This window comes from Muntiacus reevesi, unplaced genomic scaffold (assembly GCF_963930625.1).
Source record: "Muntiacus reevesi unplaced genomic scaffold, mMunRee1.1 SCAFFOLD_213, whole genome shotgun sequence".
In the NCBI taxonomy this organism is placed as follows: Eukaryota; Metazoa; Chordata; class Mammalia; order Artiodactyla; family Cervidae; genus Muntiacus; species Muntiacus reevesi.
Window position 1 is genome coordinate 26,675 of NW_027077887.1, and position 71,537 is coordinate 98,211.

At 47.2% G+C, this 71,537-nt stretch overlaps 1 protein-coding gene across 1 annotated transcript; it reads left to right on the plus strand.

Moving 5' to 3' along the window:
* The first annotated feature begins 22,887 nt into the window (after positions 1 to 22,887).
* Positions 22,888 to 50,588, plus strand: LOC136155213 (exocyst complex component 1-like). The gene is given in 11 exon segments (XM_065917070.1): positions 22,888 to 22,948; positions 27,043 to 27,230; positions 29,032 to 29,259; positions 29,473 to 29,605; positions 30,188 to 30,300; positions 31,091 to 31,144; positions 35,018 to 35,167; positions 41,662 to 41,767; positions 47,860 to 48,023; positions 48,593 to 48,700; positions 49,435 to 50,588. Coding segments are annotated over 11 exon segments (1,491 nt in total). The 3' UTR covers positions 49,621 to 50,588.
* The last annotated feature ends 20,949 nt before the right edge of the window (positions 50,589 to 71,537 follow it).

The following is a 71,537-nucleotide window of genomic DNA, read 5'->3' on the forward strand; positions in this document are numbered from 1 at the left end:
GTGAGCTGTGATTTCCACTTGATATGTGGGTGTTGAGCGCTTCCTTGGTGGCCCAGCAGTGAAGAACCCACTGATAATGCAGGAGACACGGCAGGAGCTGAAGGTTCAGTCCCTGGGTCGGGAAGATCTCCTGGAGAAGGAAATGACAGCACAATCCAGTGTACTTGCCTGAAAAATCCCATGGGCAGAGGAACCTGGTGGTATCTCTAAACAGTTCAACATGACTTAGCGACTAAATAGCAACAACAGCAGCAGAGGCCAACTCGTTCATAAGATTTCTGACACCAGATGTCTGGGATTTTTCCCACGCTGAATCTCCAACACCAGCTTGATATCCTTTATTCAGTTCTGACACTAACCAGCGGTAGCATAGAGGCTGCTGGTTAAGGGTTGTGAGACTGCCCCTCCCCCAACCCCTAACTTCAGATACTAATCACTAGTAGTAGATCCTCGGGTTGCCTAAAATTTCTGACCAACTTGGCTGCAAATTGGAGGTTCCCACAGTACCCTCCCTGGATTCAGTAATTTGATCGAGCAGCTCATAGAGCTCAGGAAAACAGTTCACTGATTTTATATTTTATAAAGGTTACAAATGAAAAGCTGGATGAAGAGATACATAGGATGAGGTCTGGAAAGGTCTTGAGTGCAAGAGTCTACCTTTTATAATTGAAATGCGCTGTCCTCCAGGCACGTAGGTGTGTTCACTAACGGGGAAATACTCTGAACCCAGTACTTTTAGGGTTTTTATGGAGGATTCCTAATGTTAGCATGATCACAAACTGCACTTCCAACCTTTTCCCCTCCTGGAGAATAGGAGATGGGACCAAAAGTCCCAAAGTTCTGCTCCCAGCTTGCTCTTTCTGGTGACCATCCTCCATCCAAGAGAACAGAAAGATATTCCTATCACCTAGGAAATCACAGAGGACTTAGGAGCTCTGTGTCAGATGGTCCCATCACTCAGTAAATTAACGAAAGTCTCAAGAGCTTTGTGTCAGGAACTTGGGTCAAAGAGTAATGATAGTATCTCTCTCTACAAGTCCAAGAGATCTGTGTCAGACACTGGGGCCCTGACCAATATATATGCATATATATAATGTTTGTTTCTTATTTTACAGAGGGTCTACACTGCTGAAGAATGAGACAGCTAGGCTTTTAATCTAGGCTTCCATGATAAACTCAGGGCACTGAGTTTTCTATCACATTAAAAATTCTAAGGAGATACTAGCATCATTAAAATCTTATTTAATTATACTTTTTATTAAGAAGTGTTAATGTGGTTACCGAGTGCTGCTGGATTGTTAATAAATAATCTTTCCAACAAGAATTTTATGATCATGATATACTAAATAGAAAAGCTCTTTAGATTTATCCATGTTATGATTTTGAAAAGTAGTCAAGTTAGGTATTTCTGATGTCAGAAACCCAGTAAGAGTAAGCTGCTGAATTCAAGTTAGTAAAGATATTGAGCCATTTCTTATCTGTATGAACAGCAAGAATCTGAAAGCATAATTCCAGCAAATACACTCTTTGAGAATCAGCCCATATGTCACTAGAAGTCTTAATATTTAAGGTGAACTAGAAAATAAGACCAGAAAGATTTCATTTACTTCCAATCTAATTCAACAAACACTTATTGAACTCTTATTAAAGGAAGGTTCTGTTTCAGAGACTGTGCATATATAGATGAATAAAACGAAAACAAACAGAAAAATCCGACTCTTGCCGACCTCATCCGCAGCGTTTATGGTGGTTGAGCTTGCGCTACGTAAAGCCTGTTTCCTCTGGTCTGCCTTACTTAGACCAGGACAGAGACTCTGGGTACCTGCATGTTCCCAGTGAAGATTAAGACCTCTGCAGGAAGAGTCGAAAATGATTTGCAGACCTGCTCAATCATTTCCTGCTGATTGCTATTGAAATTCCTTGGAGACTGACACTGGCTTACACATAGCTATCGCTATAGTCCCTACACACTTGTTGCTCAAAGTATGGCCTGTGGGCTAACAGTGTTTGAGTCTACTTGAAAAGTATAGATGACAACTTTTCTCTGTTTGGTAGAATTCACCTGTAAAAGCTATCTAGTCTTGGCATTTTGTTTTGGGTGCAGTTTTTAAATTATCTGTTCTGTTTCATTACTGGCAATTGGCCTGTTCCTATTTTGTATTTCTTCCTGACTCAGACTTGGGAAAATGTGCATTTCTAAGAATTAGTTCAGCACAGAGGGCCTTGAGACAACTCAAACTCTTTATTTAGTACTGAATTATGATTGGGTAAGTGTGTATGTTTCATGCTTAAGTGATTTTTATCCCACTTGTGTGTTCTTTTGGAGTTTAGATACCTAAATGTATTAATGCAGACCAGGTTATGTCCTGTACATTCTAGGTAAGCATTGTGATGTGTGTTTACTGAAAATGCCCAGTGCAGTCAGTGAGTTAGAATGCTGTCTCCTGCAGTAGCTGGTCTCTGTTAGGGTTCCATAACCAGTCCCAGCTGCAGCTTCTCTCAGAGTCACTCTGTCTGACGCTTCTGGAGACGCCGTGTGGAAACAGAGCTTCGGGCGCTGAGCTGTGTCTCCTGTGCGTCGTGGGCTCAGTTTTGTCCAGCTCTCTGTGGCCCCGTGGAGCGCTGAGTTTCACATGGTCTCAGTCCTTCCTCCTCAGATCGAGTGTGTTGTTTTATTTAAGATCGATGAAACATATCTCATTCCTGTCATCTATTATTTCCATTATGTAAGATACTTGAAATTTCACTTTTGTATTTCCTCCCGCAAGTGGTTAATTCTATATTTATGTATGCATTAACTTCTGAAAGATTTGCCTTCTTACAACTAGAATACAAGTCCCATGTATTTAGAGAACATTCGCTTTGTTAACCATTATGCACCAGTTCCAAAAACTTGACTCAACCTATAGTAGTTATTAAAACATATTTATTAAAAAAAAATTTTTTTAAACATATTTATTGAATAAATAAGTACATTCCCATACTGTCAAATACCTTTAAACCTCTTTTAGGAGTAGATTACTTATCATATTATGAATGATTTAGTTCAAAGCCCTTCTACATGTTCCTCTGTTTTTCTCTTTAAAATGCTGTCTTTATAAAATGTGGCAAATTTTACTGCTTCTCTAGGCTGATATGATCCTCTGAGTTTCATTTTTCCATTTTAGATAATTTCTACACTAATTAGAAAGCAATGAAAAACATACTATTATTTTTAGTCTCTAAAGCATGAGACTGTAGTGCATTTGTTCTTCCACTATAGTTATTTTTAAAATAAAAGGCAGTGTTTCAGTTTCATAGGTTTCTCTTAACTGCCTGGTGAATGCAGTCATTCTTTTGGGAGGTACTTTCTGACATATACTTGGAGAGTAGAGTATAAGAGCCTGTCTTTAAAAACTCACTGTCCAATAGAATATAAAAATCTTAAGGGGTGTGCCAACAGCCCCTAAAGATCAACAGAAAATCCTGAATCCAGTAAAGCTAAATTTATTTGACATATTGCAATAAGGGAAAATACACTATAGCTGTCACACTCTTGGTAACATCTCTGAAGGGGAAAACCGGGGAGGTGGGGAATAGTTGCATGGTTTTAGAATTTTAGAGAGTAATTTTCAGGTGAATCTTGCAAGAGAGGGAACCAGCTGGGACCGGGCAGAGTTTATGCTGTAACTGCTTTGGGTTGGCACGTACAGGGAAGTGAGGGTTTTGAAGTGCGGTGTGACAAGTAAGTCTCGTCTCCACAAGTCAACTGCTCTTATTTGCTCAGCCTTCTCTTCTAGGAGGGAGTATTCCCTGGAGCAAAAACCTAATTTTACTTTGCTTATTCTCAGTATTGTTTAACATAGTCAGAGGAAGTTTGCTCAGTCTCTGTATTGTTTAACACAGGAAGAGAAAATTATTTTGGCATCAGGTTTCAGTCCTTCGTTTTTGTGATTTATCAGCTTTGGCTGAAGAAGACTATTATCATCTGATCACATGATAAATTATATATGTATCACTGTTTGAGCTATCCAGCTCTTTGGGAAAGACCCTGATGCTGAGAAGGACTGAGTACCGGAGGAGTAGGAGACCAGAGAGGATGAGACAGTTGAACGGCGTCACCAGTTCAAGGAGTCTGAGCAGACTCTGGGCGATAGTGAAGAGCAGGGAAGCATTCTGCGGTCCTTCAGGGCACAAAGAGTAGGACATGATTGAACGACTAAACACCAGCAGCACTGTTTGATGTTATGGCTGCATATAAAGTTTCTGATAATAATCACTGCAGCTGTTTAAGATTTTCTTCTCTATTGGGGGGCAGGTAATTTATTATATACATATTGTTTGATGGAATTGCAGCCATGAAACAATATTTAAGACTGAAGATTAAACAATTGAGCACTACAACACAGACACATACTAATATGAATTATTATCATCAGAACTGTGGTTCACTTCTAAGCCAGAAATAGTCCTCATTCTTGAGAATAGATCAAATCCCACACCCACATTATCTCAAATTATGTATGGGTATTTCTTGTGTTTGTCCAGTTTTGGCATCAGGGTAAATTGAAATAATAGAATGAGTTGAGAAGTATTCTGTCCTCTTCTGTTTTTTAGAAGACTGTGTAAGGAATTGGTCGTGTTTTCATTAACTGTTTGACCATAAAATTCTTTGGAATTCAGCCTCAAAGCAATCTGTACACTGCATTTTTAAAAAATTGTTCATCAACTCACAAATCTACAAGTTATCTGAAAAGTTTATCTGTAAAACTCTACCTTTCCGTAGCTTCATCACATACTATGGATATTACCTTAGCACTTTATGGAGCAGTGTCACATACAAAACAAATCCCCTCTTCTTTTTCCTGAACGTAAAGTATTGTTGATTTGTTACATTGAACTCATAGTGAGCAGCACTATAAGTCATGCTTGAATGAAGCTTATCTAACACACATTTTTTCCTAAGAAGCACATCACAGCCGTCTTGTGCTTGTAGACAGCACTTCACTACACTTGAGGCCATTTAAAATAGCAAAATCACAAAAAAAAGCACGAGAACATGAAAAACTTGACACTAAGTATACGTCAGAAAAGAAACTTGTTCCGTGTGAGAGCTGAAATGACAGGGCAGTGTGTTGCCTGATTTGACCTCAGTTAGAACATGTTTTGGGTGACTCAGATGATTCATTACTTTTTATATAAGTTTGTAAATGACTGTGAACTTGCGCTGAGTGTCCGTTTGGGGGGTTACAAACACATTTTGCAAGTCGTCAAATTTGCAAATGCAGAATCCATGAAGAATGGATCCGTACGTTAGTATGCTCAATAGTGTCCTACATTTCTCCAAGGCTCTCTTCATTGTTCCTCATTCTTATTTTTTTTCTGCTCTCAGATTCTGTGATCTCTATCAGCCTGTCTTCGTGTTTACTGGTTTATTCTTCTCCTAACTCCCATTTCCTGTTGACCCCTGAAGCAGAATTTTTGTTTGGTTATTGGGCTTTTTGAACTCCAGAATTTCCTTTTGGTTCAACTTATCATTTCTATTTTTCATTGATCTTTTCTAATAGATGAGACATTATCATCATATCTTCCTTTAATTCTGTAAGTGTGACTTTCTTTAGTTCTTTGAAGGTATTTGTAATAGCTACTTTAGAGTTTCTCTCCTCAAAGTACATTTGGGCTCTCTAAAATGCAGTTTCCTTTGCCTGTTCTTTTAAATCCTGAAACTATGCTTTCTTGTTTATTTGCCTTTCTCATAGTTGGTACTTTTTTAGTTCCAAACTGGATATTTGATAATACATTGTAGCAGTTCTGATACTAACTCCCTATTTCTAGGGCTATCATTGTTAACTAGTCTACTTGTTTGTTGGCATTTATTTTCTAGTTAGTTGCTTGTTTTAGCTGAGTGAAATTAGTTTTTCCCCAAATGTGCAACCCTTAATGTTGAGCTTAGAGAGTGCAGGCTTGAGTATGACTCCTCCTACCCCACTGGGTTAAAATGGTTTTATCTCTGTCCTCTTTGATTATCTCTTTCAGTGAACTCCCTTTGAGGATACTGCTTTAGTTGCAGATGGCATATCTGCATTGGTATCAGATGCCACAGTTAGCCTATGCTAATTTCTAGCTGATTGCTCTATTGTTTTGACAACACCCTGGTAAATAAATTACTCTGAAGTCTGATCTGATTCTGCTTGAACAGAAACAATCTGATTCCAGTGCTTCTACAACTTCTGTAGGAGTTGTCTTTGAGGTCACATTTTAAGGCTTCCGCCACCCCCAGGAGGACCCTGCTACTTCTTTCCTCAGTTATTTCTACTAACCTTCTAGCTGTTCTGCCTTTTCTCGTATTGCTGTTACAGAGCTATAAGCCCCAACTAATTTACTTATCACCAAAATCACCACTGGTGATTCCAGTGTCCTTAGGCTTGAACTTCTCCACACTCCATTCAATATAAGATGAGTCCTCTTAAGGAGAAGTATGGAGTGCTCTGTGCTTTTAGGCTTCCTCTTCTTCCCGGGCAGAATGTACCTGCTACTGCTTCAGAGTTTAAGGTGAGGACAGCACCCTGTTTCTCTTGCAGAGACACCCATGTTCTATGAGCAGAGTTCTAGGCAAAGATACTGTATGGTCGTCTTGGCTTTCTCCTCCTAACATGGAACCTCAGCTATACTCGTGTACTAAGACGAGGATGCTTAAGGTCTAGTATTCTCAGCCTGTCATGGCTGCTGTGGAACTTTTGTCCTACAACAAGGCCCAGGTAGAGGAAGAGAGCCTCTACCTTCTCAGTCATTTTTGCCTGAAATAGAGCTTTAGCCACATGAAGCTGGGAGAGGAAGGGATGAGAAATAGGTGGTCTGCTCCTCTTGGCAGATACCATAACCCTAGGCTTGGTCTGTCATGAAAGACTTACTCCATCTTCTTAACTTCCCAAGCCTAGATTAGACCTCCTGTCACTATACCTGGGAAAGGAAGGGGGCAAGGCATGGTTCAGATGGCACTGACTCTGTTCTTCTAAAAGTTAGCAGATTTTCTTGAATAAGTATTTCTCCATTTGTTATATGACCTTAGGATGGCTTCCAGACATATTTAAATTGTTTTCCATACTTTGATCATTTGTTTTTTATTGGGAAGAGGATCCACAGAGTTCCTCACATCACTATTCTAGAAGTGCTTCTGACTTGACTTTTCTGGGATGTGTCACTGTTTATAACATCTTTGCATGAAAAGTTCCCTTGATATCTCTAATTTTCTTGAAGAGATCTCTAGTCTTTCCCATTCTATTGTTTTCCTCTATTTATTTGCATTGATCACTGAGGAAGGTTTTCTTATCTCTCCTTGCTATTCTTTGGAATTCTGTATTCAAATGGGGATATCTTTCCTTTTCTCCTTTGTCTTTCACTTCTTTTCATAGCTGTTTGTAAGGCCTTCCTAGACAGCCATTTTGCCTTTTGCGTTTTTTTCTTGTTGATGTTCTTGATCACTGCCTTCCCTGCAATGTCACAGACCTCTATCCATAGTTCTACAGCCACTATCAGATCGAATCCCTTGAATCTATTTGTCACTTCCACTATATAATTCTAAGGGATTTTATTTAGGTCACACCTGGATGGTCTAGTGGTTTTTCCTACTTTGTCCAATTTCAGTCTGAACTTGGCAATAAGGAGTTCATGATCTGTGCCAGAGTCAGCTGCTGGTCTTGTTTTTGCTGACTGTATAGAGCTTCTCCATCTTTGGCTGTGAAGAATATAATCAGTCTGATTTTGGTATTGACCATCTGGTGAAGTCCATGGGTAGAGGGTTCTCTTGTGTTGTTTGAAGAGGGTGTTTGCTCTGACCAGTGTGTTCTCTTGGCAAAGCTCTGTTAGCCTTTGCCCTGTTTCATTCTGTACTCCAAGGCCAAATTAGCCCAGAGACTTTGAAAGATGGGGCCTGACTGTTCTCTAATTGTGATATACATCTATCATCACCGTGGTGGTTTGTGAACTTGATAACAGCTGTGAAGTTTGGCACTTCCTCACAGTTAATACATGCCGGTATCTGAAATTTGTTTGTTCTGTTGTGGGATAGGCATTATTTAATTAAATAACTGTAATGTATGGATGTGAGAGTTGGACTGTAAAGAAAGTTGAGTGCAGAAGAACTGATGCTTTTGAACTGTGGTGTTGGAGAAGACTCTTGAGAGTCCCTTGGACTGCAAGGAGATCCAACCAGTCCATCCTAAAGGAGATCAGTCCTGGGTGTCCTTTGGAAGGACTGATGTTGAAGCTGAAACGCCAATACTTTGGCCACCTCATGCGAAGAGCTGACTCATTTGAAAAGACCCTGATGCTGGGAAAGACTGAGGGCAGGAGGAGAAGGGGACGACAGAGGATGAGATGGTTGGATGGCATCACCAACTCGATGGACATGGGTTGGGGTGGACTCTGGGAGTTGGTGATGGACAGGGAGGCCTGGCGTGCTGCAGTCCATGGGATTGCAAAGAATCGGACATGACTGAGCGACTGAACTGAACTGAACTGAACTGAAATTCATGCATGAGCAAACTGTTCAGAGTGAGAACTGCCTGTATAGCATATGTTGAGTAATGTCCCATGGTAAGAAACAAATACCTAGAGGCCTGTAGGATGAGAATTTGTATCTTGTTATGAGGAAGTCTTTCTCTAAGCGGAGTGTGAAATTGAGATATAAAGGAAAAAGAGAGTTGCTTTGACTTCAGAAAAATGAAAGAATTCTGCATAGCAAAAGGCAACCCAAATAGAGTTAAAGATAACTGGCAAACTTGGAAACATAAACATTTGATGATGTCTTTGGCCAGCAATTCCCTTTTTTCACCGTAGAATGAGGGGGAAATCTCAGTGAGCCAAACCTCATGAATCAATAGATAAGAGGTTAGACTAAATTTCTCATATGGTGTGGATTTAATTTTATGGAATGCAAAGTATCTTCCTGTAGGAAACACGGAGTATTAGCAGTCTTATCCAAATCCTTAGCAGTGCACGCAGGTAAACCTTGCGTAACTGTGTGATGGGTGAGTCTCTTTTCTGTTCTATAAGAGAGAGAGAACAATGAGCAGAATGTGTGTTTCTCCAGGGCCGAATTCTAGTATTGTCTCTGGACCACTGAGCTTTTCAAAAAATCGAAACGCACAGTCTCTCGCCAATCACTCTGAAACAATCAAGAGGGAAAGAAATGGAAAGGTTGATGAACTTGCCAGTCACCGTTGTGGTCCTGACTCCTGAAAATAGTGATGATGGGGAGGATGAGATGTCACATATCTGAAACTTACAGGGCATGAAGATTCAGATGTCCAGGGTGTAGATTCACATGGAGTAGGGAAGAATGCCTCTCATAACCTACCTCAGCTGAATTACTTATTGGGAATTGTTGATTAAGAAATGAGAGGATACAGGCAGGAGCAACTCCTGAAATAGTGCCTAAATAACTCAAATATTCCTAAGGAATCCTGCGGACAACTGTGTCAGAGAGGAACTGACAAATGGAATATAATAAGCACAGAGATCATGCCCTTGTCAGCTAGCATACGGAGAGCATTACTGATCCTCAGCAAATTGCCGGGAGCCAACACACGAGACCCTACCCCTAAAGAGGCCATAGGGGAGAAAACCTGACGGGCAAGGCGAATCAGGTTTTCAGGGGTTTTGGAAAGCTGCCCCCGGCTCTCACCTTAAAGATGATATCTGTCTTTCTGATGCCTGCCTCAATGGACTACTCCCTAATTTCTCTGACACAGGCAGGAAGGCCTTCCCCGATCTCTTCCCAAATAAGAATCAATTTAGAATTTTAATCAATAAGTTTCCCAGGTGGTGGTATTTTATGAGATTATTTAGGGTGAAAGGAGTGTTTTAATTTAAACTCCTTTGCTGGTATTTTAGTTTGTTTGGCAAATGCGTTTAGGTCCTTGGTACTAATATGCATGATTGCTTATAATATCCTAATCATAAAACAGCATAAAGAACCTGATCACCTAAAGTCTTTAGTAGGCACAGAGCCCTTCGGGGGTGAGGAAGCCCTATGAGAGAACATAAAAATATTATTCTAAAAGTGGTTATAGTTAAAGATTTAGAAAAATAAGAGTTTAAATTTGTTAATTTTAACCAGGAATGCTAAACAGGGGCTGCCTGACTGGAGCTGCAGAGTCTTTGTCTGGTAAACCTTTTAGATAAATTTAACTGATAACTTCTGCAAAAGGATTGACCTTTGTGTTCATTAAAGAATAGATTACGGAAAACAGCTTTGCATTCACCTAGGTAATAAAATGTCAATAGGCCCCAAGGCCAGAAGATAATGTACAAGACCCTCATAAACAAAGAAGTATGCAGAAAACACCCTGGTTTCGTGAAGGACAAGCTGACGTAATGTTAAACTATCTTCCCCTTAGAAATGTACAAACTTAGGGTATAAAAGCTATGGTAAAAAATAAAGCATTGCCAGACTCTTCCAGACTCTCTGCACCCGCGTCTGGTCATTCTCTCTCTCTCTCTCTCTCTCTCTCTCTCTCTCTCTCTCTCTCTCTCTCTCTCTCTCTCTCGCAGACTTGGCCCTATCAATGCTAGTCTCTCGTCTCTCTCTCTCTCTCTCTCTCTCTCTCTCTCTCTCGCCGACGCCGTTCATCCTGAGGGTATCCCCTGGATCCTGCCGAGGCTGGACCCCGGCAGCAAATCATTACTGATCCTCAGAAAAATGTAATGTGACTGGGCCTAAAACCTGGTTGGAATTTTCCATAGATGTGTGATATTGGAGATGTGTTTGCAGCTGCACTTGCCAAATCTCCTTTTCAAAGCACAGTAGGTCATGGCCAGAGGAGCAAGGGCAGCTCTGCTCGCTCTCAGGCAGAAAAGGATTTTAGAAATGTCAGGTTCTCTCCCACAAAGGAAGGGGTTAGCAGATTATGAATTGGTGATTAGTACAAGTGTTTGTGATCCCTCAACTAATTTCCATCTTGAAGCTGGGATATAAAGACTCAGGTGCTGGGTGGTGAGTCACAATCTCTGAATAGGTGCTTAGTCAGGACGGATGGGCTGAATCCGGGTCTCGGCATCTGGTACCCAGCTCTTTTTCCAGCAGGATGCCTTTAGACATGACCCTGACACCTTTGCATCCATAGCTTTTTGTTGTTGTTTGGTTGTTTGAGTATATAAAATGGTGATAACACTACTTGGTGGCATATTCAATTAAAAAAAAATAGCAACCTTTCATTACTCAGTGCAAATCAAACAGGAAATGCTTTCTCTTAGTAACCCTGCTTAACAATTTTCTGGACTCTTCTGCGCTGGGCCAGATTCAGAAATACACAAGTGAAAGATGAGACAGTACATCATGTTTTATTCAATTGGGTCTTGATACCTGTGTGTGACTCTTAACCAAGTAGTATGCAGTAGTTAAGGACACAGATTGAAATTGTTTAGAGTGTGTCCTAAACTCTGACTGCCAGGATTTAAACCTCAACTCTGGAGATTGTAAAACCTGGGAAAAATTGCTCTCCTAAACTTCATTTCCTGCAACCGAGAAACATAACTGTATCTTCCTTGTTGTGTACTGAATAACACCCTTGTCCCTAAATATCCATATTCTAATGCCCAGAACCTGTGAATGTCACATTAAATGACAGAAGGGATTTTGCCAATGGGATTAAATTAAGGTTATTGATAGGAAGATTCTCCTGGGTTACCTGGATGGGCACTCAGTCATCACTGGTGTCCTCACGAGAGAGAGGTAGAGGGAGATTTGACTCCAAAGAGAAAGTGATGATGAAGCTAGGTTTGGATTGATGCAGCCAGAAACCAAGGAATGCTGACAAGAAAACAGATTCTGTCTTAGAGCCTCTAGAGGGGGCATGAATGGTCCTACCAACTCCTGATTTCAGTCCAGTGAAACTGGTTTTGGACCTCTGTCTTCCAGAACCGTAAGAAAATGTGTTTCGTTTTAAGCCACCAAGTTTGTAGTAATATTACAGCAACCGTACCGAACAAATGTGCACCTCTTAGGAACTATTACCCCAGTTAAGATGTGTGCCTGGAAGCACACTTAGTGGAATAGCGGCATGCAGCAGGTTTGCCATCATAAGCCATTCTTAAAAACCTGAATCCTTGGCTTTGCGGGATCATCAGATCCAGTACAGTGGTTGCCGTTTTTCTCCTTGTTCATCCTGGTAACATGTCTGGACAGCTAGTAGAGAGAGCTCTGTCCTTCTCCACAGGTCCTCTCACCTCTATTAATTAGAAGGAAAGTAAAAGTTGCTCGGTCATGTCCAACTCTTTGGAGACCCCATAGCCCCCCAGGCTCCTCTGTTCATGGGGAGGCTCCAGGCAAGAATACTGGAGTGGGTTGCCATACCTTGCTCCAGGGGATCTTCCCAACCAAGGGATCGAACCCAGGTCTCCTGCATTGCAGGCGGATTATTTGCCAACTGAGCCACGAGGGAAGCCCAAGAGTACTGGAGTGGGCAGTTTCCCTTCTTCAGGGGATCTTCCTGACCCGGGAATCGAACTGGGGTCTCCTGCATTGCAGGCAGACTGTTTCCCAACTGAGCTACCCAGGAAGTCCTAACGAGAGGGAAGAGGTTACTTAAGTAAGACGTTACTTAAGCCACCATCTTCTTTTCCTCTCCTTTATGACTCTTCATCCAACTGGTCTTTATAAATTTTAAAGAAAACAAAGTCATTTCTCAATGGATTCAGATACTACCCCAAATTAATATTCCCCAAAAGTTCTTATTCTTATTTCTAGACCTCATCACCAGAAATTCCTGAGCCTAAACCCTGCCTAGCTTCTAGGATCAGTCATTTTCTCATTTCTCCCTTTTCCTTTTAGTTGAGTCTTGTCATTTTTGTCCCTTCCCTAAACATAACTTGTAATAAGGTGACATAGCAAAGTGATGAAAGTATAGATGGTTTGTTTTAATCCTGGGTTTTTGCCATCTACTTACTGTGCGACATTGGACAGGCTCTTTAACCTCTCTGGGCCTCAGTTTCAAAAAAATAAGTCAGTATTATAAATAATACCTACCTAAGATTGCAATTGTGAGGATTAAATGGGCTTAAGCACTTGCTAAGCACTTAAAATAGTACTTGTTGTAGTGTAAGCACTGTAATTGTGCTTGCTAATAATCATAAGTGCAATTCCCAGCACATAACTTACTCAACTTTCTGTCATCACTTTGAGGTATGTATTTGATGAAATCAGTAAAATCATTCTGTTTCAAGGGGAACAGAAAAGTATTTTTGAGCAATTGTCCATGTGGCTATTTCACCACATTTAGTGTTTTCAGATTTCTGTACAACAGCCTGGGCTAGTCCAGCAGCAAATTAAAAATGGACAGAGCTTATGTTTTGCACCCTTTATCTCACTGTCCCCCCGCCTCCCCCACACACATCCCCATCTCTTTGGACATAAGCTTTCATTTTTCCTCCATGTTCTGAAAACCTACTTCTAAGAAAGTGTCTCGGTTCATCCATGTCGCCACAAAGTAGCATTGGCATATAGACACTATCACGTGTGAAATAGCTACTAGTGGGAAGCTGCCGGATAACCCGGAGAGCCCAGCCTGGTACTCTGTGATGGCCTGGAGGGGAGTGAGGGGAGGGCTGAGGTAGGCTCAAGAGGAAGGGGAGATACAGATATAGATAATTATATGTTTATATTATATATAACGTATATATTATATATGTATATATAATTATGACTGATTTGCTTTGTTGTATGGCATAAACCAACACAACATTGTAAAACAAGTATCTGCCAGTTTAAAAACCAAAGGTGTGTGATCTCCAACTTAGCGTGAATTTAAGACAATAGTGCCACTTGTCTCAGAGAGAGAACTTTTCAAGCCTGGTTCTGTTTCTCAAGGTTGTTTTGTTTTTCTGTCTCTCCTAGCCTTTCCACCTTGGGCAAATACGGGAGGTCCACATTGTGGCTCCAACACTTAGCACCCGCGGCGTTCTCCAGGCCCGAGAGGAGCGTCTGAGGGCGGCACCCCTGTCCCGGGGCTGCTGAGGGACCGCGCCCGGCTCCGTCTCACGTGAGGCGTCAGCTGCTGCTCAGGCAGCCCCTCGCCTCTCGTCACCCTGGGTGACGGCAGCGCCCGGTCCAGGGAGGGCCTGGGTGGGCTCAGCATAGGCAAGGGTGTTTCTGGATCTCTGAGAAGAAAATATCGGCGACAAGAAAGACATGCATTCATGAGTCTGGGATTCTCAAATCTTCCACAAGCCGCCTGCTAATTCTTGAGAGGTATATGTGGGGAAAATGCCCTGCTTGATAATAACGAGAGTTTTAGCCTGAAGTTCCACACAAAATTTCTAATCTTAAGAAATATAAGAGGCCCTAGGTGAGATCTCACTCGTGGCCTAGACCAATATTGGGCACAGTATGGAATAAGGACTACCTGGCTCATAATGACCTGAAGTACTGTTTGAAATCCAGATTGTTAACTCTCCCACAAGGCAAGGAAATTAGGAGTGATGGGGCCAGAATTATGCCGTTTTCATGATCAGTAACTAGTGGTTATTTCCAGTCTAACCTGAAAGCAATTTGGTCTCTTTTCTTTCAGGGTCTTATGCTTCCTTTGGTCTTAGAGCTTCAAACTGAGGAGGGGGAGGGGCAAGGGTTCTGAAAGAGGAGGGGATCCAGGCAAGGAAACAGTGTTGCCTTTGAACATTTTAAAAATAGTTTATTCTGGGGAAATGGTTCAAGAGAACAAAAGAAGGTGGGTCAGATTTTAGGAGAAGTGATGACATTTTGTGAGAAAATAGCAGTTGAAGGAAAAAGCAAACTGAAATACAGCATGAGTTTAAACAGTTGATGATAGAGACAGAAGTAGGAGCATCATGCCTACAGAGAGGGAAATACAGTTCTACCATTCTGTTGTCCCCAGGACCGAGCAGAACTTAGTTAATTTAACTTACTGGTTTTCAACCCATAGCATCAACCTGTAAATAAAACACAGGACACTTTGTTGTGTTTGCATAACAAATTATAAATATTATCATCACAGGTAAAGCAAACATGCTATTGCCCAAAGGTGAGCTGTACAAGGGGAAAGACAGAACTGGGGGCACAAGCAGTCTCAGGCATAAAGAAAATGATGAGATTAGAGTGAAAGTGAGTACTGTAGCTATGTCCTATAGCTAGTATTTCTTGAGAGCTTCCGTGTGTTGGACATTGAAGGCTGCAGATGTGTTATTATTTGCATCATCACGAGCAACTCCACGCAGTGGTGGTTATCATCCAGTTCCTCATCATACAGGTGAGGAAACAGAGGCCCAGGAAGGTTGAGTAAATTGCTCAGGATTGCAGAGCTAATAATATACTGAAGAACAAAGCTTCCAAGCCAAGTGGTCCATCTCCAGAACCAAGGCTTTTAGCCACTAGACTACTACTTCTCCCTTCAATAAAAGCCAGCAAAAATTGCATGGCATTACAGAAGAGAGGCAGCAGAAGTGATGAAATGAATATGATGTATTGGAGGGAAGAGGGATGAGAAGTAGTGGGGGTAGGAGTTTATCTTCCTGCCTCATGCTAGGGTGCTAAAATGGATCTACAATGGATACAGCAGATAAACATAATGTCTAGAATTATGGGGGCAACATTCCTGTGGCCAAAAACTGTCTCTGGAGAGGGGAACTGGGGTTAGAAAAGTTGAATTTCTGTATTTGAGATGCTATCATGTCCACATAGTATTTTCATAACAATATTTCCATTTATTTAGATGAAGCTTCAACTGTGTAAATGCATTAAAACATGAAATTCAAAATCATCTTTATATCTCATACATTTGCTAAGTGCTTGCCTTATCAGAATTGTTGTTTTCAGCTTTGAAGGATTTTTGTTTTTTAATGAAAAGCATTATAAATTTTAAAAGTTAAAAATTGTCCCTGGTGATGTTGTCCTGCATGGCCGAGAGAAGGTGTGGAACTATTAGAAGCAAACTGTATTTCAGCCCTGCTTCTGGTAGGGAAGGAGAGTGTCTGAAGTCAGGCAACAGGAGCTTTGATCCTCTGGAGTCGGAAGGAACAACTTGGAGTAAATGAATCAGGCGGCAGGGTGCGGGGAGGAGGCTGTCGGCCTCTCTGTGATGGTGTTCTTTGTTTTGCAGGACTAATCTCAGAAATGTTGCATTAGGCTCAGTGCTGTGCATTTTTAGGCTGCAGTATTTTTCCATCTGTATACTTCATGAAAGCAAGCACTTTTATGCTCCCTTTAAAATGGGAATCTCCTATTTGAATTGCCTGGTGAGGACATTTGAAGTAATTCATTAAGCATACATATGCATGCTCTATCTCCATCTATGTAGCTATCAGTTATCCTTTCCCTACTCACCTGCCTGTATTAGTCTGCTCAGGCTGCTATAACAGAATAGCATAGACTAAGTGGCTTAAACAAGAGACATTTCACACTTCTGGGAAGTCTTAAGAGCAAGGCAGAAACACTTCCAGGTGAGTCCTCCATTTTTGGCTTGTAGATGGCCATCTCCTTGCTGTGTCCTCCTCACATGGTGGAGAGAGAAAGCTTTCGTGTTTTTTCTGTTTCTTATAAGAGCTAATCCTATCATGACAGCTCTACCCTCATGGCCTCTTCTAAACCTAGTTACCTCCTAAAAACTCCATCTCCTAATTCCATCACACATAAGGGGATAGGGCTTCAATATATGAATCTGTGGAGGGGGACAAAAAAATTGTCTTAACTCTCTATATCTGTCTGTCTATCTGTCTTTATGTGTAGAATAATAACAGTGGCTTATAATTCATTTCCCTGTGTTATTTTATCCTTCCAAAACTCGTGTGAGGTAAATTGGCCATAGGAAAATCACTGATTTCACTGAAACGTTTGAAGGTTGGATTAACTTTGTGATCACACAATCAATAAATGATGATGCCACAATTCAATCCACATCTTCTCCACCCTCCTTTCCTCTTCTCTTCTCCCTTCCCACTTTCTGACTTTCTTCCAGCCGCATTATTTACTAGCTTTTCCCTTAGGACATTGGTGTCCTTCTTCTGGGCCTTGCAGAGGTTATTCCCATTATCTGGAATGCTTTTTCCTCAGATATCTGACTCAGTTCCCTCCCGCTACACTGTTCAAACTCCACCTTCCCAGTAAGACTTATCCTGTTCTACTGTTTAACTGGAACACCTTGTTTCTCTGCCCATACACTGCTCAATCTCTGTTGCGTTTGTTACTAGGCTTCCCTGGAGGCTCAGTCAGTAAAGAATCCACCTGTAATGCAGGAGACCTGGCCCGATCTCTGGGTCAGGAAGACCCCCTGGAGAAGGAAATGGCAACCCACTCCAGTATCCTTGCCTGGAAAATCCTGTGGACAGAGGAGCCTACAGGTGGGCTACAGTCCCTGGGGTTGCAAAGAGTCTGACACAACTTAGCAACTAAACCACGCCACCAGCTTGTCAGATAATTTACACTGATTTCTGTTCTCCCCTCTGACTACAGGATAGGCTACAGAGAGTCAGGAGTTTTGCCTTTATTGAACCTCCTGGAGGCCCAGCAAAACTCTAGGGTCTGCTAGAACTGGACACAGTTATACCTCTTATGTTTGGTATTTTAGCAGCCTATCTCAGAGCCAAGCCAGTTATTGAAGAGAATCTTTTCTGATACTTTAAGCAGTATGATCAACTTGAAGTAAACTTAAATTTTCAACAATTACAGAGCAGGCATGGACTCTTCCTTTGTTTCTCCAGACACATGAACCTGGATACAAAGTCCATCCTCTCTGGGTGAAGTGGGAACATACAGAGATGACTGGCCTAAGTTTCAATTGGATCAAAAGATGCACAAAAGAGACATTTAAACGTTTTCAAAAACGAAAACCATCAAGTGTGTTTCCTCTTCACACATCAGGGATTGTCTGGCCTCTGGTGTGGTTCGAGTGGTGCAGGGGGAGAGAGAGAGACATAGAGAAGTAAGGATGAGCTGCCCTGTCTCTGCCTCCTCTGGACCTTAGTTCTTCCTGGACTGTCACTCCTTACACTCAAAGCAGATTTCAGAAGTCAGCACACATGGTCATAATGTATGCCTAGCTCCACAACCCAGTCACTGGGACCCAGAAAATTTTGCAACCTTAAGTCTGCCTCAACACATCATGACTCATATATATCAATGGGTAAAGACACACAAACAGTAGTAGATTAACAGGAATAAGTTTTTACTTATATATAAATTACCTATATACATATTTGTCCATAAAGCTGGGAAAGATAAGTGTCCATTGAGGCAAATGGGTAGGGGGAGAGGAAGCAGCTAAAGACAGCTGTAGAACTTGCCAGTTCCAAGTGTAGGGAAAATATCCAGAAGTTTGGGTCGGCCAAGTTTACAGTCAAACCAGGGATGGCATAGTGGATGATACATGCAGATTACTTTCCATCCTCCACATGGAACTTCTCAATTCTGGTATGTAGTTCTGAACTGGGCTCAGATACTTCTCAGCCTGCACGACACACACACCCACCTTCCTCACCCATGCACATACAACACACACCTACTCGTGCATATCGCTGAGCGTGTGGTCCTTTGGCTCATTGCTGCTAAAGGCAACATCGTGCTCCTCCAAAGTCAGAGGGGTGCCCTGAGTTGGGGTCCCAGGAGTTCTGAGTGCAGACATTCCTCTCTAAATATATATGGTGCTATCCCCCATCGTACTACGTGGGTTTGGGCTGGGGAGGCCTGGGTGCTTTGTGTGAATGGGACAGCAGAAGTGTACCCAGTCACAGCGGGTGAGGTGCTGGCCCCCGTCACCCGCTCTGTGCTTTGCATATATGAGTTCCGAGCCCAGTGGCAGGTGCTGACACTGGGGCCTCCCATCCGAGATGAGATGTGGCTCCTTCCATGTGTTCACCCATGGTGTATTGGCCAGGTGGGTCCCAGTTGTACTGATGGGAAGTGTGGCTACCAGGTCCTCCATTCCTGGGAATGATGACGTTCCCTCCTATACCACCACCACTTGGATCTTGGACAGGTGGACCCCTTGTGTTTGGAAGTCAGGTGGAACTTCTAGTGGGTTTCAAGCCAGGGGTGGGTCTCACAGTTGCAAATCCAATGGATGCAGTGTTGTTCTAGTGAAAAGTTGAAATTGACTTGTCCCTTGACACAAATTTCTTCTTCATGGTGATGGGATTTGTAACTGTAGATTGTCTACACTCATGTGGGTCCTGGGTGCAGTGATGGGAAGTGGTAACACCCCGACCTCTAACCATAAGGATGGTGGTTTCCCCTGCCGTGACTCTACCACCTGGACTTGGCTGAAGGAGACCCCAGGCGTTTGGATTCAAGTTGGAACCAGATATGTGCCCGGATGCTGGGATGGGGGCTTGCTGTTCCTACTGCAGCAGCCAGCTGCAATGAGATGAGCCCAAGGTGATCTGGCCACAGTAGGAACACAGGTGGTGCTGGGTGTCCCACACAGTTCTGTGCAAAAGTGGGGTGGGCCAGATGCTTCTGAATAAGTGAGGCCTAGGGCATTCACACCAACCCAAAACTCCCACCAGCCATAGAGGCTGCAGCCCCATCAACAGTGGGCCTCATGTGGTACTAGCAAGACAACAAGCTACTGTCTCCAGGACTGGGCACTGTGGTATCCATTCCAAAACCAGAAGTAGCAGATACATCCCTGGGGAAAATACCTGAGCTGTAGACAGAGGGCGGCTGCATGTTGATGGTGGTGGTGGAAGACAGGGGATCTGGTAAACCCGAATCCATTATCCTTCCTCTGGGTGGCTGGACTGCAGAAGAGGTTAGCTTTTCATCTTGTGCTAGGGCTAATGGGTTTCCCAGTGGAATAGACTTGTTAGGCTTCTTCCTGTTGTTGGCCCCAGATGTGGGTTCAATGGTGAGTTCTGGGTTTCAAGCTTCACTTGAAACATGGGTACCTCTGTTGACCACGTCCACAGGTAAATAAGTCGAGGCTCGGGTCCAGGCATCGCTGCCACTGGGTGCTGTGTTCTCAGAACCAGGAAGAGCCATGTGGTATGAGTAGTGGTTGTCCTTGGAGTCAGAGGTAGACTAGAAAGTAAAGTCTGAGGAGGAGGTGCATCCATAGCTTTGATGTCAAAGACTGGTTTGACATCTGTAGAGATGCTGACTGCTGAAGCATAGATAACTGCCGAAGCCATAGGTGGGGGGCTGGGGGAGGCAGGAGCCGAAGCCATAGATGGGGGTTTGGGGAAAACAGGAGCTGAAGCAATAGATGGGGGGCTGGGGGAGGCAGGACCTAAAGCCATAATTTGGGGACTGAGGGAAAGAGCCAAAGCCCTAGAGAGGGGGCCAGGGAAGACAGGACCAAAAGCTGTAGATGGGGGGCTAGGGGAGAGAGTGGGCAGAACCCTAGATGGAGGGATGGGGAAGACACTGGCTGGAGTCCTACACAGTGGGGCCGGGGAAGACAGGACCCAAGGCCGTAGATGGGGTTCCAAGGGAGACATTAACCAGAGTCCCAGGTGGGGGCCCGGGGAAGGCGCCAGCCGGAGCCCCAGATGAGGGCCCGGGAAAGGTAGCAGCCTGACCCCCAGGTGGGGGCCCGGGGAAGACGAGAGCCTGACCCCCAGGTGGGGGCCCGGGAAAGGCAGCAGCCTGATACCCAGGTGGTGGCCCGGGGAAGGCGGCAGCCGGAGCCCCAGGTGGGGGCCCGGGAAAGGCGGCAGCCTGACTCCGAGTGGGGGCCCGGGGAAGACGACAGCCTGACCCCCAGGTGGGGGCCCGGGGAAGGCGCCAGCCGGAGCCCCAGATGAGGGCCTGGGAAAGGCAGCAGCCTGACCCCCAGGTGGGGGCCCGGGGAAGGCGGCAGCCGGAGCCCCAGGTGGGGGCCCGGGGAAGGCGGCAGCCGGAGCCCCAGATGGGGGCCCGGGAAAGGCGGCAGCCTGACCCCCAGGTGGGGGCCCGGGAAAGGTGGCAGCCTGACCTCCGGGTGTGGGCCCGCGGAAGACGACAGCCTGACCCCCAGGTGGGGGCCCGGGGAAGATGGCAGTCGGAGCCCCAGATGAGGGCCCCCGAAAGGCGGCAGCCTGATATCCAGGTGATGGCCCGGGGAAGACGGCAGCCGGAGCCCCAGATGAGGGCCTGGGAAAGGCGGCAGCCTGATAACCATGTGGGGGCCCAGGGAAGGCGGCAGCCGGAGCCCCAGATGAGGGCTCGGGAATGGCGGCAGCCTGACCTCCGGGTGGGGGCCCGCGGAAGACGACAGCCTGACCCCCAGGTGGGGGCCCGGGGAAGACAGCAGCCGGAGCCCCAGATGGGGGCTTGGGAAAAACAGAGGCTCTCTGCTGCCCATCAGTGGCTGCAGATGTAGGGTGAGGGTTGGTTTGGGAGTGAAAGGCATAGTTAAAGATTGAAGCAGGGCAGGAGACCGTCGGCACAAATGGCGCTGGTGGTGTCTGGTCTCCCTGCAGTGCGTGTCTGCTCCACCCCAATACCTGGGGGAGACTGAAAGGTTACAGCATGAGCCGGGGGAGTAGTGTCCATGTCAGTGACGTCCTGATCTGAAGGAGACAGGAAGGTTACACTTGGAGATGCTGTGACTGTGGTGGTAAAAGGGACTCCAGTAGAAGTTGTAGCAGGGGGAGCGATGGGGCGGTCTGGAAGAGGGGTGAGTAAGTATGAGGGAGGGGGAGAATCTACACACATGGGTGTTGGGGATTCATTTTTGTCGGAGGGTGGCTGGAAGGGGAGGGTTGGGGTGCTCAGGGGTGTGGAGAGGTCAGAAATAGAAGGTGGTGTTGCTCTGACTGCACACGCAGTGCCCGCATCCTCCTTGAGGGCAGTTCCCACAGTGGGATTGGAAACTGGAGGCAGAGCATCTGCAGGACTAGCAGAATGAGAGTCCACGGGGGCTGTGTGTCTTGCCACCCGATCCACATAAGGTGTCAGGCAAGGTGGAAGGCCAGCCAGATTGGGGAATCTGGAGGACAGGTCGGCCAAGTTGGTGGTGGTAGGAGGGACCTGCAACGTGTGACTGACCGGAGGCAGGGAGCCTGTGGTCCCTGGGGCAGGCGGGGCGGCGCTGCGGCGTCGCATGGCCTGCCTTGGATCCCTCAGGATTCTGTTCCTCTGACGGTCCCTGTTTTGTTTCAGGGTGCCCCGGGTTTTGGCGCGAGTCATGGCTGGAAGCTTCGGAGGCGGGGGAAGGTCACTGCGACCCCAGAGCAGCGGCAGCGGGGGCGGCAGTGGCGGCAGCGGGGGCGGCAGTGGCAGAAAAAGCGGCGGGGGCATCGTCCTCTTGCGGGGGCGCCCACTGCCGGCGGCTCCCAGGGGAGAAGAGCTTCTCCGCGGGGTGTCTGAAGGTGGCTCACGCTGCAGCGCCTTCCCGGACATCGGTGACTCTGGGCAACCGGGTTGGTGGTCTTCACCCAGCACCACTTCTCCTGGCCTCTCGGGCAGCAGGCTGCAGCGCGGACTTGGGGCAGAGAGCACCGTGGCCAGGGGGCCAGGCTGCGAGGGAGGCCGGCCGTCTCCAGCAGTGCCGTCTGAGCAGATGGCGGGGCTTTGGGAGGAAGGCTTCGTCCGAGACACCTGGGCTTTCTCACTGAAGTTGCCTCCTGGTTGCCCCGGAAGGAGGTTTGGGAGGCTCGGGAGGGCAGTGGAGGGGCGGGAGGAGCCCGCCGGTCTCCTGGGGCCTAGGTGTCATTGTCATAGCCCCGCTGCGGTCCGGACTCATCTTTCCGTTGTCCTCTCCTTCGGCCTCTGTGTGACCTTCCTCCTCTGTCACGCCTTCCCTTTGATCTTCCTGGACCATGGCCTTACTCTCCTTTGCGCGAGGAAGTGGGCGGTGACTGGTTGGTACCGGCTTCCCAGCCTTGGCTACCTGAACAGGTAGCTCAGGGAGTGAACGCAGGAGAGTAATTTTGCGCCCCGGTGGAGGAATTCTGACGGTTCTCGAAGGTCCGAACATCATGGAATTACGAGTGGACAGGACGGGCTGCTGCTTCGGCCGCTCCCTCAAGTTCGCCAGGGGTAGCCCGCCCACACGGGAGTACCCAGCCTGCTGGATTGGGTACCACCTTTTCGGCATGCTGTAAAACCCGGACGATGAGGGCACTGGATCCTGGTTGAGCAGCCTGCGACCAGGTTGTAAAGCAGGAGCTGGGGCGGCGGGGTGACCCCGGCCAGATGTGGTGGCACCCCGAGGGCGCAAAACCAGCGAGCACCGGCCCAGCGGGCGCCGGCGGCGGAGCACAGAAAGAAGTTTACACAGTAAATTGCCCGTATTGTGCGCCAAATAACCCGAGAATAGAATGTGAAACTGCGAGAGCGTCTCCCTAGCTTCTTACTCCTCTCGCGGTGAAACACGCCCTGGAGAGAGGAGGACTCAGCCTGGCAATTGTGACTCGTCCATGGTATACGTGTCACAGAGAAACTGCAAATTCCGGGGCAAAGGGCGGGGCCCAGTGCATGACCCCTCCCGGGCTCTCTAGCCGCTGAGACCTCCCACTGTGGGTGGCAGGTGTTTGGCACCAGATGGGCCACCGTGCAGAGACTCTTCAGGACCGTGGGGGCCTCCTTCTCCAGAGCTCATCCCATCTAGCTCCTCATCATGCAGCCCCCTTGGTGCCTGCGTGTGTATCTGCCGGCCCTTCCCTGCCTGGGTCTCAGAGACCTGTGCAAAGCTGACTGCAGGAGCCACCCACCCTCCCGGGGGTGGTCCAGCACCTGTGGGGACCTCTCCAGCTTCTCTGCGAGGCCAGGAGCAGCTTCTCCGCCGCGGCTCCTCTGCCATCATCACCAGCCGGAATGCAGAGCCCTCACCTGGCCAGGTGCTGCACCCCACCACGTCCTTTTCTGGCGGGTAAGCCTCTTTCTTCACTTCTTTTTAGAAATTTGGTACAACAGTTAAATCTTAGACTGTTCTTCAGGGTGTGCAGATGGTAATGGCTTAGCCAGGATGTGACCCAAACCTGCTCTGGGCTGTGGTGCCTCCCCGCCATACATGCTTCACGTGTTACTGTTCTTTTCTTGTCCTCCTTATGGCACTTAGCCCTAAGTGTCATACCTATAATGAGTCTATATCCTACCCTGTAGGTTTTCTTTTGCTCAATTCATGAATTGATCACCTGCTGCGTTGGGTTCTGATCTCAGAAGAGGCAGGTTAAGGACCACCAGTTGTCAGCATAGCACCAGCGGAGGTTTTCCCTTTGGTATAGTTTGAAGGATCCAGATATGTAAAGATGATAGTCTAGATAAATCATGGGCTTTCCTGAAAGAAATTTACCAGTGCATTATTCTGTATGGATTAGAAGCCTGTTTCTGTGGCCTTCCTGGAGTGTGTTCAGTAAGGCAGCTCATTCATGTTGAGAAAGCAAACACATCACTTATTGCAGCTTCATAGTGGAGCCCTGTGTCAGCTTCAGTCAGTCAGTAAAGTTTGGTCACTGTGAGCATGTCAGCTGGGTCCACTCTTTACTACCATATATAATTCTAAAGATTCTTATGCCCAGGAGAGAAGTCACACTCTTGGGTGTCTAGGACAAGGGAGACATGTTATTATTCACAAGGTAGAAGCTTCAAAAGAATAGGATAGGACTGAAAACTCCTAGTCTAACATGGCTTTATCGAGTTTGAATCTTGTTTCTTTGGCTTACTTCATTGGAGTGTTTTCTTTCTCCTGGGCTGACATTGTGTGTTACACAGCAGGCATGTGACATGTAGAGGTTTCAGAACCCAGAATTGTATTGATCAGTGAAACTTTATTTATATATTTTAGTTTAAAATCTATTTAAAATAACACTGGACATAATTCATATATTATAAATTAGTTTGCCCTCTGCTCTTGAGATTCTTTTTATAGTATGTCAGAGTAAATTTGGACTTCCATCCCCAAGAAGATTTGAGATTGGAGGACACAAAAGGTTTTTCTCAGACCTAAATTATGTCTGAAAAAAGCGAGAAATATCATAAGCCCTATCTGACCTCTCTAGGAGCAGAAATGATTTACAGCTGTGGCATTTAACCATAATTCCTTGATCTCATTTGAGAAGAGTTCAGTAAGGAACAATCTCTTCATTTTTGTTTCTTCCTTATTTTCTTGTCTTGCTTACCAACAATCCATTGTAATCCATGGATTGATATGGCAGCAGGCTGAGTGGTCTCTGGAGCTCATACAATTAACTTTTTTCCCTAAAATAACTTTAATTTCCTTGTTTTTCAGCTCCTCTTCTTTCCTTGCCCTTTGCTATAACCAGAACTCACTGAAAGCTAACTGGCTTTGTGCAGACCCTCCTTAGGACAGTCTTTCCTTAGTTATTTTATTCATCACTCGGTTTCATTTTTTGCCTTCTCGAAATATGTTGAAATCTTTCTGTAGTTGATGACTTCCACAACCTCTTGGCTTTTACTGGCTTATTAATTTTGGTATTTCTACACTTTTATTTAAGTATGGTTTCAGAAGGAACAGAAAGTAAATGTGTCCTAGTCTGCCATCTTGAGCTGAAAATCCCTGTCAGTTTTAGCATCCAGCATTCCCATGGGGTGGGGCGGGGACCTTGGCATTAATAGGTGTAACACTCAAGATTTCAGCTTTTCTTGGGCAGTCACTAAGGACATAGTATGTGGTAATTTCTAATGGGAAAATAATAACTATTTCATGGAATTTATTTGAGGATTACATTAGATAATGAACATACAAATGCTTTCTAAAGTTTCAAAGTCCATAAAAATGTTTCTTGTTATTGATTTGGTGCTACTTCAGTTTTACTTGACAGTGATTCATGACCTTGCTTATGTGAGAAGATGCCTTCTGAAACAATTATGATCATTTAAAATATTTGTTTATTTTAAATGTTTACTTGTGTAAGGAGCTGTGCAGAATGAACTGGGCATCCCCTGCCCCCTAGTGGCTAAAAAGCTGCACACAAAACACTTTTAACATTTCCAGAGTGACTTGGAAAGGGCTGAGAGCTGGGAGACGCCGCTCTAGGGGACTTGCATTTGTGTACTGCAGTCTGTAATTGCCTGTGCCGAAAGTTTTAGCCCCTCTTTTTTTTCTGGCATGTTATCTAAAGCTGGCTAATTAGCATTCTTAAGAGTAAATCATTTGTTACTTTGAATTAGGTGTGTTTTGTTCAAGGACAAGTTAACATATGTCAAGTCATGCTGAATGTAGATTCTCATTTTCATACAAAATAATGAATATCTAAAACACTTGGAATTTGTGTTTTAAAGCGTGTCCTGTGAATTGTTGAAAATCAGTAACTTTGTTTCGAGGTTTATTTAAGGGTAAAATTATTTTTTTCATTTTATCTCTCGATCTCAAGATTTATGTAAAATCCCATATGCTGAGTCTGTTCTTTCCAGAAAGTGAACTGAAACATTTATCTAGAAAGCATCTCAGTTCTGACCTCCTGGTCTTTTGTTTTGAAGCAGGAAGACAGCTGAAATTTTTGTAGTTTTACACAGCCATGATGTTGTTCTTACTATACAGATATTGAGAAAGTTTCTATTAGCTGATCCTTAGAAATTTTATAAACACATGTGAAAAATTTTTACAGAGAGAAATGGAAAGTTCAGTTAATATTTTCATTGCCCAAAATAAATTATGAATTGTAGATGCATTTTTAAAATTTCAATTGAAAGTTATTTGGAGGAAAACACAAAACATAACAAAGATAGAAAGAACAAAAATAACAGAAGAAGGTGTTACCTGGGAAAAAAAGGAAAGCAAATTGTTCCTCATGTGTCCTGAATTATAAGCATTATTGTATTAGAGCAACAGTTATCTCAGGTAGAGAAAAAAAAAGGTTAGGCTTGTACACGTGTTTCGTTTCCGGTTGTATATTTGTTTTATAGTTTAATTATGTTTTGGGAAAGTGTGACTAAGGCCTGTTTTAACACAAGTCAATAAATTAGACTGCATGCTTTTGTTATAATAGACATGTTAACATATGCGGTTCTTCATAAAATAAGTTTTTTTTCATATATTTTGAATCATTTTTTTCCTATTTTTCAGCCTCTAAATGTGACCTGTGCTTATAACTGACCTTACCTGTAAGTACAATGCTGTTGTCCTTCCTAGTTTTTTACTACTTTATTTTTAATTTTTACCCTCTTTTAAGAATCTGTTCCAAGTGGAGAAAATCAGAGTGTGACAGGAGGTGAGGAAGAGGCAGTGGATGAATGCCAAGAGTTAAATGCAAGAGAAGAGCGGGATATTGAGATAATGATGGAAGGCTGTGAATATGCAATTTCTAGCGCCGAGGCCTTTGCAGAAAGGTTGTCCAGAGAGCTGCAGGTGTTAGATGGGGTCAGCCTTTCTTGTAACGTGTGGCTAGTGATGTGTGGTAAGCTGAGGAGACTGGTGATGTTCATATTCTGCTGCCGCTGCCTTTGAGCCTAGACGGTGGGATCGTTGCTGTCTTTCCCTAGAAGCGCATCACCAGCTGCCTCCCTCTGTCTTTCACTGTTCTTGGTCCAGAGACAGAACCATTCCTATTAGGCCAGTGAAGGCAGTTGGCTGAGGTTCTGGATTTGGGGAGGTTCTTGATATGAAGTGATGGAAGTAGAAAGTAGCCAACCTGAAACCACCCTGGGGGTTGATTCCCCCAGCCTCTGGAACACTTCAGAATAGTTCAAGGCAAGAGAATAACATTTTTGTGGTTTGGGGGGAAAAAAATAGGTACAAGTTAGAAGGAGAGAGAGTGAGCTGAAAGAAGCGAATCCTTTACCCAAAGAGAGCAAAATAGTGTAGTGAAAACAGGAGAGCCAGGGCAAAAGGATGTTTGACGACTCCTCTGAACTGCTGTGGAATAGATGCTGTTTATTTGTATGCACATATCTGAGCTTGTACCTACATGTACATCTTTAGGAAGTAAAAAGCTACAAGTAGCACCTGTCTTATGAGAAAAATCTAAAATGAGAGTGTTTTGTGAGGGGGGTGTCATTTTGTTAGGCAAAGTATGAATTTAAGAAAAACTCTGAGAATAAGGAATGTTTTTAAGACTTAAAAGAGTGTTGGCATTTTATACATGAAAGGTACAGAAGTTGTAAGGTTGAACTGAGGTCCAGAGATTACACCAATAGCCCAAGCTTACAAATTTGTAGAACTCTCTGGAAGTAAAGCCTAGAAGAGACTTCAAGATGTTGAAGTGAAAATTGTCCTGGATCAGTTCAAGTCACAGCTCTGCTGCTTAAGATTCAGTGGGTCAGAGCTCTGCTGCTTTACAGTTGGGCTGCACCTCCATGGGAGTTATTATGAATAGTATATAAAATAACATGTGAAATTTTAGCATCACCCATACAATGATATTATTTTAACTCTTTATCCAAATTTTTTCCTCATATCATGTTATCTGCCTTCTTAATGTGGCTTTGTGGTTTGTATTTTCTAGTTAATGTTGCCTCTGTGTTTCAAGTCATCATATTACTTTGCAGTTTAATTTTGGGTTTGAAAGCTTCCATATTTCAGGGAATTGAGAATCAATAGAGTCTTTAGAAAATATTAATAAGGGGTCGGTGGTTTGTTGCTACTTTGTCTGGGAAAAAAAAGTAGTTGCAAATGAAAGAGAAAAGAAAGAATATTGTAGAAGGAGCTATCTTATGGCAATAGACTCTTCCACATCCTATTAGTACAAATCATGCTACAGTTATAAATTAGTTCCATGTATCTGTTAAAGACTGGCATGCTACTGCTACCCTCTTAACTAAGGTATTAGCATAGGTGATTATTATGCTTTTGTTTAGGATTTTACATAAATGTTGCAGATTATAGAAAATGTCTATAGTTGATAGAGCTGGAAGCAGCGTCAGAGGTGGTATAACCTAACGGCACTAATGAGAGTCCACCATTGCTGATGATACATCATGGCGCATGCCCTAAATATGCGGTATTGAGATCTGGTCCCTAACCTCCACATAAGGGGACGTGTGCTTCCCTGAAATACTGTGTGAAAAAGTGGAGTGTAAACACAAAGCAGCCAATTAAAGTAGACGTGTAGATGTGTGTGTCAGCCTTTGTTGCCGCTGCTGCTGAGTCACGCTGCTGTCAAAGATTTATGGATATTTCATTTGAAGAATATGAAGTATTACTTCTCTTTTTAACTGTGTAGGCCAACATCCAGTCTATCATGGCCTCTGAAAAGCAAGTCAACATCCTAATGAAGTTACTGGATGAGGCTCTCAAGGAGGTGGATCAGATTGAATTGAAACTGAGCAGTTATGAGGAAATGCTCCAAAGTGTAAAAGAACAGATGGATCAGATCTCCGAAAGCAACCACCTCATTCATCTCAGTAACACTAATAACGTAAAACTCCTGTCTGAGATAGAGTTTCTTGTGGTAAGCATGGTTATAAACTACTAGCAACAATTAAAAAAAAAAAACAAAACTAATGATCTCTAAAGCCCATTTGCAAGTATTTTCTAGTTTCCTTAGGAGAGCAAGATTTAAAAATACTGAAGTTTCAAACACCCAGTAATAGGATTGCGTAGCATCTTACCTGTAAACTTCCTAAGAGTACACAGACAAATGGTGTGTTTATTTACTTTCCAGAGCCACATGGACCTGGCCAAAGGTCATATAAAGGCACTTCAGGAAGGAGATCTTTCTTCTTCCAGGGGCATTGAGGCCTGCACCAATGCTGCAGATGCCCTGCTGCAGTGCGTGAATGTAGCTCTTCGACCAGGTATGACCATAAAATCTGCCCAAGAACCTGGGACTAAGCTTCTGACTTAGTGTAAAGCTTTTGACAAAAAGTCCATGAGGCAGGTGGTTTAGGGTTAGATTATTAGCTATTGAAACAAGTTTCACTTACTCTCAAACATAATTTATATCGGCACGAAGAACTTGTTCATTTCAGTACCTTCTGATTGACCATCAGTGACTCTACGTTAACACCAGCATTTTTCTTCAGCGCTGTTCACAGGACCTAGCACAAAGTAGATGCCGTAAGGCTTTGCTAGACCAGCGGTTCCTAAACTTGAGCTTGCATCGGGATCACGGCTAGGGGCCAGCGCAGAAGCAGTAGGTCTGCTCTGAGGCCTTAGAATCCATGTTTCTGACCGTTCCCAGGTGAGGCTGAGGCAAGACCGCAGCGTGAGGATCGCTGAGTTACACTGTTTTTCCCCCTTACCTTTCTTTTATAAACACACGCATAAACCAGCAAAAGGTTGAGTTCTTCAGAACTGAAATACGGCTTCTGTTATAAATGCACTCCTTAGACATCCGGGAGCTCTTTAACCCGTTGAATAAGCTGTCACGATTTCAGGCCATGACGTGCTTCTGGCAGTTCAGCAGCAGCAGCAGCAGCGTTTCAGTGATTTGCGAGAGAATTTTGCCCGGAGACTGGCCAGTCACCTCAACAATGTTTTTGTTCGACAGGTAATTTTATCTTATTATAGTACTGGCATGTTCCTGTAGCTTGAAATGAAATGGTCACAGAAAAAAAATTTTAATGTATTTAATTGGGAGCACAATATGTTCCTTTCTATATTTATTTGATTTTAATATTTTTAGATATGTATGTATTTGCTCATAGATGTTTTGGGGGCCTCAGTGGTCTCCTATGAAGACAGTTCCTTTTAGCCAAAATTCCCTAAGTTTTAAATAATTGTGCTTGCATGTTACATATACCCCATTTAGACAATCTTGTTTCTAAAAATAAGTCCAAACTTGTTACGTTTTTAATGTTTGGCCTGTTTTATTTTTCAGTATTTTCAAGTGAGAACAGGGACTTGATTCCATGTTTTCAGTATTTCATTGGCTCCATATACTTATAAATATGAGAAAAATGACTAACTCAATTGTAAATTCTAGTTGATTTACTCTTATAGAAAACCTTTATCTCTATTTCTATGTGGAAAGGGTGTTATAATTAAGGTTGTGGCAATGATATAAATGTTACTGTTAAGTATACCTTAGAGGGATTTGACTAGAAGGTGCTTTTTTTTTAATAAATAATAAATTAGACTTAATATTTCTTGAATAAATTAGGTGTCATAAATTAGATTTTGTGTATTTATGATCTCTTTAATAGGGATTTGGGGCCAAAAAAAAGTTGAGTGAAATTTTGTTCATCAAGAAATGCTGACTGATATTCCAGGTTCTTATTTTGTTTTCACTTTGTAGTATTCTGAAACAATTGTATTTACTCTATTTTATTTCTGATTAGTTTACTCAGGCCCTCCTTCAACTCTATAACAGGTCCTACTTTCTTTCCGTGCCTGTGAGTACATCAACTTTGGCTCCAGCTTCTCCGATTCTTTTTTTTCCCCTGTAAGGTTTACTAAGCTTAATAGCAGCAGAATCTTTATAGTTATAATTTACTGATTTGAGCTACCTGTTAACCATATTTGTGGCAGTTTTTTTAATGTCCCATAACAGAAAGTTTATTTAGATCCAAAGGCATTTAATCTCATTCTGCTTGCCTTTCTTTCTGTCATTTTCATTCACTCACTCACTCCTTTATTTGGAAGTCATTTGCCAAGTGATTAAAGATGCATTCCAGACGTTTCATTGGAATAGATGAGAGGCTGATTCTTTGCTCTAGTTGCTCACGATCTAGAGAAGGGCGACAAACAGACTGAGGGAAGGTGTATGTTATGGTGGTACCATGGGAGTAAAGGAAGACCAGCTAACTAACCGCGCAAGGGGGAACCAGGGGAAGACTCTCTTAACATTCCACTTGACTTGAAAAGCTTCAGGAAAAAAGTAAACCTAGGAATCACATAGGAAATACTAATGCACATTTTTCTTACACTATTATTTCAATAATATCTATTTTTACACAATTCCCTAGTTTTTTTAAATTATCCTGTTGACAGGCTATAGTCCACATTTGTAAATGGTATGGAAAATACCAGTCATTAAATGATAATCCTTTCTCCACCCTTAATTGTTTGTTATAACATGCTATTATTTGTGATTTTTGCTTCCTTGCCTTATAAACTAATGGCTTTGTTTAAAATGAATGCATCCCAGTTCTGAAAATCTAATATGCATTGTTACATGTGAGTAATGCATGTTAAAAACCAGAATGTTGCAACAACCTGGAATGTGCTGAAGAAGATGAAAGACAGTGTCCCAAGTGCAGAAAAGAGATTTTCTGTGTGTTAAATTGAATACTTCGTGTCACCTAGCAAAGAGTTGGGAAACAAGGGGATTTCTGTTCCTGGTTGTGGGACACACGGGGAAGATTCGATTACCGCACTGGGTTACATGTCTTTGTTCACCATCAAATTTTGATTGTGTGTCTGATTTGTGTGTTACATTGTGTGACAGGACTCACTGTCCTCCATATGTAAGAGTAAGAAATGGCTGCTACCCTCAAGATGCTTGTGAGGATGTGGTAAAGGTAATGTACTTAAAACTCTACAGCAGTGTATAGGGGCTACCTTAGGGACACCACAATGAAGTGAATGTGTCAGTAAAGCAAGTCACACAAATTTTTTGGTTTCCCAGTGCGTAAAAAAGCTATGTTTACACAGTATTGTAGCCTATTGTGTGCAATAGCATTATGTCTAACAGAAGAATGTACACATTTATTTTAAAAATACTTCATTGCTAAAAATTGCTAAGCACCCTCTGAGCCTACCATCTGAGTCATCATCTTTTTGCTGGTGGAGGGTCTTTCCTCAATGTTGAAGGTGCTGGAGGACCAAGGCAGTGATTGCTGAAGATTGGGGTAGCTATGTCAATTTTTAAAAATAAGACAAGAGTGAAGTTTGCTGTAATGATCAACTTTTCCTTTCTCAGACAATTTCTCTGTGGCATGCAATGCTGTTTGATAGCATTTTACCCACAGTAGAACTTCTTCCAAAATTGGAGTCAGTCTTCTCAAATCCTGCCACTTGTTTTATCAACTTAGTTTATGTATTAATTATAGTCTAAATCCTTTGTTGTCATTTCAGTAGCCTTCACAGCATCTTCATCAGGAGTAGATTCTCTTTCAAGAGACCAGTTTCTTTGTTCATCCGTAAGAAGCAACTTCTCATCCATTAAATATCTGTTAAATGAGATTATAACAGTTCAGTCACATCTTTAGACTCCACTTCTAATTCTAGTTCTGCTTTCTACCACATCTATAGTTACTTCCTGTACTGAAGTCATACCCCTCAAAGTCATTCATGAGGGTTGGAATCCGCTTCTTCCAAAACTCCTGTTAATGTTGATATTTTGACCTCTTCTCATGAATCATGGTGTTCTTAAAGGCATCTAGAATGGCCAGTCCTTTTCAAAAGGTTTTCAGTCATCATTACTAATTTATTTATCTCTAATAAGAAACTTTAAACAATGTCTTAATTTTTAAAGTATATAAAGAGTAAAATTCTTAGCACGATTGAATTCTAGATATGATAGTTATCTATATTATTGATTGAATTAAGCAATTTAAGTATTTTTTCTCCTTCCTATATATTTTGAAACCAGTTTCTCTTAAAATCTTTCTGTTAACACTAACAATATTTAATATATCCTAATAGTCTGAAGGTAATAATGTTTTTATATCAGTGAATTTTCACATGATGATGATCTGGAAATGCTACTTACAGTAGAAAGTTTTGAATAGTAATATATGTAGAAGAGCTTTGTAAACCGTAAAATTCTCTATAAATGTTGGTTCTTCCATTTTGCAGGAGAGATGAAGGTTTTTAATTGAAGAGTTTTCCTGACATTAAATTAAATAGTACAACTTAACATGCAGTGACCTGAGTAAACAGCTATAGAAGAACATAAACCATGATTTTGAGTCTTGAATTATTGAAAAAATTAATGAGGAAGGATAATGGAAATATATCTAATGTTATTGTTAATAAGGGTAAAATATTTGGAAAACATTTATCAGCAATAACAAGTTTGTCAAATACTCCTTCCTTTTAGTTAGTGTAACTTAATTAAGGCACAATTTGGAGACATTAGCAGACTTAAAACTAATCTCTCTCTGTGTACAGTATCTAATATCTGTGAGTCAGTGGAATCTCAGTCATCCTTCTGATGTGGTAAACATTTCTGAAATGTAATGTTTGTAATGACCTTCAGCAGTTTTTGAGTCTGGTTAGAATGGTTTTGTTTGGCATGTTTTTAAAAGAAAACAGAAGTGAGACTCACATGGCTGAGGTTCAGATTCTAGCCTTCCGCCTGTGTGGCCTGTGTGGATCACTTAGCCCTTTGAATTTCAGTTTGTTCCGTTGGGTCAGCTGATCTACTGGATCCATATACTCTAGAACAAAAGTCAGGATGCATCGTCTGCCTCAGGCTGATTGAAAACGTGCTCATTTATATAAGTCATGTCAAGGATTAAAAACAAAATTATATAGTTGCTTCTGTAGAAAATTAATGGAAAAATTAAAATTACATTATTATTAGGGGTTATCCTGGAAAGGGCTTCCCAGGTGGCTCAGTGGTAAAGAATCCGCCTGCAGTGCAGAAGACATAGGTTCAGTCCCTGGGTGGGGAAGATCCCCTGGAGGAGGAAATGGCAACCTACACCAGTACGCTTGCTGGGAACTCCCATGGACAGAGGAGCCCGGCAGGCTACAGACAATCTATTGGGTTGGCCAAGAATAGGATATGATCCAGCAACTGAGCACTGAGCGCTGCCCTGGAAAGCCCAGGAAGCAGTCATCTGCAGTCCTTCCTAGTTCTGACATTCTGTGTCCTGTGCATTTTCACCTGCTGTTTAAATATCGTAGACTCTAATGGAGATATCATAGATGGAGACAATTTGTTTTGAATGACTTCCCCTGTTCGGTGTGTGTTTCTTAGTAACAGTTTATATCATGATATTTATTTGCTTAGTCAATTGTAAAATGTTATGGGAGAGGTAAAGTTGATTAAACTATTCATTCTCAACTACTCTAAAAGATAAAATGAGTCGATTTATCAGAGAGTCATTCTTGTGTGTTTATGACTATTTTATGGTGGTGGTGTTCAGTTTGTATACACAGGATGATTAAAAAAAGACAAGTAAGTACTCAGTTCTTATATTTCTATGTTCTGTTGTTTTTGCTTGGCCATGCTTGATCATTATTAAGGATATTTAGTTACAACAATGTTTCTTTATACTGTCAGTGATAGTTATGTCCTTATTTATTCACTCTAGGGTCGTGATCAGAGTTCAACTCTTGCTCAGCGCTCTATTGAACTGACTTTACCTAATCATCATGCATTTCATAGAGACTTACTCCGATATGCCAAGCTGATGGAGTGGCTAGAGAGTACGGATTATCGAAAATATGAGGGACTAACAAAGGTATGGATTTGACGTCAGTTACTCACTGAGTATAGAGCATTATCTTTTAGAATCGAGAGGTCGTGTGTTCAGTTCCGCAAGTGACATTTGAAGCACTGTTGTATGTTCTTAAAAAAGCAGCAAGTAGTTGAATTTCTTAGTGCTCATTAGCTATGGAGAACATTTTTTTTCTTTTTCATTTATTTTTATTCGTTGGAGGCTAATTACTTTACAATATTGTAGTGGTTTTTGCCGTACACTGACATGAATCAGCCATGGATTTACATGTGTTCCCCATCCTGATCCCCCCTCCCGCCTCCCTCTCCATCCCATCCCTCTGGGTCTTCCCAGTGCACCAGCCCTGAGCACCCGTCTCATGCATCCAGCCTGGGCTGGTGATCTCTTTCACCCTTGATAGTATACTTGTTTCAATGCTGTTCTCTCTGAACATCCCACCCTCGCCTTCTCCCACAGAGTCTACAATTCTGGAGAACATTTATTTTATGTACTTAGATGGAGAATAGCTAAATTTTGAACTTCAATATAGTATTAGGCCATACTGTAGCTTGAAGCATCATTTAGTTTAGTTAGTTAAATAATTATTTCCTGAGTTGCTTTATGTGCAATATAAAAACTAGAGAGTATGAAGTTATATTTTCAATGAGGCATTTGCTTTATAAGAACCTGTAATCTGTTCTTTTAAGCACATGCAGTGTGCCTCTTTATTAAGCAGACATTCCATTGTTCCAGGCACAGAGGAACATGGGTATTTCTGTTCCTGATTGTGGGACACACTAGCTGGAAAAATTGGATTATCATATTATGGTACATTTCTTTGTCACTCACCAGATTTTCACTGTGTGCCTCTTTTGTACTCACTAATCCATATGTAAGAATAAGAAGTGGCTCCCACACATGCTCCTACTTCCAGAGAGCGTCAGGTCTGCCCGGGAAGAGCAACTATCCTTAGCAGCCGGCCAGAGTTAAGTGCTGAACTGGATATGAGTTTAAATGTATAGCATGTTAGAGAAAGGAAATTCATGACCTGTAGCCACAGGAGAAAACTTCATAGAAAACATTGGACTTGACTCTTTTCCCGGGACTTTAAGAAGACCAGCCTGACTGAAGCTGAAATTCCATATTCTAGAAGAGTGAGAAGTTAGGTTGAAAAATCTGAGTCGTGAGTCCTAGCAGCATTCTTCAGACACAGGAAGAGACTTGATAGGGGAAACTAAGAACCTAATACAATAATGAACTGAAATGAAATCTTGGACGAAGAGGATGATAGTAGGAATAGAGATTATAAGTCACAAGAGAGAATCCCAAAACAAGGGACAGGATGGTGCCAGACTTGTGAGACGCAGAGATTAAAACAGTGATAAATACCACTTGGGCTTCCCAGGTGGCGCAATGATAAAAAAAAAATCCACCTGTCAATGTAGAAAATGCAGGCTTGATCCCTGGGTTGGAAAGATCCCCTGGAGAAGGAAATGGCAACCGACTGCAGTACCATTGCCTGGAGAATCCCGTGGAGAGAGGAGCCTGGTGGCCACAGTCCGTGGGGTCGCAGAGTGGGACACGACTGAGTGGCTGAGCACACACACACACGGATGGCCACAGCTGGACAAGAAAGAGCCATTCACACGTTCCCTTAGCAAACGCGCTGAGCATCTGCTGTGTGCTGACACTGTTGTATGCACGAAAGAGAACGGCGCTGAAGGAGACAGGCGAACACTTGCCTGTTCAGAGTACATATTCCAGTGGAGAAGGACCAACATAAAAGTCAACTTCATAGTCTGCTGGAAGGTACTGCTGAGAGCTCTAGAGAAAATAAAGCAGGGAATGCTAGGACATCAGAAAGGTTGCGGTTTCAAAAAGGGTGGTCCGAGAAGGCAACATTTGAGCACAAATTTTAAAGATAAGCAGGGGTGCGCAGTGGGAATTTCCGAGGAAAGCTTTCCCAGCACAGCACAAGTGCCCCAAGGCAAGAGCAACCTGGAGCACTGGAGGAGCAAGCAGGCCGTGGTGGTGGGAGCACGGCGAGTCAGGTTCAGGATGGGAGGGCGGGCGTGAGAGGTGCGGTGGGGGGCGGGGGGCGGGGCAGGGCAGATCTGGAAGGGACTGGGCACCGGTGTTGGAATTTGGTTTTTACTTGCAGAGAGATGAGGGAGGGGTGTTGATGGGCTTTGAGTAGCAGAATGACATGCTCTCATTTAGTAAACGGCCATTGTAGCAGGAACCCTTGGGCTCAGGACTCTACTGTTGTGTTGTATTCTGATTAGTTTTGAGTCAGCAGAATTCTGATTTGGAGATAGTTTACAGAAGAATATTTGCATGACTGGAATCTTTGCCTTCTGAAGTTTTAAGAGGATTAATACTGTATTTTGAATGATTAAATATTGTTACATCTTAAGAGTTTTGTGCCAACAAGTGCTTTGTCCCCTAGTGAATATTCAAATGAGTAAAATAATCAATAAGCTTTTTGCCTGATTGTGTTCTCAGTGAGTATTATTGCCGTATCTTTATATATATGTAGCTTCATGAATGTAATTTAAAGTGAAGAAGCAAGCCAGTAGCCAGTCTAGTGCTGAAGTATGGAATCATTCTCTGCTCATGGTATATTTTCAATTGACAGTATTGATGTGCTTTTTTAAATGAAATTATCTTATTTCCAAAGAATCTTGCTTTGTCTTGTGTTTGAACTTGTGACAGACCATGCAGTTTTATGCCTGATAATCTAATTTGGTTGCTCAAGTGTTTTCAAAAATAGGAATCTTATTAATATGACAAAGAAAGGAATGAAAGGAAATGGAAGGAAAGGAATGAAAAAAGGAACCTGACAAATCAGTGTTTCTTTGGTAAGAAATAATAATTAAATCCAGATGCTATTTGTACTTGATCCTTTCCATGTAGTGTGTGCTAGTGGTAAAGAACCCGCCTGCCAATGCAGGAGACATAGGAGATTCAGCTTCAGTGTCTGGCTCAGGAAGGTCCCCTGGAGAAGGAAATGGCAACCTACTCCAGTATTCTTGCCTGGAGAATTCCATGGACAGAGGAGCCTGGTGAGCTCTAGTCCATAGGGCTGCAAAGAGTTGAACCTGATTGAAGTGACGTAGCACTCACCTTTGTACTTGGTTATTTGTACCCAGCTCACACTTTTTGGCAGGACCAGGAAAAGCTTGTCTTCATTTCTTTAGGGAAAAGAATAACTAGGCCCTGCCCCAACTCTACTTACGGCTGAATCTAAGCAAACCCCTGATTTGGGGTGTATGTAATTTAGAGCCTAAGGAAAATAGAGGTGCGTTGGGCATGTAATAAGCTCGGCTGCCCAGAATCCCTTCTGCCTAGCTGGGGCAGTAGAGCATGTAGAGCAGTTGAGCAGGGAGATGGTTTATCCTTGTTTAGGTAGGAACAATCTTTCCTCTCCCAATAGCCCCTTGAGGCCGACACATTGTCTCAGCCTCAGTCCTATATTTGTAAATATAGAAAATAAAACATGGTGTTATCTGTAAGACTCTAAAGTGAGCACAAGAAAAAGTTGGAAATACTGCCTGAGATAACAGTATTTAAGCTCAAGATAGTTGGATTTTAAGTTAGGTGCTGTATACAGGATGCTAAGAGAAATAAATACTCCCAGTGAGAAGCTTCTCTCTGAATTCAGTAAGTGAATGAGCTGGGAGTCACGCCTGTCTGTGGGCTTCCCCACCTGTGGGTTCTGTTGAGAACCTGGGGGAAGGTGTTCAGTCATTTCAATTGTATTGAAAAAGAAGGTGATTTTCAGTAGTCTGCTCAAATCACTGTTTTAAAAATAGCGACTGTTTAAATTGCTTGGGTAGTAGTGTGCACTTAGTTTGGGTATTGGAATGCAGTCTGTTATATTGAGTGAGTTGAGTAGAAATCTAATGAAGATTTTATGAATTATAAGTTGGTCAGCCATTTACATTGATTTCCAGTGATCAGTGTTTTTGTGATAATTTAAAATTCAACGAATGAGATGCTGAAAAGTGAAATAGCTGAATGAAATAGGAATAATTTTAGTGTCTTTTTAGCTTTAGATTTGCTTTTAAAGTTACACACAAAGATCACAGGAAAAAATTTCCTATTTAACTTTCCTTACGGAGAATCTGTGGGAAATGTATGTGGCATGCAAATTGGAAAAAAGAAGGCTCTATATTATGTTTCATCCAAAAATTTTTTATAAGGACATATCTATCAATAAAATATCTAAATATATATAAATATATCTAATATATTTTTATATACTTATAAAATAACTTAAAAAAATCAATAATGAACTATGAGTCAGTATACAAATAATTTAAGTGATATACCTTTGAAAGTTACATCTGATGTTTAAAGCAAAGTAAACTGTTCTAAAACTGGATGTGTTTGAAATTGAAGTGTAGATTTCATGATAAATTTAAAAGAATAACTAGGCATAGGAGTTTTTCTGCTGTGGATTTATTTAAATTTAGTGAAACTCTACATAAGGCATTTAACATAGGATTTGGAAAAATACATGGCCTCCCGCTGTTGACTCTTTCATCAGGGTATAAAATATTTTTGTATGATAATAAGCATAGATGATGAGGGAATGAGTTTGCATGTTAAATAATAGATGTTTTCATTTGAACTAGAATAAATTTTGTTTTTTAAAAAGAAATCATTTGATTATGAAAACTGTAAGATGTGGTAATTAAATTCTTATGAGAGTAACCTATTTGGGGCTAATTTACTACCCCATGCTGGCAAGGTATGGTAAAACTCAGTGTCCTGCTTCAGTGTCATTGATCCTGTCTGTTGGTATAATAATTTTTGAAACAGCATGGCATTATGGAAGAAGAGTTAAAAGATTCCCTTATTCTTTAGCACTGTAATTTTACCCTTAGGAAATTATTCCAAGAAAGCAGTTCATTAGAGATGAAAAGCTTGTTGTAACATTGTCTATCACAGCAAAACATCAAAACCAATTATGTAGTCTGTGTTAGGAGGTTGGTTTACTAAACTGAACATCAGCAGAGCATAATACTGTGCAGTCATTAGCATATGACCTGGAAAAGCGTGATTGTGCTGCCCCAAACACCCAGTATCGTATGAATGCAGCTATGTTTAAAATACATGAAAGGTAATGTGTAAATTACCATCGGATCATTGAAAAAGCAAGAGAGTTCCAGAAAAACATCTACTGCTGCTTTACTGACTACGCCAAAGCCTTTGACTGTGTGGATTACCAAACTGTGAAAAATTCTTCAAAAGATAGGAGTAGCAGACCACGTTATTTGCCTCTCAAGAAATCCGTATGCAGGTCAGATAGCAACGGTTAGAACTGAACATGGAACAACAGACTGGTTCCAAATCAGGAAAGGAGTATATCAAGGTTGTATACTGTCACCCTGCTTATTTAACTTATATGCAGAGTACATCGTTTGAAATGCTGGGCTTCGTGAAGCACAAACTGGAATCAGGATTGCCAGGAGAAATATCAAAATCCTCAGATAAGCAGATGACACCAGCCTTATGGCAGAAAGTGAAGAACTAAAGAGCCTCTTGATGAAAGTGAAAGAGGAGAGTGAAAAAGTTGGCTTAAAACTCAACATTCAGAAAACTAAGATCATGGCATCTGGTCCCATCACTTCATGGCAAATAAATGGGGAGACAATGGAAGCAGTGAGAGACTTTATTTTGGGGGGCTCCAAAATCACTGCAGGTGGTGATTACAGCCATGAAATTAAAAGAGGCTTGCTCCTTGGGAGAAAAGCTATGACCAACCTAGACAGCATATTAAAAAACTGAGACATTACTTTGCCAACAAAGGTCCATTTAGTCAAGGCTATGACTTTTCCAGTAGTTATGTATGGGTGTGAGAGTTGGACTGTAAAGAAAGCTGAGCACCGAAGAATTGATGCTTTTGAACTGTGGTGTTGGAGAGGATTCTTGAGAGTCCCTCGTACAGCAAGGAGATACAACCAGTCAATCCTAAAGGAAATCAGTCCTGAATATTCATTGAAACAACTGATATTGAAGCTGAAACTCCAATACTTTGGCCACCTGATGCGTAGAAGTGACTCATTTGAAAAGACCCTGATGCTGGGAAAGATTGAAGACTGGAGGAGAAGGGGACAACAGAAGATGAGACGGCTGGATGGCATCACCGACTCAATGGACATGAGTTTGAGCAGGCTTCGGGAGTTGGTGATGGACAGGGAGGCCTGGCATGCTGCAGTCCATGGGGTTGCAAAGAGTCGTACTTGACTGAGCAACTGAACTGAACTGAAAGTATAAAAGTGAAAATGTGAGTGTGATTATTCAACTTCATATTTTTACAAACTGTTAATATTATGATGCCAGTTCAGTTTTTTTAAAAGATGGAAAATAGCCTTCTTGTGTCCTATGAAATGCATCAAATATTTTCAGACCACAAAATTGAAAACAAGCACAAAGGATATGGGGGGATTGAGAAATGGAAATTGTTATACTTGTTTTATTAATGAGTATGTGTTGTTTTCACTTTTAAGAATTGCATGGATTGTTTGTCATGACTCTGTGAGAGAGAAATTAAAGATGTCTTTGAAGTTGCAAAGATCAAGATGACTGGCACAACTAAAGAAAGCAAGAAGCTTGGTAAGCTTAGGCACCTCAGTCCCCTTGTTTTCTCTTCTACTAAAAATTATTTATCTGTGACACATAATTTTAAGACTTTTTAGGCAAGGTGGAAGGAGATACAATAGAATTAGTAAAAGAATAAATCTAATGCATTGGTTTGATTTATAGGTTTTTCATGGAACAAGTATGTCTCTAAAGCCTTATTTTTACTAATTAAAATTCTGCAGTATGTGAACTTGACAGCAATTGTATATACATGCCGTGTCTAATAAAAGTACAGCGCAGACGCGGAACCCGTGAATACGGAGGACCAACCATGGGACTTGAGCATCCATGGATTTTGGTGTCCACCACTGGTGCTGGAACCAACCCTGCACAGATACCAGGGACAGCTGTGTATAGTCACAGCAGCAGCAGTTGGCCAGAGAATGAAGTGCAGTCTGGAGAGAAAGTACTAGATTAAGAGACAGATGTTGGAAGTTCAGTTTCTGATTTCCTAAAAGACCTTTTGTACCAGTTGGAGGCAAGTCTGTGATCTCTTAAGTCATTGCACTCCACAGGGAAGTGAAGTGATGCCTGGCTTCTTACTTGTCACTGGCTATTTTGAATCAAAAAGAAAGTTGCTAAGTGTTTTCTCCCCTGTGAAGGGGCTGTAAAAATGTCACCAAAATTTCTCCTGTAATTATACTTTATTTTTCCAAAGAGTTATTTTTGAAACAAGAGGGGTTTTTGTTGCTTCTAAATATGTTAAATAAACAAAAAACTTGATTTAAAAGGATAACCAGTGAAAGTATCAAGTTGCAAGGAAATGATTTGCCGAGGCCACGTTCTGCTCTTGCATGTACCCATCTCTGGGCTTTTTGGATGGAGTTCTGTGCCTGTCGGAGTCAGAACCTGGCCTTAAATGGCTACAGTGTGTCCTCTGTGTCTGCATAGCTCCCCTTTAGAACCATGAGTGTAGCATTTGCTTGTTGAAAGGAGCCTGTGCCCTGATTGAAATTGATAGCTCGTCTTTCCATTCTTTTCTTTAGGACAAAGAAGACTATCTTTAGTAGTGGGTAATTATTTTGTGATTCACTGGTTTGTGGTTTGTTTTTGTTTTTAATACAACACTAATATATTGGTGATACTAGTTCCGATTTTTTAAATGGTTTGAATCTGTGTATTACACTTTGGTAAAGATACTGATAAAAATATTGGGACAATAGGCTTTTGGAAACAGAAATGCTAACTCATCCTAAAGGTTACTTGTTCTTAAACGGTGTGTTTATATCCTTGTTAATGTTTCACCATGGATATGTTAAATTGAAGAAGGAATTCATAGGGCCTGGACTCCATCTCAGGCCTGTCCGTGCTGATCGTGCTCGGCTGCCTCTCCAGTGGACTCTGAACTCTCTGCTTAGTGCCTGTGGGAACGACAATGGAAGGATAAGACCCCCTCCAGACAGGGGAATCTTGAAGATCACATCCAGGTTGCTCATTGCCTAAGAGGAAGCATACCGTAATCACCCCTGTCTCCGGACAGGTCATAAACTTTTCCTGTATCTATCAGGATGTAATCACAGGCTTATCGATTATTAACTGGTTGGAATGTAACTCCGGGCTTATTGACTATTGACTGTTTGAACACACAACACTTGAATGATGGGGTTATTGTAGTTGTATTTACCCTACCTTTGTTTATGTAAGTCTCAACGGAATTGAGGTGGTGGGTTTGGACACGTACACATGGGGTAGGTGGTGGGGTTTGGACACGTACACATGGGGTAGGTGGTGGATTTGGACACGTACACATGGGGTATAAAAGATTTTCACAAATGCTGGACGGGGTCCTTGGCTAAGAGGAGACTCTGCCTTGGGCCCGCCGGTGTAATAAACTGCACTCCACTATCTGCATTGTCCTTCTGAGTGAGTCTGTTTCCCGGAAAGCGTGGCTATAACAAAATCAGTTTTTCTTTTTAGTAAACAACATATTAATACAGTTACATGTTTAATGTTTTCATTTAGTATATTTGTCATCACTTGCTACTGCAGTAAAAGGGAAATCTTTCTAAAACTACCTCCTTGGGAGGTTATTAATGCCCCTGTCATAATATTAATTTATCAAGCTTAAGATTCTCATTGAGATAAATGACATAATTGGAATATAATTTAAATCAAATACAATACTATCTTAATGGTATCATTGCATTAACCTAAAACCTTAATTTTTTTTTCTTATTTTTTGAAGTTCTTAAATTATCTTGTTAAAAAATTTTTAATTAACCTAAGACAAGTTTAGAAGATACTTTTAAAACAGGGTTAAGATTACATCTCTCGTATGTATCCATTAAGTAGTAAGAAATAGGAGAGTAACCAAAAAATTATAGTTTCTATTACTTTGATGTTATCAGTTACAAGAAAGGAAAAACTAAATAATAAACAGAATTCAGAGGATAAAAACTATTTTGTTCATCTTTGAAAATGTAGCTTGTTGGTCAACATTTAAAAATAAATTTCAAGTTAAATACAAATGACTTCAGAAGTTCTAAATAGATAGAATGTAAACTTTTTAAAGATACCTTTTCAAGGATTCGAATTATGTTTAAATCAGTTCTTAATAGTAATTACAGTTAAAAGAGAAACCTAAAATTTGGGGAAGGTAAATTTTCAATGGCTCAAAATTAAGGAATTATGAATAAAATTTTAAATTTGTTTTGTTTTTTCCTTGCTCTGAAAATGCTGCATCCGAGATACTAATAAAAATAGAAAGTCAGCGGCGGGCGGTTAAAAAAAAAAAAAGAATAGAAAGTCAGATTGAATGTATTTTACAAAAGGAAATTGTGTATAGTCATAGAGATTCAGGGGAATTCTCTCTTTTTGAACCATTCTTTACTCAAGTCTTTAACATCTACTTAGTTTAGATAATTTAAAACAACGTTAAAATGCCAGTAAAGCACTTTTTCTTTGTGGTAAGGTTTTTATAAAACCTTTGCCTTTCTAAGGTCAGAAGGTTACCCTGATACTCTCAGAGGTGTGGGATTGTCCTCCCGAGATTGATACTTTGGTGTTTTGTTTTTCTTCTGTATTCCTCAGATGTACTGAATGAAAAGACAGGCAAAGGATATCTAGTAATAATTTTTTAAATTGCCCATTTTTTTTCTTTTTACTACTAAGATAAGACACACAAGTATTAGTTGAGTCCATTTACATAATAACTTCCTTATCTTTAGTAATCCAAAACTTAAAAAATGATATGCCAAGCACATTTTTTCCAGTGTTTGTCCACTGAAATTAAGAAATCTTGTTGACTCCAAAGGGAGTCTTGAACACAAGACTACATTCAGTCCTGAGTGGATGATTCATTCAGTAAATGTTTATTAATTACCTATTACATGATAATCGCTGCTCGATACTGAGAATGCAGCAATGAGCAAAGACCCTACCCTCTTGGTGCTTGTACTCTAGCAGAAATTGTTTAAGGATATTTAAAATTTACCAGAATATTGTTACTTCTTGCTGATAAATAATATAGACTTTTTTATGAGCCCAAATAGGGCACTAGTAGTATTTATTAACTACTTTAAAAAAGAAAACTATATGCAGAATCAGGCTTTGCTCTGAAACTGGTGAACTTAGTAGAGCGACACCTTAAGATCGCCAGAAGATACTGTTCAGATTGACAAGCTAGTGGCTCCAGTGCATCCCCCGCTCCTGGTTGCTGTGTGTCCAGCCTTATCATTTCATATTCCTTTAAACTTCAGGCAGACAAGGCTAGGGAGATTGACATGTTTTTGGTGTGGCAAATTAGTAGTTTATACTCGAGCTTTTGCCTAGCAATAGCAACTATCACTATCCCTGTTTGGCAGGAGTTGACACCTTGTTTTCCGTTTCTTAAATATTTCTAGAGTTATATTCATTAATTTTCTGTTTTATTCTATAATTTCTTTCTTTGCCATTCAAGTTAGATTCTCATTTGGGTTTAGAATGTTTCACAAAACGATCTCTACAATTGATCGAACAAATACTAAAGAGAGGTTTTAGATAAAGGAAATGCCAAATGACCCTGAAAGAACTCCAATTCCCACATTAGACCTGTCTCTCAGCTTTACCCTTCTACCTACCCATCTCCCAATAATTAGTGTTTTGATACATGTGTTTTATTCTCAGTGTTCACAGAGCCAGCTAAGTTACTAAACAGTTTAGCTTATTATTTCTAAAATGGTTTTAAAACTCCACTCATAATTTTTTTTATCAGAGGGAGTATAAAATTATTTAGTACAGTGGAGATTCCTTCCAAGAGCTTTCAGTGAATACAGGATTGTTAATGCATTTAATGTATAAATGTGCAAGTTCATTCTATTAAATTTTCACTGTATTAAATTATTTACTTGAACTCTGTTTTCTTCAGAAATCAGAACTTGGAAGTGTAGTCTTTAAATTTAAGTACATCAGCTTAGGAGACTTAAAAGTGTGGGGGAGGTTTACACATGTAGATATTTTTACCTGAATATTTGCATCAAATAGTACATTAAAAGACTAGTAAAGGTTTTTCTGTCATGTAATTTCTCAAGCAGTAGCTGACCAACTAAACATATGTTGCCTCTCTCGTTGCTTGGTGCTCCTGGTTCTTTGCATGTGTCTTTTCAACTAGAGCTTTAACTTCCTCTTGTGCGCGGTTTGTGCAGATTGCAGCTTGCTAACTTGTCTTTGTCTGTGACGCTTGCAGCCTAACCCGTGGCAGCCACACTGCCTGGAAAGGCAGTGCTGTCAGACGGGAAGCCGAGAGTGGGCGTGCTCGGCGTGTCAGCAGGTGCTCTCAGTGCGTGTGTGTGTCTAGGAGCCAGTCGTTCATCCTGGAGAAGCTGCGCCAGAAACACTGCTTGCTCTGGGTTGCCAGGGCTTGGCCAGAAAGAAAACCAACAGAAAGGAAGTGGGATGACTGCATCCAAGAAATGTGTGGCATGGTTAAACATGTATGGTGGGTAGTCAGAAACTTATAAAAAGTCTTAACCGTTATACTTTTGTTTTCAGGCTGTGTTTAGAAACTATAAAATTTCTTGTACGTATGGTCAGATTTTGCATAATGAAACCAAAGTTTGTCTCTAACTAACTGTATATCATATTTGTTGTTGTTATTTTTTACTTTACATATACAAATATGATTTGTATATCATATTTTTTATCACTTATTTTATTATTTGTCCCTTCTGACCATCAGTGAATAATACAGGTTTAGCTGAGAAATAGTCAAGAAGAATAAAAATGTTTTACTGTTTAAATTTAATTCTGAATAGAAACATCACATTTTCTTGTAAAAATAGAATCCTTTAATAGTTTGGTGTATGTAGGATATTGTGCAGACATATTGTTCTCATTTTTCCTCATAGCTATGATAGATACCTATGTTTATACCTAAACTCAGATGTCCCATATTAATATAGTTAACTATGTATGTGTTATGTTAGTTGTATTTTAAATACAACAAATATTCAGGGTTTTGTTTTTGTTGTTAGTTTTTCTCTTTTCGTTTTGTTTAGTTTTTAAAAGAACTTTAATCAATTCACTTGCTGAAAAAACAGGAATGTCTGAGTTCAGGAATGTATTAAGTTGAGTCATGTGTAATTGACGTTTTTAGTAGGACAAGATTAATTGAGTGTTGGTAGTTTCATGTGGTTCAGCCTAATATGTTGATTCAATGTAGAGGCAAATAATATTGGAATATGGCAGTTTTTTTCTAGAAATACAATCATTATGTTAGCTAGTATTCTAGGGGGTCAGTGACTTTCATCCATAGTCATGTCTTCTGAGTGGAAAAGAACTCCTCATCTACTTTTGAAAAATCATCAGACAACTGTGATGAGACTGGGCAGGGCACAGTGTGATCTCTAAGATCCCTTTCAGTCTTATTCTGTGATTCTGTATGATTTCACCTGTCTTTACATAGGCTCAGAAGTAGAACACAAATCTTAATGAAAGAGGAAGACACTCTACATCCTCTTCATGTGGCAGAGTTGTGCCCTAACCCATATGAGCCCCAGAAGAGCAGGACAGCAGAAGGGAGCCCTGATGGATGCCATGAACCTTTCATTCGTGAAGGTCACAGCTTTTAAAGGTTTATCATTTCCCAGGTCTTCACGGGAGTTCCGGGAAATTAACCGGGTCTACTTCCAGTCTAAATAAGCTCAGTGTTCAGAGCTCCGGGAACCACCGGTCTCAGTCATCTTCCTTGCTGGACATGGGAAACATGTCGGCCTCTGATCTCGATGTCGCCGACAGAGCCAGGTTTGATAAGGTAAGATAAAATGACGCATGTTTCTTAAACATTACTGTCAGTTTTCTAGCACCAGTTTGTTACTGCTTTAATTGTGTTCAAAGATTTGGGCTCTATTGACTCTTTTAATTAACCGTGTCTTACTTTCCATTTCTGAATCTAAAAAAAAAAAAATAATAACTGGTCAAATGGCAACTGAAATGTGATTCATCAATTAAATGACATAACAGCTTTATTAAAATTTGTTATAAATCATAAAGAGCTTGCATTGTCAATCCAGTTATTTGAGTGACTACAAAGAGGAAACAACTTTTATGAAGCTAAATTGTTTAAATAAAGTTTTATCACTCTGTTCCTCTTTCCAGATTCCAAGTGAGTAATTGTTGTCAGTTTTGTTTTAGGTATGTTCTGACCCTGTTATGCCTCATCAATACTGCATTGTCTTGTCAATCTTGGAAGTATTTGTTTGGGGGATTCTATTAAGATTATAGATAAAGCTTCCCTGGTTGCTGCAGAAAAGTGATTAAATGTGGAATGTTATTTTAAGCGTTTTGTTCAGTTCTTTGTAGAATCATTTTGGTTTTCTTCAGATCTTTGAACAGGTACTGAGTGAACTGGAGCCCCTGTGTCTGGCAGAACAAGACTTCATAAGTAAATTTTTCAAACTACAGCGACATCAGAGTATGCCTGGAACTGTGGTATGGGTGACATTTATTTACTAGCTCATATTTGTGATCTATATCATAATTAGCCTAATCATTATGTTGTCATAATTTCAATATCAGAACAGAAAGAATTTACATTGTAAGGATTTTTTAAGTAATTTTTATCATATAAGATAATAAAAAAAAGGATAGTGTTTGGGCATCTAATCTAATATTCTAGACTATCTTAGGCCTAAACATTCTCCAAATTGATGAGTGGGGGAAATGTCTGAGTTTACTTGGCAAAAAATATTTTTAAAAAGCAAATTTATTGTTTTAGTGATCAAGAAAAAGTAAATAGAATTAAAAAATTACAATGATGTTTTAATGTATATTTGTTGTTATTTAGTCACTAAGTCGTGTCTGACTCTTTGCAACCCCGTGGACTGTAGCCCACCAGGTTTCTCTCTCCATGGGATTCCCCAGGCAAGAATACTGGAGTGGATTGCCAGTTCCTTCACCAGGGGATCTTCCCAACCCAGGGATTGAACCCGTGGCTCCTGCATTGGCAGGCAGATTTCTTTCCTGCTGAGCCACCAGGGAAGCCCCCATGGTCTTAAAAAATAAATGAAAGCAAGCAAGAGAAAAATGGAGAGCCTCAAATCAGAATCTTTCTTATGGCTTTCTTACTATGAGACTGAGAGAGTAACAGGCGGGAAGGCCAAGGGTCTCCAAATGGAGGAATGAGGCTGTAAGTGCCAGACATTTTTATCTCTCCTAACCGGCAGAAAATGAAGAAGGAATTCATAGGGCCTGGACTCCATCTCAGGCCTGTCCGTGCTGATCGTGCTCGGCTGCCTCTCCAGTGGACTCTGAACTCTCTGCTTAGTGCCTGTGGGAACGACAATGGAAGGATAAGACCCCCTCCGGACAGGGGAACCTTGAAGATCATATCCAGGTTACTCATCGCCTAAGAGAAAAGAGACACTAATCACCCCTGACACTATCTATCAGAATGTAAGCACAGGCTTATCGGTTATTAACTGTTTGGAATGTAACTGCAGGCTGATTGATTATTGACTGTTTGAACACATAACACGGGAATGATGGGGTTATTGTAGTTGTATTTACCCTGCCTTTGTTTATGTAAGTCTCAAGGGAATTGAGGTGGTGGGTTTGGACACGTACACATGGGGTATAAAAGATTTTCACAAATGCTGGACGGGGTCCTTGGCTAAGAGGTGACTCTGCCTTGGGCCCGCCGGTGTAATAAACTGCACTCCACTATCTGCATTGTCCTTCTGAGTGAGTCTGTTTCCCGGAAAGCGTGGCTATAACATTTGGTGCATTGGCTGGGAAACTCCTCGCTTTGAGGAGACAGGTCTCATTTGAGGCCACCCCGAGGCTTTGTAGCTTGAATCTCCTAGAGGGGGGAAGGCGCCTCGCCCCTCTGGAAGGATTCTGCTTTTCAACGCCCGGACCTTTCACGTAAGCAGGTAGTGGACGGCAGCAGGGGAACTGAGCGCTCAGGTGAGGAGGAGCCCACCCAGCAGGGTGGAAGAGGGGGCCTGATCACCCCCCTGGGAGGGACTAGAAGGAGCGGGGACCCACAGGAGCCTGGAATAGGCAGGTGGCGATTGCTTGGTACACAGGTTGACGAGCGTGCTAGGGTTTAAGAAGGAAATTTGTGAAGGACATTTAGGAGGTGTGTCCACGCCGTCTCGGGGAAAATTATTACCAAGCGATCGCCAGGGGATTCTTAGGATAAGAAACTGGTCCGTGTATGCTCGTATTCTGTCCTCCCCCAGGAGGTGTCCCGTCTGCTGTGAAATTCTTGACCCCCTCGGAATTGTTAGGCTAGAAGGAGGGGGATACAGAAGTGAGTATGAATTGGCTTTTCCGGAGATGGCCTGGGACATGAGATATTTAACCCATCTGTGTTTTCATCCGCACCTGATCAAGCCCACCAAGGCAGAATGGACTTTAAGGGAGAAACAGTCTCGGACCATGTGATGTTCTGGTTCAGCTGTGCTGACCGGCAGGTGAAGACACGCCAAACCCCCTTCTCCCTCTGGGGTCTGGCAGGTAAGGCTCTTCTCTCCCCAATTAGAAAGGAGGCAGAATGGCAATTTAAGTGTCACTGAGTGGAAATATGAGAAGTACATAGGGTACTGAGAACTTCGTAGACAGAACGAAAAGGAAAAGTAGAAGAAGGTCCGAGAAGGTAAGCGAGATGGGGGAAAGTGAATCTAAGGCAACTGTATTGGAGTGCATGATTAAAAATTTAAAGAAGGGATTAGGAGGAGACTATGGGGTGAAGATGAAGCCTAACTGCCTCCACATACTCTGTGAGGTCGAATGGACCCCAATGGGAGCAGGATGGCCACCAGAGAACACCGTGAACTTAAAAATAATGGAAGCAGTCTACACAGTAGTCACAGGCGAGCCAGGACACCTGGATCAATATCCATCTATTGACTCATGGCTAGGGTTAGCTAAAGACCCTCCTACTTGGACAAGGTTCTGTATCCAGAAGGGAAAGGGAAAAATATTAATGGCACAAAAATTGACTGATGATAAAAAAGGAAATTCTACAGGATTTGGACGGGGATGACCTGACCCCTCCCCCATGCTGGATAATGACACGCCTGCCTCCCAGTGCTTCACCAGGACCGGAGGCTGCCTTAATGCCCGATCCAGGGCCAGGTGAAGTTTCTGCAACAGCCACTGCTCCTCCGCCAGCTTTCCCGGAGTTCGTAGAGCCTCCGTTTGGGCAGGCTCCGATCCCGGTGACAGAAGCCTCTGGCCAACACTGCCAGGATCCGGCTCCAACCGAACCGCCCAAGCTATACCTGCCTCTCCCGGTGAGTACTGACAAGAGGGGGAGGGAGACGTTGGAATTAAGCAGAGACTGCGCTCTGCCAGAGAGCCGGAGGGAATAAAAGAGAACAGACAAGAGACTTACAGTGCTAGCTGCTGCTCTGGGAAAGTCTATCTTGGGCCCTCCAGAAAACCTCATCTGCCCCAGGGACAGGACAGTCCTTCAACGGTCCCAAGGGAGGCCCCGGTCCCCGTTACAGCCAAACCAGTGTGCCCGGTGCATGCTTTTGGCCACTGGAAGAATGAATGCCCTAAGGCAAGGAGGGAAGAGGAAGCTCCCGCAGTTGTGGGGCTTGCTGACTTGGAAATTAACTAGGGCTGCCAGGGCTCAGAGATATCAGGTCCCTGAGAGCCCATGGTAACCGTAAAAGTGGGGGACCAAAACATTGACTTCATGGTGGATACAGGAACAGAACTGTCGGTAGTAACAAAACCTGTGGCACCACTGTCCAAAAAGACTACCGCTGTAACTGGGGTGTCGGGAGAAGAGATGATTAAATCGTTTTGCCAGCCCAGAAAATGTCAGATGGAGGGGGGACACCAAGTGACATTCCTGAGTGCCCAGTACCCCTGCTGGGAGGAGAGCTCTCCAAACTAGGAGCACAGGTGACTTTCTCCCCTGAGAAGAGGCCCACCTTCTGGACGGACTCTATGACTTATTTGCCCTCTCTCTCAGTGCCAACCCAAGATGAGTGGAGGTTGCATGAGCCCCTGAAGGCAGAGCCGGGTGGGCCGGAAGAGCATGAGAGAGCTAACTCAATTGTTCCCTGAGGTCTGGGTGGAAGACAACCCCCCCTCCCCCCAGGCTGGCTGAACATCACGCCCCAGTGATAATGGGACTCAATCCAGGTACCATCCCAGTTAAAGGGCACCGGTACCCGCTATGGATGGAGCCTGAGCTGGCATATTGCCCTACATCAATAGATTGAAACAAGCAGGCCTTCTAGTAGAGTGCCAGTCGGCTTGGAATACGCCAATCCTGCCAGTCAAAAGGGAAGGAGGACAGGACTATAGGCCTGTACAAGATCTCAGGCTAGTCAACCAGGCTACTGTGACTTTACAGCCCACTGTTCCAAACCCCTATACCTTGCTTAGCCTCCTTCCGCCGAGGACTAAAGTTTACACTTGCCTAGATCTCAAGGATGCCTTCTTCTGCGTACACCTCGCCCCAGCATCACAGCCCATAATTGCCTTTGAATGGGAAGATCCAGTCGGGAGCACCAGATAACAAAGGCTAACTCCACAGCCATCTTTGGGGAAGCCTTGGCTTCTGATCTGAACTCATTCCATCCGGAAGAGTATGGATGTCAGCTCCTACAATATGGAGATGACCTGCTGCTGGCTGCCTGAGACCAAGGAAAAATGCTAGAAAGGGACAAATGCACTGCTCCAGCTGTTGATGAAAGCAGATTACCGGGTGTTGAAAGAGAAGGCACAATCTACAAAGAGGAGGTAAGGTATCTGGGGTTTGTTTTAAAAAAGGGCTCAAGGTTCGAGACCCTAATTGGGTCTTATATACTGATGGCACTCGCATGATAAAACAAAGACAACAGCTGTTGGGTTAGCCAGAGCAGAAGGGGCCATCAAGACTGAAAAGAGATGGTGGGAATTGTCAGGTGACAAATTATTGGTACCAGAGGAGCTGGCACACACTCTGGTAAGCCAAACACACCAAGCGACCCACCTAGGCCATGCTGTCTGCTCACAGGTTAATGCTGCCTCTCGGGTATTCAGACAAAATCCTCTGGGTATTCACCTGAAAGGCATGCTGCCCCTTGAACACCTGGGAGTGGACTTCACTAAAATGAAACCTCACCGACACTACCATTATCTGCTGGTCATGGTATGTGCATTCTTGAGATAGGTAAAAACTTTTCCTACCTGGACTGAAAGAGCATCAGAAGTAGCCTGGTGGCTGCTTAGGAAAATGGTTCCCAGATTTGGATTTCCTACCAGCATTGGATCAGGCAATGGCCCGGCTTTTGCAGCTGATTTAGTACAAGTAAGCAAAACTTTAAACATCAAATGGAAACTGCACACTGCATATAGGCCCAGAGTTCTGAGATAGTGGAATGAACCAACCAGACACTTAAAGAGACTGACTGCTCCTGAGTGGACTTGCTTCTGACGGCTCTGCTCAGACTCAGGATGACCCCACAGTCCCAAGGCTATTCTCCATACGAAATTGTGTATGGGAGGCCTCCTCCCATAATAAAACAGGTGTCAACAAATTTGCCTCAGGTAAGGGGGGATAAGATTTCACAGCAGATGGAACTGGGTAAGGTAATAAATTGGGTAACTAAGTTTGTACAAGAAAGGGTGCCGTTCCCCCTTGGGGAACAGATTCATGAGTTTACACTTGGTGACCAAGCATGGGTCAAAGATTGGGAACATGATTTGCTAGCCCTTTGGTAAAAGGGCCCTTATGTTATTCTAACTACCCCTACTGCAGTTAAAGTTGCAGGTATTGTCCCTTGATCCATCACACCAGAGCAAAGAAGGCATACCACGCTGACCCGGAGGACGCCAAGTGTACCACCCAGAAGGACCCCACCGACCCACGGGAAACCAAGATCATTCTGAGGAGAAAGAAGAAAACGAGGTCCCGGACGAGCCCTCTACAGGATGGAGCTGGGTAAACGACTCCTGCTGCTCGGCCTCATCAACGCAATTCTGAACCTGACCACTGCTCCTGCACAGGACAACGTCTTCATCTCGTGGGCCACAACTCTGCCAACTGTTGGGTGTGTGGGGCTATGCCCCTGTCAGTAATGGACAGACTCCCCTGGTGGGTATCGCCACTCTGTTCCTCTCTCCAGCCATAACCTGTCTTTGCTCTCCTGGTGTAAAAAGAAGCCATCAATGGGCCAGGGACATAGGGTTACATTTAACATGAGCACCAGCCTTACAGAAGTAAGTATATGAGGCTTATACCTCATATGTGAAAAATAAAAAGGAGAAGTGTTCTTTACAAAAGGGGGACAGGCCTCCCGGTACCTTGAGCAATACTACTAGGTCTGGGATGAACATTTCTGGATGACTCCTGAGAAAGGACAGTTGATTACCCCTGCTACTATTTGCTGGGAACAAAAAAAAAAAAGAAAGTTAGATTTGGAGACCACCCCCTAGACCCAAAAGAATTAAAATATATGGGTTATTTACCCCCTGAACAATGTAAACAAATCTTGGAAGTTACCTATCACCCCAATCAATCTGTTCAGTGACCTGTTTCCGACTGGAAATATAATCCTGGAATGTGCTGGGTAGCCCCCAATGGGACCCAGTGGCTCTGTGGGCTTAACTTATGGCCATGGTTACCAGTTGGCTGGGTGTGGCGTTGCACATTAAGATTTGCTTTCGCCCATGGCAGAATTAAGCCTAGCCTGCACCAGCCTCCAGTAAACCCGCCTTATCTGCATGCAAAATGGACACGATCTGTGTTCCAATGGTATGACTATCTTGCTGCCTTGTTTGTACCCTCTGTAGGGACAACGGATATCATGGTTAAAGTAGAGGCCTTAACTAATTTCACTAAACAGGCCCTCTTAGACAGTACAAAAGCCATTCAAGCTTTGAATGAGAAACAAATTCAGATGAGGAAGGCAGTAATTCAAAATAGGATGGCATTAGACATACTCACAGCAGCCCAAGGAGGGACTTGCACCGTAATTAAAGTTAAATGTTGTGTGTATATCCCTGACCTGTCTGAAAATGTATCTACTGCCTTGAAGGATATGAAAAATCAAGTGAAAGCCATGTCTAATGAAAATATTCCCTTTTGGACTTCAGTTCTCTCCTGGGTAAAGGGAGACTGGTAGAAAACCATTGTAACTGTTGTTATAGTAATCTTAATCATACTGCTCTGTGGGCCCTGCTTCCTATAATGTCTTGTGAATTTTGTAACCCAGAGGTTGATAGCATTCTCTCATATGGGTGGCAGGAGGGCTAAGGTACAATATATCTCAATAAATGATGCTCGTTATGGAAACTAAGAGCATCAAGAGGGGGGAATGAAGAAGGAATTCATAGGGCCTGGACTCCATCTCAGGCCTGTCCGTGCTGATCGTGCTCGGCTGCCTCTCCAGTGGACTCTGAACTCTCTGCTTAGTGCCTGTGGGAACGACAATGGAAGGATAAGACCCCCTCCGGACAGGGGAACCTTGAAGATCATATCCAGGTTACTCATCGCCTAAGAGAAAAGAGACACTAATCACCCCTGACACTATCTATCAGAATGTAAGCACAGGCTTATCGGTTATTAACTGTTTGGAATGTAACTGCAGGCTGATTGATTATTGACTGTTTGAACACATAACACGGGAATGATGGGGTTATTGTAGTTGTATTTACCCTGCCTTTGTTTATGTAAGTCTCAAGGGAATTGAGGTGGTGGGTTTGGACACGTACACATGGGGTATAAAAGATTTTCACAAATGCTGGACGGGGTCCTTGGCTAAGAGGTGACTCTGCCTTGGGCCCGCCGGTGTAATAAACTGCACTCCACTATCTGCATTGTCCTTCTGAGTGAGTCTGTTTCCCGGAAAGCGTGGCTATAACAAAAAGAACAAACCAGCGATCTGTTTTTCCTTCTCTATACAAAATTAAAAGGAGGTTTCTCCTAACATTCTGTGTGGCCATGACACCTGGTCTCACCTAAAGCTAACTACTCCCAAACCTTGAGTTAACCAATACATTTCTTTTTCGTATGGAAATGTTGTCTTAAGCTATGTTAATGAACCCCAGACTCCATCTTCAAGTTGGTTCCGCCAAAGGGCCTAACTTACTTGTTCAGGTATTGTTCCCCTAATCTATGTAAACGAAACTATTTGTTGGTACAAGGTGCAAGTCAATAGTTTTATGGCCTGGGATGAATTATCTGGTGCCATTCTAGATTTTATGACATTCCTTTCTTTTCATTAACAGACTGTGAGTGACTATATACCATACAGCTAAAGACTAGGAGGGGGGTACTCTTTTGCCCCCTTCTGATGCCTATGTCAGAAGCTTTCTCTATCTCCTTTATACTTTAATAAAACTTTATTACACAAAAGCTCTGAGCGATCCAGCCTCGTCTCTGGCCCCGGATTGAATTCGTCTCCTCCGGAGGCCAAGAATCCCGCGTCTTATCGTTCAGCAACAACCTTTCATCTTGAGGGCTCGTCCGGGATCCTTCAGGACAAGGTAAGGATGCTTGGAGCTCTACTTCTTTGTTCTCCTAGCGAACACGTTTTCCGCTGTTCTTTACTAACTCTAAGGTGTGCTTGTGTGAATGAATGAAAGGCCCTGCTCTGCGCTTCCTCGGCGACCTCATAAGGCTTATGGCAGAAACTTGTCGGGGGTTTATACCGACCTGCCAATGCCAAGAGGCAACCAGTGTCCCCTTTGGGAGCCGACCAGAAACGGGCAAAGCATGTGGACCGAACTCTTTTTTCTCGGTCAAACTTTTCGGTCTCTGACCATTTCATAACTCCTTGGGAATTAAAAGTACTAACCTTATCTCTCGGATCTTAGGCTTTCAAGAGACTTGTAACCTATGTTGCTACTCTACTGTGGTCTAGGTCTCAAACTTGGATTGGTAGTTAGGAAGCGCCTAGCCTCGCTAGGCATGGAAAGTTTGGAAGCTAGATGGAGCTCTAACTCCCAGAGCATCTCTGATGTTAAAGGTTACTTGGATTGGAACTGCAATGGTTTTTTTCTTTTGGTAACACTGGCTCTTACTGGAGCAGAGGAGGCTCTTATACCGGTGTGGTGACTCTTGGAAGGAACATCTCAGTTTCATGTTTGTATCAGTCTTATTGTGGTCAGGAATATACTCCGGGTCGTGCACAGGCACTCAGGTGACGAATGTGTCCCCCAGAGGTCTTGGCTTGGGAGGCATTCCGGAAGGTTACTCTGATTGCACCCTGGGTGGCATCAGAGGCAAGTGAGGTGAAGAGCTGGACGTCAGTCAGGGATGCCATCAGGTCTACCCTGGGTGCATCCCCACCCCGTCTCGGTGGTAGAACCGGGAGGGACGAGTGTGACGCCTGCGTCGGTAAGGGACAGACTAAGTCCGACCAGGAAGGAAAAGCTTTTGGTGTAATGTCTGTCTACACCCCCATCTAGAGCAGGGAGGGACGCCTCCGGTAGAAAAATGGCGCTGGTCGCTTTTTTTCTCTCTTACAGATGGGAGCTAACAATTCCAGCCTCACTCCTTTGAACTGTATCCTGCAAAACTGGGATAGATTTGATCCCCAGGGCTTAAAGAAGACACACCTGGTCTTCCTATGTGATACTGCATGGCCGTGGTACCCACTGGAGGATGGCGAACGGTGGCCAGTTGGAGGGTCTCTTAAGTATAATACTGTTTTACAATTAAAACAGTTCTGTAAAAAGCAAGGGAATTGGGTAGAAGTAGTGTATATTAGAGTGTATTAGAGCTTTTAAAGGTGTTACTCTGCATTATGACCTTACTTGGAAGGATGTGATGTATATCTTGGGACAAACGTTGACTGCCGACTCAAAGCCTCGAGTTTTGGGTAAAGCGGTTGCTTATGGAGATGAATGGCTTGGTAATGAATCAGTGGGAAAGAGGGAGGACGAGATGACTGCCCTCCCCACTGGGAGTCAGGCGGTCCCAGCTACAGAACCAGACTGGGACTCTAACACTGCTAAAGGAAGATGGGATCAGAGTCATTTTGTCAGATGTATTCTTGAAGGACTCAGGCAGGCGCGTTCTAAGCCTTTAAACTATGGCAAACTGGCAGACATAGAACAAGAAGAGAAGGAAGCTCCTGGTAAATTCCTAGACAGACTGAGAGAAGCCCTTCGCAGATTCACTGAGATTGATCCCGAAAGTGAAGAGGGGAAAGTGATCTTAAAGGATAGATTTCTCACTCAGTCGGCTCCAGATATTCGCCGTAAGTTATCAAAACGGGCGTATGGACCAAATCAGTCTGTAGATAATCTGTTACAACTGGCTCAGACAGTCTATTATGGTAGGGAATATGAGGAAAAGAAAGAAAGGCAGAGAAAGACGAAGGAAAAGGCGGAAGCCCTCGCAATGGCTATGAAAACCGTTCTTAAACAGCCTGAGAAAAATGCCCAGAGGGACCCAGGTGAAAAGGGATGGGCTTGCTATGGCTGTGGAAAGGAGGGGCATCTCAAGCGGGATTGCCCTCAGGCGTCTGAGCCGCCCCCGGCTCCATGTCCGGTCTGCAAGGGACCACACTGGAGGAGAGACTGCCCCCAGAGGTGTAGGTCTCAGGGGTCTGACTCTCAAGACAATCAGGACTGAAGGTGCCCGGGGGTCCCCACACAAGCTCCCGTCCTAATTACACCTGAGGAACCCCGGGTATTGATAACGGTGGGAGGCCAATCCGTCAATTTCCTTTTAGATACTGGGGCAACTTACTCCGTGCTTACTGAAGCCCCTGGCCCACTTTCTTCCCGATCCGCTTCCGTAATGGGACTGTCTGGACGAGCCAAAAGGTATTACTTCAGTTATTCTCTATCGTGCAACTGGGATTCTGTGCTATTTTCACACGAGTTTCTTATCGTGCCAGAATCACCCTCACCCCTTTTGGGGAGAGATATACTGAGCAAGGTCCATGCCTCTGTTTTCATGAATATGGAGCCCTCCCTTTCTCTCCCTTTAGTTGAAGAAAATGTGAATCCTAGAGTATGGGCTGATGGAAAATCTGTGGGTCGAGCACAAAATGCTATTCCTGTAGTTGTCAAGCTCCAAAGACCCACACTTATTCCCACATAAGAAGCAGTATCCACTGAAACCTGAAGTTAAGGAAGGGTTAAAACCCATCATTGAAAATTTAAAGGAGCAGGGACTATTAGTTCCCTGTAACAGTCCATGCAACACTCCTATTTTGGGTGTAAAAAAATCAAATGATAAGTGGAGATTAGTTCAAGATTTACGAATAATAAATGAGGCTGTGGTTCCTTTACACCCCGTGGTGCCTAATCCTTATACGCTACTGTCTGAAATTCCTGAACGAGCCAAATATTTTTCAGTAATTGATTTAAAAGATGCCTTCTCTTCAGTGCCTTTGGCAGAGGAAAGTCAATTTCTATTTGCCTTTGAAGACCCTACTCAGCCAGCTTCTCAGTTAACCTGGACAGTTTTGCCCCAGGGATTTCGTGACAGTCCCCACTTATTTGGACAAAGTTTGTCACGGGATCTACAAAACTTTAATAGCTCTAAAGCAGTAGTGTTACAATATGTAGATGATATTTTGCTCTGTGCTGAGACAGAGGAAGCTTGTTCACGAGCCTCAGAAGATTTCTTAAACTTTCTGGCAGGCTGCGGTTACAAGGCATCAAGAGAAAAGGCTCAGCTTTGTCAACAATCTGTTAGATATCTGGGCCTAATCATATCAGAAGGGACTAGGGCCATAGGCCCCGAGAGAATTAAACCTATACTAAACCATCCCCTACCTATGACTTTAAGGCAATTGAGAGGATTTTTGGGAATCACAGGCTACTGTCGTATTTGGATTCCGGGTTATGGAGAACTTGCCCGGCCTTTATATAAACTTATAGCTGAAACTCAGCAGGCCCAAACTGACAAACTGGTTTGGTCTCCAGATACTCAAAAGGCTTTTAAGGTTCTTCAGACTGCTCTCCTGCAAGCTCCAGCTTTGAGTTTGCCCACAGGGTCAGAATTTAACTTGTTTGTCACTGAAAGGAAAGGTATGGCCTTGGGAGTTTTGACACAACCCCGGGGGCCTCACCAGCTACCTATTGCTTATCTAAGCAAAGAATTAGATGTAATTGCACGTGGGTGGCCCCACTGCCTAAGAGTAATTGGGGCAGCTGCTTTATTAGCACCTGAAGCTTTAAAAATAATTACTGGACGAAACCTTACTGTACTGACTTCTCATGATGTGAGTGGAATCTTAAATTCTAAGGTTAACATTTGGATGACAGACAGTAGGCTTCTTAAATATCAGTCACTGTTGTTAGAAGGACCAGTAACTAAGCTTTAAGTTTGTAGAAATTTAAATCCTGCTACTTTCCTTCCTGAGAAGGAAGATGAAACACCTGATCACGATTGTTCCCAATTTCTAACTTTAAACTATGCAGCTCGGGAAGATCTAATGGATACCCCATTAGACAATCCTGACATGGAAATATTTACAGATGGCAGTTCTTGTTCGGGATGGAAAGCGTAAAGCAGGTTATGCTGTGGTGACGGCTGAACAGGTTTTAGAAGCAAAATCTCTCCCCCAGGAAACCAGCGCCCAGTTAGCGGAGCTTGTGGCTCTGACCCGAGCTCTAGAGTTAAGCAAAGGGCAGCGAGTAAATGTCTACACTGATTCTAAGTATGCTTATTTGACTTTGCATGCTCATGCTGCAGTATGGAAAGAAAGAGTTTCAAACAGCAACAGGGGAACCTATTAAGCATTTCAGAGAGATCCAGAGACTTTTAACTGCTATCTATTGTCCTAAAGAAGTAGCGGTTATGCATTGCAAGGGCACAGCAGGGATGGGAGTAAAGTAGCCACCGGTAACCTGTTAGCAGACTCTCAAGCCAAAAAAGCGGCACTTTATGAAACCCCCTCCCGAAGACACGAGAGTTGCTGTAAACCAGTCTCCGGGCTCCCGGGCGTTTGCTCGGGAGCTGAGGGCCCCAGGCTCCCAGGCTCCCAGGCTCCCAGGCGCGGGTTAGGGTGGTGCGGACCCCAGGCTCCCAGGCTCCCAGGCGCGGGCTCATGTTCTGCGGACCCCAGGCTCCCAGGCTCCCAGGCTCCCAGGCGCCGGCTAGTGTGCTGTGGACCCCAGGCTCCCAGGCTCGCAGGCTCCCAGGCTCGGGCTTGGGTGCTGCGGACCCCAGGCTCCCAGGCTCCCAGGCTCCCAGGCTCCAGGATTGTGTGCTGCGGACCCCATGCTCCCAGGCTCCCAGGCTCCCAGGCGGGGGCTCGGGTGCTGCGGACCCCAGGCTCCCAGGCTCCCAGGCTCCCAGGTTACCAGGCGCGGGCTAGGGTGCTTCGGACCCCAGGCTCCCAGGCTCCCAGGCTCCCAGGTTACCAGGCGCGGGCTAGGGTGCTTCGGACCCCAGGATCCCAGGCTCCCAGGCTCCCAGGCGCGGGCTAGGGTCCTGCGGACCCCAGGATCCCAGGCTCCCAGGCTCCCAGGCGCGGGCTAGGGTCCTGCGGACCCCAGGCTCACAGGCTCCCAGGCTCCCAGGCTCCCAGGCGGTGCTAGGGTGCTGCGGACCGCAGGCTCCCAGTCTCCCAGGCTCCCAGGCGCGGTCTATGGTGCTACGGACCCCAGGCGCCCAGGCTCCCAGGCTCCTAGGCGCGGGCTTGGGTGCTGGGGACCCCAGGCTCCCAGGCGCGGGCTCGTGAGCTGCATCTCCCTGGCTTCGAGTGCAGGCCCGGGAGCTGCCTCCCCCAGGTTTTAAGGCAACCAGGCGCGGGCTCAGGTCCTGCGGACCCCAGGCTCCCAGGCTCCCAGGCTCCCAGGCGCGGGATCGGGAGCTGAGGGCCCCAGGCTCCCAGGCTCCCAGGCGCTGCTAGGGTGCTGCGGACCCCAGGCTCGCAGGCTCCCAGGCACGGGCTAGGGTGCTGCGGACCCCAGGCCCCCAGCCTCCCAGGCTCCCAGGCTCCCAGGCGCGGTCTATGGTGCTGCGGACCCCAGACTCCCAGGCTCCCAGGCGCTGCTAGGGTGCTGCGGACCCCAGGCTCCCAGGCTCCCAGGCGCGGGCTAGGGTGCTGCGGACCCCAGGCTTCCAGGCGCGTGCTCGTGAGCTGCATCTCCCTGGCTTCGAGTGCAGGCCCGGGAGCTGCCTCCCCCAGGTTCAAAGGCAACCAGGCACGGGCTCAGGTCCTGCGAACCCCAGGCTCCCAGGCTCCCAGGCTCCCAGGCGCGGGCTCGGGAGCTGAGGGCCCCAGGCTCCCAGGCTCCCAGGCGCGGGCTAGGGTGCTACGGACCCCAGGCCCCCAGCCTCCCAGGCTCCCAGGCTCCCAGGCGCGGTCTATGGTGCTGCGGACCCCAAACTCCCAGGCTCCCAGGCTCCCAGGCGCGGTCTATGGTGCTGCGGACCCCAAACTCCCAGGCTCCCAGGCTCCCAGGCGCGGGCTCGGGTGCTGCGGACCCCAGGCTCCCAAGCACGGGCTCGGGAGCTGAGGGCCCCAGGCTCCCAGGCTCCCAGGCTCCCAGGCTCCCAGGCTCCCAGGCGCGGGCTCAGGTCCTGCGGACCCCAGGCTCCCAGGCTCCCAGGCTCCCAGGCGCTGCTAGGGTGCTGCGGACCCCAGGCTCCCAGGCTCCCAGGCGCGGGCTAGGGTGCTGCGGACCCCAGGCCCCCAGCCTCCCAGGCTCCCAGGCTCCCAGGCGCGGTCTATGGTGCTGCGGACCACAGACTCCCAGGCTCCTAGACTCCCAGGCTCCCAGGCGCCGGCTCGTGTGCTGCGGACCCCAGGCTCCCAAGCGCGGGCTCGGGAGCTTGGGGCCCCAGGCCCCCAGGCTCCCAGCCTCCCAGGCTCCCAGGCTCCCAGCCGCGGGCTCGGGTGCTGCGGAACCCAGGCTCCCAGGCTCCCAGGCTCCCAGGCTCCCAGGCGCGGGCTCAGGTCCTGCGGACCCCAGGCTCCCAAGCTCCCAGGCTCCCAGGCTCCCATGCGCTGCTAGTGTGCTGCGGACCCCAGGCTCCCAGGCTCCCAGGTGCGGGCTAGGGTGCTGCGGACCCCAGGCCCCCAGGCTCCCAGGCTCCCAGGCTCCCAGGCGCGGGCTCGGGAGCTGAGGGCCCCAGGCTCCCAGTCTCCCAGGCTCCTAGGCGCGGGGTAGTGTGGTGCGGACCCCGGGATCCTAGGCTCCCAGGCTCCCAGGCGCGTGCTCAGGTGCTGCGGACCCCAGGCTCCCAGGCTCCCAGGCTCCCAGGCGCGGGCTAGGGTGCTGCGTACCCCAGGCTCCCAAGCTCCCAGGCTCTCAGGCGCGGGCTAGGGTGCTGCGGACCCCAGGCCCCAGCCTCCCAACCTCCCAGGCTCCCAGGCGTGGTCTAGGGTGCTGCGGACCCCAGAACCCAGGCTCCCAGGCTCCCAGGCTCCCAGGCGCTGCTAGGGTGCTGCGGACCCTAGAACCCAGGCTCCCAGGCTCCCAAGCGCTGCTAGGGTGCTGCCGACCCCATGCTCCCAGGCTCCCAGGCTCCCAGGCGCGGGCTCGTGTGCTGAGGATCCCAGGCTCCCAGGCTCCCAGGCTCCCAGGCGAAGATCGAAAGCTGCTCAAAACCAGTATCCGGCCTCCCGTGCGTTTGCTCGGGAGATGCGTGCCCCAGGCTCCCAAGCGCGTGCTCGTGAGCTGGGACCCCAAGGCTCATAGGCTAACAGGTGCGTTCTCGGGAGATTGTGCCCGCAGGCTCACAGGCTCCCAGGCGCGTGCTCGTGTGCTGCGCACCCCAGGCTCCCAGGCGCGTGCACGTGAGCTGGGAACCCAAGGCTCACAGGCTACCAGGCGCGGGATCGGGGGCTGGGCTTCACAGGCTCCCAGGCGCGGGCTCGTGTGCTGCGCACCCCAGGCTCCCAGGCGCTGGCTCGTGAGCTGCATCTCCCTGGCTTCGAGTGCAGGCCAGGGAGCTGCCTCCCCCAGGTTCAAAGGCAACCAGGTGCGGGTTCCGGAGCTGCGGCCCCAGGATCCCAGGCTCCCAGGCTCCCTGGCGCGGGCTAGGGTGCTGCGGACCCCAGGCCCCCAGCCTCCCAGGCTCCCAGGCTCCCAGGCGCGGGCTCGTGTGCTGCGGACCCCAGGCTCCCAAGCGCGGGCTCGGGAGCTGAGGGCCCCAGGCCCCCAGCCTCCCAGGCTCCCATGCGCGGGATAGGGTGCTGCGGACCCCAGGTCCCCAGGCTCCCAGGCTCCCAGGCGCGGGCTCGTGTGCTGCGGACCCCAGGCTCCCAAGCGCGGGCTCGGGAGCTGAGGGCCCCAGGCTCCCAAGCACCCAGGCTCCCAGGCTCCCAGGCGCGGGCTCAGGTCCTGCGGACCCCAGGCTCCCAAGCTCCCAGGCTCCCAGGTTCCCAGGCGCTGCTAGGGTGCTGCGGACCCCAGGCTCCCAGGCTCCCAGGCGCGGGCTAGGGTGCTGCGGACCCATGGCCCCCAGCCTCCCAGGTTCCCAGGCTCCCAGGCGCGGTCTATTGTGCTGCAGACCCCAGACTCCCAGGCTCCAGGCTCCCAGGCTCCCAGGCGCTGCTAGGGTGCTGCGTACCCCAGGCTCCCTGGCTCCCAGGCGCGGGCTAGGGTGCTGCGGACCCCATGCCCCCAGCCTCCCAGGCTCCCAGGCTCCCAGGCGCGGTCTATGGTGCTGTGGACCCCAGACTCCCAGGCTCCCAGTCTCCCAGGGTCCCAGGCGCGGGCTCGGGTGCTGCGGACCCCAGGCTCCCAGGCTCCCAGGCTCCCAGGCGCGGGCTCGGGAGCTGAGTGCCCCAGGCTCCCAGGCTCCCAGGCGCGGGCTAGGGTGCTGCGGACCCCAGGCCCCCAGCCTCCCAGGCTCCCAGGCTCCCAGGCTCCCAGGCTCCCAGGCGAGGGCTCGTGTGCTGCGGACCCCAGGCTCCCAAGCGCGGGCTCGGGAGCTGAGGGCCCCAGGCTCCCAGGCTCCCAGGCTCCTAGGCGCGGGCTCAGGTCCTGCGGACCCCAGGCTCCCAAGCTCCCAGGCTCCCAGGCTCCCAGGCGCTGCTAGGGTGCTGCGGACCCCAGGCTCCCAGGCTCCCAGGCGCGGGCTAGGGTGCTGCGGACCCCAGGCCACCAGGCTCCCAGGCTCCCAGGCTCCCAGGCGCGGGCTCGTGAGCTGAGGGCCCCAAGCTCCCAGGCTCCCAGGCTCCTTGGCGTGGGGTAGGGTGGTGCGGATCCCAAGCTCCCAGGCTCCCAGGCTCCCAGGCGCCGGCTCAGGTGCTGCGGACCCCAGGCTCCCAGGCTCCCAGGCTCACAGGCGTGGTCTAGGGTGCTGCGGACCCCAGACCCCAGGCTCCCAGGCTCCCAGGCTCCTAGGCGCGGGCTTGGGTGTTGGGGACCCCAGGCTCCCAGGCGCGGGCTCGGGAGCTGAGGGCCCCAGGCTCCCAGGCTCCCAGGCGCGGGCTAGGGTGCTGCGGACCCCAGGCCCCCAGCCTCCCAGGCTCCCAGGCTCCCAGGCTCCCAGGCTCCCAGGCTCCCAGGCGAGGGCTCGTGTGCTGCGGACCCCAGGCTCCCAAGCGCGGGCTCGGGAGCTGAGGGCCCCAGGCTCCCAGGCTCCCAGGCTCCTAGGCGCGGGCTCAGGTCCTGCGGACCCCAGGCTCCCAAGCTCCCAGGCTCCCAGGCTCCCAGGCGCTGCTAGGGTGCTGCGGACCCCAGGCTCCCAGGCTCCCAGGCGCGGGCTAGGGTGCTGCGGACCCCAGGCCACCAGGCTCCCAGGCTCCCAGGCTCCCAGGCGCGGGCTCGTGAGCTGAGGGCCCCAGGCTCCCAGGCTCCCAGGCTCCCAGGCTCCTTGGCGTGGGGTAGGGTGGTGCGGATCCCAAGCTCCCAGGCTCCCAGGCTCCCAGGCGCCGGCTCAGGTGCTGCGGACCCCAGGCTCCCAGGCTCCCAGGCTCACAGGCGTGGTCTAGGGTGCTGCGGACCCCAGACCACAGGCTCCCAGGCTCCCAGGCTCCTAGGCGCGGGCTTGGGTGCTGGGGACCCCAGGCTCCCAGGCGCGGGCTCGTGAGCTGCATCTCCCTGGCTTCGAGTGCAGGCCCGGGAGCTGCTTCCCCCAGGTTCAAAGGCAACCAGGCGCGGGCTCAGGTCCTGCGGACCCCAGGCTCCCAGGCTCCCAGGCGCGGGCTCGGGTGCTGCGGACCCCAGGCTCCCAGGCTCCCAGGCTCCCAGGCTCCCAGGCGCGGGCTCGGGAACTGAGGGCCCTAGGCTCCCAGGCTCCCAGGCGCGGGCTAGGGTGCTGCGGACCCCAGGCCCCCAGCCTCCCAGGCTCCCAGGCTCCCAGGCGCGTGCTCGTGTGCAGCGGACCCCAGGCTCCCAAGCGCGGGCTCGGGAGCTGATGGCCCCAGGCCCCCAGCCTCCCAGGCTCCCAGGCTCCCAGGCTCCCAGGCTCCCAGGCTCCCATGCACGGGCTCAGGTCCTGCGGACCCCAGGCTCCCAAGCTCCCAGGCTCCCAGTCTCCCAGGCGCTGCTAGGGTGCTGCGGACACCAGTCTCCCAGGCTCCCAGGCTCCCAGGCACGGGCTAGGGTGCTGCGGACCCCAGGCCCCCAAGCTCCCAGGCTCCCAGGCTCGCAGGCGCGGGATCGGGAGCTGAGGGCCCCAGGCTCCCAGGCTCCCATGCTCCCAGGCGCGGGCTCGGGAGCTGCGGACCCCAGACTCCCAGTCTCCCAGGCTCCCAGGCGCGGGCTCGTGTGCTGCGGACCCCAGGCTCCCAAGCGCGGGCTCGGGAGCTGAGGGCCCCAGGCTCCCAGGCTCCCAGGCGCCCAGGCGCTGCTAGGGTGCTGCGGACTCCAGGCTCCCAGGCTCCCAGGCGCGGGCTAGGGTGCTGCGGACGCCAGGCCCCCAGCCTCCCAGGCTCCCAGGCTCCCAGGCGCGGTCTATTGTGCTGCGGACCCCAGGCTCCCAGGCTCCCAGGCTCCCAGGCGCGGGATAGGGTGCTGCGGACCCCAGGCCCCCAGGCTCCCAGGCTCCCAGGTTCCCAGGCGCGGGCTCGGGAGCTGAGGGCCCCAGGCCCCCAGCCTCCCAGGCTCCCAGGCTCCCATGCGCGGGATAGGTTGCTGCGGACCCCAGGCCCCCAGGCTCCCAGGCTCCCAGGCTCCCAGGCGCGGGCTCGGGATCTGAGGGCCCCAGGCCCCCATCCTCCCAGGCTCCCAGGCGCGTGATACGGTGCTGCGGACCCCAGGCCCCCAGGCTCCCAGGCTCCCATGCTCCCAGGCGCGGGCTCGGGAGCTGAGGGCCCCAGGCTCCCAGGCTCCCAGGCTCCTAGGCGCGGGGTAGGGTGGTGCGGACCCCAGGCTCCCAGGCTCCCAGGCTCCCAGGCGCCGGCTCAGGTGCTGCGGACCCCAGGCTCCCAGGCTCCCAGGCTCCCAGGCGCGTGCTAGGGTGCTGCGTACCCCAGGCTCCCAGGCTCGGGCTAGGGTGCTGCGGACCCCAGGCCCCCAGCCTCCCAAACTCCCAGGCTCCCAGTCGTGGTCTAGGGTGCTGCGGACCCCAGAACCCAGGCTCCCAGGCTCCCAGGCTCCCAGGCGCGGGCTCGTGTGCTGAGGATCCCAGGCTCCCAGGCTCCCAGGCTCCCAGGCGAAGATCGAAAGCTGCTCAAAACCAGTATCCGGCCTCCCGTGCGTTTGCTCGGGAGATGCGTGCCCCAGGCTCCCAAGCGCGTGCTCGTGAGCTGGGACCCCAAGGCTCATAGGCTAACAGGTGCGTTCTCGGGAGATTGTGCCCGCAGGCTCACAGGCTCCCAGGCGTGTGCTCGTGTGCTGCGCACCCCAGGCTCCCAAGCGCGTGCACGTGAGCTGGGAACCCAAGGCTCACAGGCTACCAGGCGCGGGATCGGGGGCTGGGCTTCACAGGCTCCCAGGCGCGGGCTCGTGTGCTGCGCACCCCAGGCTCCCAGGCGCTGGCTCGTGAGCTGCATCTCCCTGGATTCGAGTGCAGGCCAGGGAGCTGCCTCCCCCAGGTTCAAAGGCAACCAGGCGCGGGTTCCGGAGCTGCGGCCCCAGGATCCCAGGCTCCCAGGCTCCCTGGCGCGGGCTAGGGTGCTGCGGACCCCAGGCCCCCAGCCTCCCAGGATCCCAGGCTCCCAGGCGCGGGCTCGTGTGCTGCGAACCCCAGGCTCCCAAGCGCGCGCTCGGGAGCTGAGGGCCCCAGGCCCCCAGCAACCGTGGCTCCCAGGCTCCCAGGCTCGGGATAGGGTGCTGCGGACCCCAGGTCCCCAGGCTCCCAGGCTCCCAGGCGCGGGCTCGTGTGCTGCGGACCCCAGGCTCCCAAGCGCGGGCTCGGGAGCTGAGGGCCCCAGGCTCCCAAGCACCCATGCACCCAGGCTCCCAGGCGCGGGCTCAGGTCCTGCGGACCCCAGGCTCCCAAGCTCCCAGGCTCCCAGGTTCCCAGGCGCTGCTAGGGTGCTGCGGACCCCAGGCTCCCAGGCTCCCAGGCGCGGGCTAGGGTGCTGCGGACCCAAGGCCCCCAGCCTCCCAGGTTCCTAGGCTCCCAGGCGCGGTCTATTGTGCTGCAGACCCCAGACTCCCAGGCTCCAGGCAGCCAGGCTCCCAGGCGCTGCTAGGGTGCTGCGTACCCCAGGCTCCCTGGCTCCCAGGCGCGGGCTAGGGTGCTGCGGACCCCATACCCCCAGCCTCCCAGGCTCCCAGGCTCCCAGGCGCGGTCTATGGTGCTGCGGACCCCAGACTCCCAGGCTCCCAGGCTCCCAGGCTCCCAGGCGCGGGCTCGGGTGCTGCGGACCCCAGGCTCCCAGGCTCCCAGGCTCCCAGGCTCCCAGGCGCGCGCTCGGGAGCTGAGGGCCCCAGGCTCCCAGGCTCCCAGGCGCGGGCTGGGGTGCTGCGGACCCCAGGCCCCCAGCCTCCCAGGCTCCCAGGCTCCCTGGCTCCCAGGCTCCCAGGCGCGGGCTCGTGTGCTGCGGACCCCAGGCTCCCAAGCGCGGGCTCGCGAGCTGAGGGCCCCAGGCTCCCAGGCTCCCAGGCTCCTAGGCGCGGGCTCAGGTCCTGCGGACCCCAGGCTCCCAAGCTCCCAGGCTCCCAGGCTCCCAGGCGCTGCTAGGGTGCTGCGGACCCCAGGCTCCCAGGCTCCGAGGCGCGGGCTAGGGTGCTGCGGACGCCAGGCCCCCAGCCTCCCAGGCTCCCAGGCTCCCAGGCGCGGTCTATTGTGCTGCGGACCCCAGACTCCCAGGCTCCCAGGCGCGGGATAGGGTGCTGCGGACCCCAGGCCCCCAGGCTCCCAGGCTCCCAGGCTCCCAGGCGCGGGCTCGGGAGCTGAGGGCCCCAGGCTCCCAGGCTCCCAGGCGCGGGCTCGGGTGCTGCGGACCCCAGGCCCCCAGCCTCCCAGGCTCCTAGGCTCCCAGGCTCCCAGGCGCGGGCTCGGGTGCTGCGGACCCCAGTCTCCCAGGCTCCCAGGCTCCCAGGCGCGGGCTCGTATGCTGCGGACCCCAGGCTCCCAAGTGCGGGCTCGGGAGCTGAGGGCCCCAGGCTCCCAGGCTCCCAGGCTCCCAGGCGCGGCTCAGGTCCGGCGGACCCCAGGCTCCCAAGCTCCCAGGTTCCCAGGCTCCCAGGCGGGGGCTAGGGTGCTGCGGACCCCAGAACCCAGGCACCCAGGCTCCCAGGCTCCTAGGCGCGGGCTTGAGTGCTGCGGACCCGAGGCTCCCAGGCGCTGGCTTGTGAGCTGCATCTCTCTGGCTTCGAGTGCAGGCCCGGGAGCTGCCTCCCCCAGCTTCAAAGGCAACCAGGCGCGGGTTCCGGAGCTGCGGCCCCAGGATCCCAGGCTCCCAGGCGCGGGCTAGGGTGCTGCGGACCCCAAGCCCCCAGCCTCCCAGGCTCCCAGGCTCCCAGGCGCGGGCTCGTGTGCTGCGGACCCCAGGCTCCCGAGCGCGGGCTCGGGAGCTGAGGGCCCCAGGCCCCCATCCTCCCAGGCTCCCAGGCGCGTGATACGGTGCTGCGGACCCCAGGCCCCCAGGCTCCCAGGCTCCCAGGCTCCTAGGCGCGGGGTAGGGTGGTGCAGACCCCAGGCTCCCAGGCTCCCAGGCTCCCAGGCGCCGGCTCAGGTGCTGCGGACCCCAGGCTCCCAGGCTCCCAGGCGCGGGCTAGGGTGCTGCGTACCCCAGGCTCCCAGGCTCCCAGGCGCGGGCTAGAGGGTGCTGCGGATCCCAGGCCCCCAGCCTCCCAAACTCCCAGGCTCCCAGGCGCTGCTAGGGTGCTGCGGACACCAGTCTCCCAGGCTCCCAGGCACGGGCTAGGGTGCTGCGGACCCCAGGCCCCCAGGCTCCCAGGCTCCCAGGCTCGCAGGCGCGGGCTCGGGAGCTGAGGGCCCCAGGCTCCCAGGCTCCCAGGCTCCCAGGCGCGGGCTCGGGAGCTGAGGGCCCCAGGCTCCCAGGCTCCCAGGCTCCTAGGCGCGGGGTAGGGTGGTGCGGACCCCAGGCTCCCAGGCTCCCAGGCTCCCAGGCGCCGGCTCAGGTGCTGCGGACCCCAGGCTCCCAGGCTCCCAGGCTCCCAGGCGCGGGCTAGGGTGCTGCGTACCCCAGGCTCCCAGGCTCCCAGGCTCCGGCTAGGGTGCTGCGGACCCCAGGCCCCCAGCCTCCCAAACTCCCAGGCTCCCAGGCGTGGTCTAGGGTGCTGCGGACCCCAGAACCCAGGCTCCCAGGCTCCCAGGCTCCCAGGCGCGGGCTCGTGTGCTGAGGATCCCAGGCTCCCATGCTCCCAGGCTCCCAGGCGAAGATCGAAAGCTGCTCAAAACCAGTATCCGGCCTCCCGTGCGTTTGCTCGGGAGATGCGTGCCCCAGGCTCCCAAGCGCGTGCTCGTGAGCTGGGACCCCAAGGCTCATAGGCTAACAGGTGCGTTCTCGGGAGATTGTGCCCGCAGGCTCACAGGCTCACAGGCTCCCAGGCGCGTGCTCGTGTGCTGCGCACCCCAGGCTCCCAGGCGCGTGCACGTGAGCTGGGAACCCAAGGCTCACAGTCTACCAGGCGCGGGATCGGGGGCTGGGCTTCACAGGCTCCCAGGCGCGGGCTCGTGTGCTGCGCACCCCAGGCTCCCAGGCGCTGGCTCGTGAGCTGCATCTCCCTGGCTTCGAGTGCAGGCCAGGGAGCTGCCTCCCCCAGGTTCAAAGGCAACCAGGCGCGGGTTCCGGAGCTGCGGCCCCAGGACCCCAGGCTCCCAGGCTCCCTGGCGCGGGCTAGGGTGCTGCGGACCCCAGGCCCCCAGCCTCCCAGGCTCCCAGGCTCCCAGGCGCGGGCTCGTGTGCTGCGGACCCCAGGCTCCCAAGCGCGGGCTCGGGAGCTGAGGGCCCCAGGCCCCCAGCAACCGAGGCTCCCAGGCTCCCATGCGCGGGATAGGGTGCTGCGGACCCCAAGTCCCCAGGCTCCCAGG